The sequence below is a fragment of the Phyllopteryx taeniolatus genome, chromosome 2 (genome assembly GCF_024500385.1).
Source record: "Phyllopteryx taeniolatus isolate TA_2022b chromosome 2, UOR_Ptae_1.2, whole genome shotgun sequence".
NCBI classification, from domain to species: Eukaryota; Metazoa; Chordata; class Actinopteri; order Syngnathiformes; family Syngnathidae; genus Phyllopteryx; species Phyllopteryx taeniolatus.
The window spans coordinates 17,608,205-17,669,152 of NC_084503.1; the positions used below are offsets into that span (position 1 = coordinate 17,608,205).

Sequence of the window (60,948 nt, forward strand, 5' to 3'; positions counted from 1 at the left end):
GACAACGGAGACCCCGGACTGTTGAACAGCCGAAGCTGTACATCAAACAAGAATGGGAAAGAATTCCACCTACAAAGCTTCAACAATTAGTGTCCTCAGTTCCCAAACATTTATTGAATGTTGTTAAAAGAAAAGGTGATGTAACACAGTGGTAAACATGACCCTGTCCCAGCTTTTTTGGAACGTGTTGCAGCCATAAAATTCTAAGTTAATGATTATTTGCTAAAAACAATAAAGTTTATCAGTTTCAACATGAAATTTGTAGTGTATTCAATTAAATATTGGTCGAACATGATTTCCAAATCGTATTCTGTTTCTATTTATGATTAACACAACGTCCCAAAGGTGGCACGGTGTCCGACTGGTTAGAGCGTCAGCCTCACAGTTCTGAGGACCCGGGTTCAATCCCCGACCCCGCCTGTGTGAAGTTTGCATGTTCTCCCCGTGCCTGCGTGGGTTTTCTCCCACATCCCAAAAACATGCATTAATTGGAGACTCTAAATTGCCCGTAGGTGTGACTGTGAGTGCGAATGGTTGTTTGTTTGTATGTGCCCAGCGATTGGCTGGCGACCAGTTCAGGGTGTACCCTGCCTCCTGCCCGATGGCAGCTGGGATAGGCTCCAGCACGCCCGCGACCCTAGTGAGGAGAAGCGGCTCAGAAGATGGATGGATGGATGGATGGACAACGTCCCAACTTCATTGGAATTGGGGTTGTATTTGACATACCGTGTTATTTTAAGAAATATATATAAAAAAGAGGTGGCACGGTGGACGACTGGTTAGAGCATCAGCCTCACAGTTCTGAGGACCCGGGTTCAATCCCCGGTCCCGCCTGTGTGGAGTTTGCATGTTCTCCCCGTGCCTGCGTGGGTTTTCTCCGGGGACTCCGGTTTCCTCCCACATCCCAAAAACATGCATTAATTGGAGACTCTAAATTGCCCGTAGGTGTGACTGTGAGTGCAAATGGTTGTTTGTATGTGCCCTGCGATTGGCTGGCAACCAGTTCAGGGTGTACCACGCCTCCTGCCCGATGATAGCTGGGATAGGCTCCAGCACGCATATAAAAAATAATTTTACTTTTTCATCTCGGCTCTTAGCTAAAGCGATCCAATACAAGACCTGTATCCAGAGTAGATGGAATATAATGCTCATGTAGTATTTGAATGGCATGGTCAGCGTTATTAATTTGGCAGTTAGTTGATTAACTGTTGTAATATGCAAACTGGCAAAAGCAGAACCAGAAGAACTGTATAATATTTGTGAAGCTCTTGTATTTGTAACTCATTACATTGTGCATGTGTACCTCAAGATGTTATGAGTGAAGAGACAATGTTGCTGTTAAAAAAAAATCTAAATATCTTGTAATTGCACTTGAAAAAAAACAGAGTGGGGTGATGTCATAGGTGTGCTGTCAAAAGGGTCAAATAATGATTGTTCTTTTTAGAAAGTTCACGAAGAAGGAGGCCTATTGTTTTTAGTGATAGTGACATGAAATTCAACTCATGGTTGCTGCAAGGAGAGTTACTTCTCATTCAGTTAGCTGTCCATGTCTCTGCATCTTCCCATGTAGATCTTCATCTCTTCATCTTCAGTGAGAAAGGACGTCTGGAAGGCCTCCTTAAATTTTTCGGTAAACGAGAGGTCAGACTCCCGCCTGACCTTGTTGGCCCAGATCACGCTCGTCCCTGGCTGACAGAAGTGCTTCATGGTGGCCAGAAGCTCAACCAGGAAGTTGTGATGGTCGACCACATCTGCAGCCAGGATGTAGTCGTACTGATGCTCAGATGTGGGGTCAGTGCGCTCCAGGTTGCCACCCTTGGGCAGCTCTACCACAGTGGAACAGACAACAACTGTGAAACAGACATGACAACAACTGTGGAACAGACATGATGACCGCTATACCGCCCTATATTATTTCAAAGCCATTCCAAAGGAATCTATGGCTTCAGGAATGACAATATCCTGTCGTGTGTAATGGTAGACATCTTTTCCAAAGCTGCTGTTGAGGCTGGGAACCCAAGCTTCTGTTCTTGCAGGCTGTGTTTGTCTCACCTCATACACTTCTCCTAAAACAAATGCATTCAATCATCAACAATAAACACGTCCATTACAAGAAATTCTGTGTACACAAAGCTAATACTACTCTTTTAATTGACACTGTTAAGAAAGGCATTAATTTAACAATCTTTGTTATTGTGGTAGTAGTGGTATAGAATTATATAGCATACTGAGAGCTGTTTGTAATGTCACGTCATGACCATTATTATTTTGGCAGAATGTTGGATGATGCTCTTCTATTAGATCTAAATATCTGTTTGTCATAATATAAACCTGCATGATAGACCCCAAAATTGGAATTTAGTAGTCTAATTTCCCAGACTTTTCCAGAATTTGCCTTATGACACTTCTATGCACAAACCTCAGCGAACATTCACCTGTGAAATCTTTTGCTGAGACGATCTCATTCACTACTTCGGCTCTGGGGTTCACTGATTGTTTCGTCGTCTCCTCATTATCACACTCACGTTCTCTTACAGCCTCTCCAATGACTTCCCCATCAAATCTGGTATTCTTTTCCGAATTGATCTGGAATTCTCCATCCACCCCTGTCGCCTCTCCTCTCTGAAGATCCTCGACTTCCACGTTCCGCTCACCTTCTGTGCACGTGGCCATTAAAATGATTAATGATTTGTCTTCTTCCAGCACCTTTGTTCTAAAGACCCTTTTAACTTTGTCCAAAAACCTGAGGTCAGATTCCATTCTGAGCTTGTTGGCCAAGATCAAAGTGGTCCCTGGCTTGCAAAAGTGCTTCAGGGTTGCCAGAAGCTCGTCCAGAAAGTCATGGTGGTAGACCACATCAGCTGCCAGGATGTAGTCATAGCGATAGACCGACGTGGGGTAGGTGCGCTCCAGGTTGTAGTCCCAGGACAGAGGGGCCACCTGGGGTGTGTGCCTGCAGCGTCCCGTGGTGTTCTTGCTCAGGTTGAATCTCAGGTTGTTCAGAACATCTGGAAGGTCAGTGGCAGTCACCCAAGCCCCTGTAGAACACATACGACATCATGAAATCTGACGTACACGCACAAGTGTGTCTGGGTGTGTCTCACCTACCGAGGAGCGATGCCACAATGGACAGCAGGCCCGTCCCTGCTCCTATCTCCAGTACAGCTTTGTCCATGAGATTCAGCTGGTTCCGATGAGAGTCCAAGTACTGACTGAGAGCCAAAGCCTGGGAACAGTACGCATGATATTTATGCTACTGTCTCACATTTAGGAAGAATACATCTGGGGTCGTCAGCATGGTGGCCGATTGGTGAGCACATCTGCCTCACGGTTCAAATCTGGCCTCGCCTGTGTGAACTTTGCATGCTCTCCATGCCTGCGTGGATTTTCTCTGTGTACTCTGGTTTCCTCCAAAAACATGGTCGGTTAACTGATGCCTCTAAATTGCCCATAGGTGTGTATGTGTTTGTGAATGACTGCTTGTCTATACTGTATTTGCCCTGTGACTGGCTGGCGAGCAGTTCAGGGTGTACCCCGCCTCTCGCCCAGAGTCAGCTGCGATAGGCGCCGGCACACCCGCGACCCCAGTGAGGATAAGCAGTACGGAAAATGGATGTATGCACGGTCGTCTGGGGTCAAAAACGTGACTCACCGCCGGCCATATCGTTCCTGCGTAGGAGTCAAAAGCTTCCTGGATGACAATCTCCTGCCCGACGTAATTATACATCTCTTTATCTGTCCTAAAGAAGAAACATGGAGTCCACCCTTGTTTTTGCTGCTTGTGGGCAACTTCACTGTCCGACTCCTCTGTATGACACAAAGGAGAAAACATGATATACACCCCAGTGTTGCCAATGTCAATGCCATGGCTGTATAAAAGACACATATACTTTTTTTCCCCTGACTGTCTGACATGAAATCAGACTAAACGTTTCCTGTTTTAGGTCAATTAGGATTATTTATTATTGATTTGCTAAATGCCAGAATGATTTGTTTTTTAGACAAATATAATATGTATATACTGTATAATAGACAATATAGTCATGCTTAAAAACAATGGCACCCCTGGGGTGCCAATATTTTTAGCTATGACTGTACTTGTGGTCTAATTCCATGTTAGCCAGTGACACTTTCTCTTACCCAGCTCCTCTTTCTGCTCTTCATCATCCTCCATCGCCACCACGCTTGTCATGCTGTTTGCTTCACAACTATATGTTGACAAAGTATCCATATGAAATGCACTAGTGTTTGACAACCATAGGAGTACATGGGGAAAAATAAACAAAAATATATATTATCGATACACATCATAAAACAGTCATACAATTACAACCCACAATTCCAATGAAGTTGGGACTTTGTGTAAAACGTAAATGAGCTGAATATAACGTTTTGCAAATCATTTTCAACCTATAGTCAACTGAATACACTACAAAGTGAAGATAGTTAAGTTTTCAAAGTTTTTGAATTTTATGGTGGCACGTTGAATGTCTGGTTAGCACATCTGCCTCACAGTTCTGAGGACCGGGGTTCAATCCCCGGCCCCGCCTGTGTACAGTTTGCATGTTCTCCCCGTGCCTGCGTGGGTTTTCTCCGGACACTCCGGTTTCCTCCCAGATCCCAAAAACATGCATGGTAGGTTAATTGAAGACCCTAAATTGCCTGTAGGTGTAAATGTGAGAGCGAATGGTTTTTTGTTTCTATGTGCCCTGCGATTGTCTGGCGACCAGTTCAGGGTGTACCCCGCCTCTCGCCCGAAGATAGCTGGGATGGGCTCCAGCATACCCGTGACCCTTGTGAGGATAAGCGGTACAGAAAATGAATGAATGGATATTTAAAACGAGCACAGCATACCTTTCCACTTTACGTCAGTCCATCTCAGTTGAACTTAGGCCCACAGAAGCCCGTGGCGTTTCTGGGTGTTGTTGATATCTGGCTTTTGAGTTGCATGGTTTTAACTTGCATTTGTAATAATAATCTATCCATCTATCCATTTTCCGTACCGCTTATCGTCACTAGGGTCGCGGGCGTGCTGGAGCCTATCTTAGCTGACTATGGGCGAGAGGTGTGGTACACTCTGAACTGTCAACCAGTTCAGGGCACATATAAACAAACAACCATTTGGACAATTTTGAGTTTTCAATTAGCCTACCATGCATGTTTTGGGATGTGGGAGGAAACCAGAGTACCTGGAGAAAACCCCAAAACCTTGCTCTTAAACTGTTGAACTATTTGCTCATGCAGTTGTTCACAAAGTCATGATCTTCACCCCATCGTTGCTTGTGAGGAACTGAGCCTTTCGGGGATGCTCCTTTTCTACCCATTCATGACACTCTGCTGTTTCCAATTAACCTGTTCACATGTGAAATGTTCCAAATGGGTGTTCAACATTGGCAGTTTTTTGTTGCCTGTGTCCCACCTTTTTTGGAGCGTGTTGCAGGCATCAAATTCAAAATGAGAGAATATTCGCAAAAAACAATAGCATTCATTAGTTTGAACATTAGATAGCTTGTCTTTGTAGTATATTCAATTGAATATGGGTTGAAAATTATTTGCAAATCATTGTATTCTGTTTCTATGTATGTTTTACACAATGTCCCAACTTCACTGGAATTGGGTTTTGTATATGATCTAATTTTGACATTGACAATTCAGGTAGAGTTTAAGCCTTTTATGAAGCAAAACCTATATGTACATTTGAACTTCACAAAAAATGACTAATACAGGAGTTTTTTTAGTTCAGCAATGTTTTCAAATTTTTGTAATGAGTACACCTTTCTTTCATTTCATATTACTACTTTCTTTCACACATTCATTAGGAGAAATCCGATGGTTTTACTGCCTTAAATTTGCCGCATGTGTTTGTTATCAAATGTTTTTCTCCTCTATAAAAGCTTATTTATTTGCCATGGAAAAAGTTAGGTCAAACTTTACTGAGCATTAGCATTTAAAGAAAGGGCACACAACATCTGAGAGACATGATCAGCTATTTGTTCACAGACCTTAGCCACCTTTCCACTGGAAATCCTTGTAAGCTACAAAAACATGACAACTTTTCTCTCCTCTCCTTACTAAAGCCGACCTTACCTTCGACCTTTAACCTACCTGCTGTCGTGTTTTAGTCCCTAGAGAGTTCTGGGGTGCAATCTGTGTGCATCTGGAGATATCTGCCTGGGGGGGGGGGGGAGGTCTTTAGAGACTGAGCATCTCTGTGGACCCTCCCATCATCATCATCCTCCTCATCATCATCATCATCCTCATCATCATCATCATCACAGGGGCACGTGTGTATTTTTAGAGCTGCAGCCCTGGTAAATAAACACAAGTAGCGGCGGGAACATGCACCTACACACAAAGATGATTTGTAAGGGAGAATGACAAGTATGTCATGTTACAAGCAGTGGCCATGAATCTACAGTACTTCCTGTCTTCTCTGCTGGGGCTTTGTGGGAGGCCTCCTAAATTTCCTTGATACAATGTAACAAATCACCCTGGCTTGGGTAGTTCGTGTATGGTTCCAACTGGTTGAACGATTCAGATCAGTAACAGATGTGTTCACCTTACTAAAAATACTCCCAGATACTCGTAAATGCTTGAATTTATGTGACGTATGTATTAAAAAGATAAAATGAAATGTGGATTGACTGCAGATGAAAGGAGGTCAGATACCGCAATTTATATTGGAAGCACGTAGGCACCCAGAAATGTGGTGCTGGCTTCGGTTTCTTTACCAGATATTGACAGTAACTGGATCAGGCTTGCATGCTACCACGTCAGACTACCAGCCCCCTGAAGGTGCAAAGTAGGACGCTGCTACGCCATAAACTCTAATTGGAGCTGTAAGAGCTCTCTCACGTACTTTTTAATAGCCTTTGGCCCTTAAGTTCAGTTCACACCAGGCATCATCAGTTTGAATCCATGCACATTCCACATTCTTGCATGCTATATCCCGATAACAGGAAATCCACAGTGGTAAGGTCATTGCTCAACTTTTATTTTGAATGTGGAAATGTGGATCAACCTTATATGAGAAAAAAAGAGATAAGACTTTTTAAGCTTGGTGATAGCAGCCAATTAGCTGTGTGCCTCAGCAGGAGGTTGTTTACAATGTGTGTGCTCAGGGACTCTAATAGCGTTCAGCTGTTGAGTTTGTTTTGACAAAGACACACAGCCCTTCAGTCTAGTTGGATCACAAAGACTTTCCCCATTAATCCAACGTTCCACTCCCTTTGGCAGCCAGGTTTATGCCCATCTCCTGGCCACTAGGCAAAGAATGTTGAGGGATTAGCCCATGTTCATGTTACCAAGCCTTTTAACCTGTCTGTGTTTAAAATATGTTTTCTGGTACTGAGCAGGTAATAACACAGATGCTTGAAAGAAGAGAATATTGTGCTTACTGTTTGACTTAGCAAATTTAGCAGTCTAGTGAAAATCACTTCAATATGTTTGGGTGCTCAGTGGCGCTGCCAGGCACTTTCAACCTCCAATGTTGAGGTTCAGTTGCAGAGGCGGCAGAACAGGGGGCACTAGGGGCACAAACCCTGCCGCTTTTTAGGCTGCCTTTCATGTGCCCCTTTGCTCCTTTTATTACGTATGTTTTCACACCCCTTATTTGTGACCCTCCAAACCAATCTGAAGTCGCATGGCCGTGTTTTGAGCTACAGTATATACATTTTCTGAAAAGGCATAAAAATGCTTTCCAATGATCAATTTAAAGAGCGGAAGTGGCATTTCAGCGTTAGCCTAGCAAGAATTACACCACGAGGGACTGTATAACGACCTCTTGTTGGTTCATACATGTAATGACATATATTTGAATGAAATCCATGGCTGCAGAGAACCCCAAGCTCTCTGTTGATACCAGACGTGATGTGGTTTTCCTTTGCGTCGTTGATTTCTCGTGGTTGTCTGACTTTTCTCATAGAGATTTCATTGTTACCTCTCAAAAAAAGCTTCTTTTTTTTTTTTTTCTCCCAAGGCATTAAGGTATGAAAGTCACATCCATTCCAACTGGGAAGTGATCTTTACTTGTTTTTCTGGTCTTTGAATCACATCTGAATATCCATCTTCTTCACGTAGTCCATGCTTTATGGGCTGTAGTTGAAAACACGGCCGTGCGACTCCTGATTGGTTTCGTGCTGGAAGGTCAAATTTTGTGCAGAGGGGCGTGCCTATCTGTCAGTGTCGGCGTCACGAGGGGCATGCGCAGACGCAATGCTCTCCCATTTAAGTTACAGTGCCCCCCATGCCACCGCCCCCGTGCAGTGTAGCCATTTAAGGTCAAACTTTGTTCATGGTGGTGCAGATATACAAACATTATGGGGCACTTTTGGCTTGCAGATGAAGAAAGCTGAATTAAGCAATCACAAGGTAGTACACGCTAACATGACACAAGTAATATGTCCACAGGTAATGTGTAGCTTCACTTCGCTTATCATACAATGGTACTGACAGGGACGTGACTGTATCGCACAAAACCCACAGTCGGGGTTTCATGAAAATAAAGTATGTGCAACATAAATGTAACCCGACAGTTAAATAAGACATACATTCAACCAACTATGGGTAACATAAATACATTAACATCCTTATTTTGGCAACAGTTCAACATTGTATGGTGCAATGCATGCTAGGAACTGCGTGGCTTCACTATACACCGTTACTACAATATAATTTAAACAAAGTGTAAATCAATACCATAAAGATAAAAAGAGAATCAAAACAAAAGAAAAAACATGAAAAACTGTGTTGATCTTTGCATTTTGTAGCAACGGTAGAAGCTCTGCAACTTTCCAGCATGCTTTGCAGTGCCCTTTGTAAATAGTTTTTGTTGAACAAGCTAAACATACTGCCTTTGTTACTGCCCACATTAGCAATATGTCAGGTTAGTTTTTATTTTATTAAACCCCGACTGTGTGTTGTGTGATGAACAATGACCTTTCGGTCATGTTTGCTGTATTTCTAGAGTTACTTGGTGACCTACCAGCTGCGTAATATGGCATTATGTTCCTCCCGCTAAATGCTCAATAAAGCATTTTCTTCTGCAACCCAGTAGACCTCCCCCATTCACTTGTACGACTCACCAGAGCCGTGCCGCAATACAGTTATCGCCTCAACTACCATCCACTCTCTGTATTGCTTAATCTCACTAGGGTCTCAGGTGTACTGGAGATGACTTGTTTTATAATGCTTCATGTTGTATGTGTGTGTGGCGCGTTAATGTTCTGTGTGAACGTGTGCATGCAACTGCCGTGGGTATGCATGCATTTTTTTAGCAGTAAAATTTACCCAATTAACACTGTGACCCCACCAACACACACACACACACTTCAAAAGTTGTTCTGCAGGCCTCTGTTCAGTTGTGCAATCAATGCACTAAGAATAAAGTTCATTGATTGACATTTGCATTCATGAAAGCTCATGAGATATTAAATTCAGTCATTACACTCTAAAGGTACTAAAGCTTGATCATGCATACATATTATAATTCAGATCCAAAGAGTCAACCAATGCCTGTTTGAAAGATGTGCAACCTCATTTGCCCAGATTCTTGCCAATGCTTTGGTCTGACGGGCACCGTTAAGAATAAGAACAACCCTTGATAAGAGATTACGCTGTCAAGTTGGCCCTCAACCTCAGAGTAAGCACAGCCAAGAATGTTTGCTACTAGTATAACTCAAAAACCTCATAATTTATTTTCCACAAAACTTTGTGGAGGGATGTGTGGACAGAATTTCCAAGTGAATTACTGGTTTGGTGACCTCAGTATTACGTCCCCCTGGATGCCTCCCTGGTGAGGTGTTCCGGGCACGTCCCACACAGACTATGTCTATGACTCAGTCAGCTGGCATAACTGGGAAAGGCTCCAGTTCACCGTTAAACTGAACAGGAAAAGAACCTGCATAGATTGTGAAACCATGGCTCACAAGGGGAAACATATGGTGTGCTGCTTGCGCCAAAAAAATAGCAACATTTTGTTACATTTAGCTTCAAAACGTGTTGAAAAAACTGGTGTGAATTTTTGAGAGTCATTTTTCTGCACATTTAGAAAAATATTTGTCAACTTAATAGTTAAATCCAACTATTAAATGTTACACCTTAATGAAGAAGTGTCACATGGAAGTCGGGGAGCATGAAGGAGTAGGGAGAAAAGAGAACCAGCCAGCGAGTCTCCCATTGAAAATGTGCGGCGCATTATGAAGCGTAAAATACGACAACGGAGACCCTGGACTGTTGGACAGCTGAAACTGTACATCAATCAAGAATGTTCCCAAACGTTTATTGAATGTTGTTAAAAGAAAAGGTGATGTAACACAGTGGTAAACATGACCCTGTCCCAGCTTTTTTGGAACGTGTTGCAGCCATAAAATTCAAAGTTAATGATTATTTGCTAAAAACAATCAAGTTTATTAGTTTGAACATTATATATCTTGTCTTTGTAGTGTATTCAATTAAATATAGGTTGAACATGATTTGCAAATCATTGTATTCTGTTTTTATTTATGTTTAACACAACGTCCCAACTGCATTGGAATTGGGGTTGTACTATTTTATCACATTTCAAATTGGATCTGTTTTTTTCCAATACGAGAAATATAAAAATGTATACTGAGAATGAGAACATCAAAACAAGAAGTGACCATCCAGCATCATGAAATACTTCCATTTTGGCTACCTCATGACTTTTTAGCATTTTGAACAGAATTTCATATTCAACCTCTAGAATATTGTTTTATACAGAAACATCACAACATAATCAAAAAATGTTTTAGTAATGACCAATGCTGTTAATTTAAGACAGCTGTGGCATAAACCGTGCACTGGTATAGATTAGTGTTTATGCTAATATTGCATATCAAATATAATATTGGCTACATCTTACATTTGTGAAAAGAAATGGATGGAATGGAAAGATAAAAAATAAAAAATAAAAAAACAGCTTTTCCTGCTCCAATATTAAATTACAGTATTACAAGGACGTAAAAAAAAGAGACCTTTTCCAGTGATGGGTTCTCTTTGGGTTTGTAGCTTTATTCATCTGTGTGTGCAAAAATTGTCAAACACAGCTCAACTTTGTCTAAGTAAAGTCAAATTTTAAACTGTATACAAATGTATACTCACCGGCCGCAACATTAACAACACTTGTGCAATGTTATTATATCCGCAATAAGTCTTATGTAGCCTTTTTAACCAAATCAGAGGCTTGTATTGTTTATTGATCCTTGGTTCTCTTGTCCCTCCTCCAGGCTCGGTACAGTTTGATGCTGAGACTGGGGAGGTCATACAGTTCCTCCAAGTGGAAGTGCTTGCTGAAGCGATCCACAAAGCTGTTCTCTGGCTCAAGGCGGAAACGCATGGTCCACAGGATCTGTGTGTTCACCTGGCAGAGATGGTTGAATGTGTCCAACAGCTGGTCCAGGTAGGAGTGGGCGTACACCACGTCTGCAGCCAGGATGTAGTCGAAATAGTGTGTGCTTTGTGGGAACCTCTGTTCCACTTCTGGGCCCCAGACCAGCTCTGTAACCTGCCAGCAATGGGCAAACCAGGTATGATAAGTGTATTTAAGTGGCAGTGTTGTTGCCAACTGATCCCTCTGTAACAAAGGGTATTATGGTTATTAAAAATGAACAAAATAATGAAAACTAGAACTGCAGAAATATTTTGGGTAATTGAAATAAAAATAAAAACTGAAATGGCATTGTGTGTTTACAAATCTAATTAAAACAAACAAAAATCATAGCAAAAATGTCCTTTTTCTGGTCTTTGTCAATTAAATTCATATCTCAGATTTTTGGTTTGATTTTAAATCTCTTTATTTTGGCTCTGGTAGTTTTACAACAGCAACATGGGTTTATGTTGTGCCTTTAGTCTGTTGGCTATCCTATTTTGTGGATTATTGTGTTTGATTTGTGAATGGTTGTTCATCAGTCCTAACTGAATAATAATAATAAAAAAAGTAAATGGTATATTTTGTTGATTTTTTACTACACAATACTTATTGTGACCTTTTTAAATCTCACAACTGAAACACCCCGTATTACAAACCCCCCCAAAACTAAGAATAAAACTAAGTAAAATTAACCATTTAAAAAAGTAAATACAAACTAGCAAAACCTTACTGAATTTGAAAAATGAAAAGTAAAAACAAAATAACTACTAAAACTAATGAAAGATCTGAACTTAACTGTGTCTGTACCACATACCACAGGGGTGTATTTGCATCGTCCTTTTGTGTTGCATGTGACATTGTATTGGAGGTTCCCTAGCACATCTGGGAGGTCTGTGGAGGTCACCTTAGCACCTTAGTAGATAAGACAAAATGAATGGGACTTCATCACAGTGACTAAAATAAATGCAAACATGATGGAGTCAGTAGAAGTGTTGTGTTTCACCTAAAAGACTAGAAACGATAGAGACGAGACCAGTTCCTGCACCAAGTTCTATCACATTCTTGTCCATCAGGTTGTACTTGTCACGGTGGGTCTCCAGGAAGTGACACAACACCATAGCCTAGGTTGTGATAGTGATAAATAGTCTTAAATCAGCAGTTCATTATCTGTTCTGAGACATGTCCTTTATGTGCACATATACCGAGGGCCAGAGTACAGCTCCGTAGAGGTCTGTGGATTCTTTAATTCGGATCTCCAGGCCAGAGAAGATGTAACCTTCCCACGTCTCCGGGCCAATGACAGAAGGGTGGAACTGGCGTGCCAGGATGGCTTTGGTGAGTTCTTTATCCACAGCAGGGTCTGCTTAAGAGAGACAATTACAAGTGTACATTTTTTACAAAATCTGATACCTTCTACTTGTAGAGCCTGACCAAAAAGGTTTGTGGGTCTGTTTGATGAGCTTGGTGTACATTTTGTCGTAAGTAACTACTCTTTAACTAAAAATACACAGAATATATAACGGTATTTTGCCACCAAATGTTTTCATACTAAGGGCACATATGCTAAATTCAGTTCCCCCCCCACCCCCTCCACCCACTTTGTTTAACAAGAAGGTGCGACAAGTTTCCCTGCAACAGAGCATGACTGGAAAAAAAGTTGACACTTTGCCTCATAATGACATCATAGCTAAATGCACAAAACTTTCTTCCGAAGATGGTCACTGACAAAGCCACAAGGGTGTATACGATTGGGGATGAGCAGGGGAACAGGTTGCTGGTTCTTTCACATTTCTTGTTTGGCAAGAGTGCACCATACATTGTGACAATCTGTAGGAGTAAAAGACATCAGGAAGGAGGCCAAATGACTACAAAGTGGAAGCTCTAGATGCAACTGTTCACATCCCATTATCCAGCCTTACAGAATGCAAAAACATTTCCAACAACAAGGCACAGGAGTCTAACCCCTGATGTTACTTGTCATCCAGCAGATTTAATGTCACTGGCAAACTTAAATCCTGGACATATGGACCCAAATGCCAAGATCATACTTCTCTTAGGACATTATGATGGCTCATGGAACCAGCCCTAAGCACAGGAGTTAGATTTAGGATCTTGTTGTAGGCAACAAGCGCCTTCTACAAAAAACACAACAGCTGTCCCATGCTTAATGAAGGTTATATGTTAACAAAAGGTGCAGTGCCACCCAGGCCACAAACCAGCCTCTAGCATTCTCTGCAGAGGAATCCACCTGTGATGTTGACCATCTTGAATGCATTGTATTCAAGACGACCAACAAGGATAACCAAGTTGCTCTTTCATTTCAGGATGCTTCATTTGTGAAGATAATGAATGATGGAAAGAACAGACATTTCATTCCTTAAGAATGCACAGGAACTTTTTGACATTCCTCTGGAGATATTGGAGAATATCACATTACATCTGCAGGAATAGCACTCGTCCCACAGTGCCTATTCACTGCCTGCACTAGTCAGTTTAGGACAGCAACTTCCATATTGGCCCTGATGCATGGTACTTTATGCTGAGAGACTCATGTATAACTGATCCTCTCCAGGTCTACATTAGATCACAGCAAACAGCAAAGTCCATGGAAGCCTTCTGCCAGAGGACCATGTGAGCAAACTAAAAGACCACGACCGCAACACTGACACAGTGCCAATGCACAGTCTGTCAACCTCCATCTGTCTACAGACAGACTGCTTTCTCTTCAGTGTCTCCGATGAGATAAAACATTTGCTGATGTGTTTTGCCACCATCAAAAGCCTCTATGACCCTCTCAAGGTTTTAGCACCAGTTACTATCCAAGGCAAGGCTATTCTGAGAGGGTTCACTGCTGAGAATGGTGACTGGAATTTGCCATTACCTTGATAATGGAGAAGGCTGAGATGTTTTTTTTTTTTAGACTTTCTCCAACAGAGTTTTCATGTTTGGCAAGCTCCAGGACCGACACTGAAACTTCACCTGAGGCAGCTGTCAGCAAGGAATCATATATCAATACAAGTGATTGCTGTGCTGGCATAACTCAAGTCACTGACACTACTGGAGTTCATTATGTCCAGAGCACACAATCCCAAGAGTAGAGCTTTATGCATCACTGCTTTCTTTCAAATTAGCAGACTTTATCTCATAGAACCAGATCTTCATCTTAATGCCAAGACATATTACACGACAGCAATGTGATTCTGGGCTATGTTTGCAAATGAAACCAGACACTTTTATGTTTATCCAAGTAACCAGGTCTTACACATTTGAAGATCCCCCTGTACACAACAGTGTCTCTTTGTGGCCATAAACTAGAACCTTGCAGCTAAGGCAACACTTTCAGTTACTGTTGGCCATAGTGGACCCAGTTTTATGTTTAAACTGGATGACGATGTCTCAGAAAGCAACTTTGCCCGTGACCTTCGATCCCTCAGGTGGCACTGCATCAAAAAATAACATCAATGTGTAAAGGATATCACCAAATGGGCTCAGGAACACACCAGAAAACCAATGTCAGTAAATACAGTTCGGCGTTACATCCGTAAGTGCAACTTGAAACTCTACTATGCAAAGCAAAAGCCATTTATCAACAACACCCAGAAACGCCGCCGGCTTCCCTGGGCCCGAGCTCATCTAAGATGGACTGATGTAAACTGGAAAAGTGTTCTGTGGTCCGACGAGTCTACATTTCAAATTGTTTTTGGAAATTGTGGACGTCGTGTCCTCCGGGCCAAAAAGGAAAAGAACCATCCTGATTGTTATGGACGCAAAGTTCAAAAGCCAGCATCTGTGATGGTATGGGGCTGTGTCACACATCTGTGAAGGCACCATTAATGCTGAAAGGTACATACAGGTTTTGGTGAAACATATGCCGCCATCCAAGCAACGTCTTTTTCATGGAGGCTCCTGATTATTTCAGCAAGACAATGCCAAACCACATTCTGCACGTGTTACAAACAGCATGGCTTCGTAGTAAAAGAGTGCGGGTACTAGACTGGCCTACCTGCAGTCCAGACATGTCTCCCATTGAAAATGTGTGGCGCATTATGAAGCGTAAAATATGACAACGGAGACCCCGGACTGTCTTTCTAGTATATTAAGTTAAATATAGGTTGAACATGATTTGCAAATCATTGTATTCTGTTTTTATTTAAGTTTAACACAACGTCCCAACTTCATTGGAATTGGATAATGAATTCATAGAATACTTTGACACCAGCTTCATCAACACATTGAAGCGGTTTATAGCTGTGAGAGGGACAGCCAAAAGCATTTGCTCAGATATAGCCACGCACCTTGTGGATGTTTGCAACGACTTGAGGGTACCGTCTATCATTGAGCACAAAAATGTCATTTATGTTTCTCAAACAGACCTTAAATACTGTGTTGTGGTTTTTAAATGCGGCACGGTGGACGACTGGTTAGAGCGTCAGCCTCACAGTTCTGAGGACCTGGGTTCAATCCCCGGCCCCGCCTATGTGGAGTTTGCATGTTCTCCCCGTGCCTGCGTGGGTTTTCTCTGGGCACTCCGGTTTCCTCCCACATCCCAAAAACATGCATTAATTGGAGACTCTAAATTGCCCATAGGCATGACTGTGAGTGCGAATGGTTGTTTGTTTCTATGTGTCCTGCGATTGGCTGGCAACCAGTTCAGGATGTACCCCGCCTCCTGCCCGATGACAGCTGGGATAGGCTCCAGCACGCCCGCGACCCTAGTGAGGAGAAGCGGCTCAGAAAATGAATGGATGGATGGTTTTTAAATCATTTGATTCAACATGAAATCGGATATTGATAATGATGCCATTCGATGACTTCTAGCATTACTAGCAACATTTGGACTGCCAATAACTGAGAAATTGGCAACAAGATTTCATTTGAAAATTCGAGAAGCATGCCAAGTGCGCAGCATAGCGATCATAGTTAAGTCCAGCGACACCCTAATACTGTACATCATATGCTTTTGGTAGATTGAATCAGAATCAGAATAATCTTTATTTGCCAAGTATGTCAAAAACACACAAGGAATTTGCCTCGGGTAGTTGGAGCCGCTCTAGTACGAAAACAGATGGCCACTGTGACAAAATATACCTTTAGGACATAAGAACACACTACGGAGAGTCATTGAGCAATGCAAGGTTACCAGTAATGTGGTAATGCTGATACAATGACAATTGTGCAAATGATACTGAGTCCTCAAGCAATTTAGAGCAGTTTGAAGTGACTAATAGTGCGATAAACTGGTGCAGTGACAATTGTTCAAATGGTGCAGTCTTCAAGAAATTTCAGCAGTTTAAAGTGACTAATAATCTGGAACAGTAACAAATGGTGCAGATAGTTCTCAAGTATGAGTGGTTAGTATTGGTCAACAACAGATATGCAAATAGTACAGATTGACGAGACTACTGCAGTGAGTGCACGAATAATGTAATAGTGTTTCAATAGACGTCCAAAATTGGGAGCATGTTACAATGAAATTGTAAGTCAACTATTGTAGTGGTTAATGGTAAGAGGGAAGAAGTTGTTGGAATGTCTGCTGGTTTTGGTTTGCATTGTTCGATAGCGCCTACCTGAGGGAAGGTGCTGGAAGAGGTTGTGACGAGGATGTGGAGGATCCAGAGGATTTTGCATGCTCTTTTCATAGTTCTGGCAGCATGCAAATCCTCGAGTGGTTAGGGGGGGTACCGCCGATTTTTTTTCAGCTGTCCTGACTGTCCGTTGCAGTTGCATTGTTGTAGCACCAAACCAGACTGTTATGGATGAACACAGAACTGATTCAGTTACTGCTGTGCAGAACTGCCTCAACAGCTCCTGTGGCAGGCCATGCTTCCTCAGAAGCCGCAGGAAGTACATCCTCTGCTGGGCCTTTTTGAGGATGGAGTTGATGTTGTTCTCCCACTTCAGGTCCTTAGAGACTGTAGTTCCCAGGAACATGAAGATCTCAACGATTAACACCGGGCAGTTGGATAGCGTGAGGGGCAGCTGTGGCGAAGGATGCCTCCTGAAGTCCACGATCATCTCTACAGTCTTGAGCATGTTCAGCACCTGGTTGTGTCGGCCGCACCACAGCTGCAGCTGCTCCACCTCCTATCGATACGCAGACTTGTCACCGTCTTTGATGAGGCCGATGACTGTGCGGTCCTGCCCCTCGGGAAGCTGTAGAGTCACTGGCAGATGGCAGGAGAGATGTTGAACTGGAGAAGCTTGGAGGAGGGGAGATCGGGGATGATGGTGTTGAACGCAGAGCTGAAGTCCACCAACAGGATCCTCTTGTATGTATGAAATTGAGGTCTTATTCAAGTACATTTCTTTTTTTCTTTGAGGTTGAGGTGGATTTTTTCTCGTGTGGTTCCAAGTCGGCGGTCACCCGGGAGACCTGCGGCTTTCCGTTGGGCATGGGATGAATGAAGACTTCGAGACACTTGGCGTTTGGGCTAATTCGATTTATTGAACCAGTCTTAGTGTCATAACAGCTGCTTACATTGCCAGAACAACGAAAAAGCCCCTGAAAACCCCTGGATCTCAGTTTATCAAGGTTTAATTCTCTGGGCGTGGAATTAGCCCCTCCCTGGGCGCACCCGGCAGATGGCCATTCCTCATGACCATATTTGGAATCACACCCGCCTGCTGGCGCCTCACCTTCTAGCTACGCTCACACCCGGTTCCCTCATCTTATAAGATGCAAAACAATCCTCTTTGCAGACCGGGACGCCTGTTGTGAACCCAAGACATGTTACTATCTGGGCGGAGAATGAAAACCCTAATAAACATACTAATGGTTGAAGGAAGTCCTTTGATGTAGAACTTCAAAGAAAAGATGGTTGGCTTGAATACAGATCTCCAAACATTTGGCCCTTGCAAAGGAACTCTGATTGTGGTACTACTAAAATATACTACAAGATCAAAGAAAACTCCAGTGATTAATGAGAGTAATGGGTCACTGAATTAGCAGCAAGTTGTCAAAAATATAATTTAATATATTTGACTTATGAAACTAAAGCAATTAATATAAATATTGATTATATAAGATGATTTCATTCTAATGACTACACAGAAAAGTGAAAGTGATTATGCCTTGCACTGTATGTTTCAAAATCACCTTTGTCACCTACCTGCGGAAGTCATGTCAAATTCTTAATACTGTATATGGAATGAGTTTAAATTATTGCCCAATGGAAAAAGGTGCAGTACACTAAACACCAAACTTATTTACCTTAAAATATCAAGGCATGTATGGCATACACCTCATGGAGAGATGGAGAATAAATGAACCACCTTTTTCCACAATTTAAATTCCATTAAACGGAAGATTGTCCAACCAAAGCATAATAAATGTTAATCACCAGAATAGTATTCCATACATGTCTATATATTTTTATGCATTTTATTTTCACTGCCACTGTAAATCCTTCAGAAGTACATTGTGATTACGGTTGGAACTTGATTACAAATGATGATCTTCTATAATTTACTTCATCCAGATGTTTTTTTTTCCCCTATAACCATTATAGTGGCACTTAGCAGGCCCAAAATTGGCATGTAAATTCGACACACCACAGAAAATAGAAATGTTAACAAGCCTGCCAAATTTGAATGAATAAAACAAAATCGATAAAGCACATAAAATCAGGTTTGAAAACTTGAATAATAAGGGCCACCTCTCAGCTCTGAGACGCTGTGGGCGTGTCGAATGGATGCGCCAAAAGGAATCAAACACACTGAGGTTGTGGTAGCTTATATGGTGTAAAATTACGTTAGGAGGCCCAACTTCAAAATTGAATGGTATAATCATAAAAATAAACGCACAAGTCAACTTACCCTCGTTGTCGGTGACATAATGTTGACCATCCTGTTTCAAACGCTCCACCCAGTCCCCAAGAAAACTACAATCTCAGGTATCATTTTAGGTGGAGCAGCCGTGGCCCAATGGTTAAAATCATCGCCTGCCACCGTGGGGGACCTGGGTTCAAGACCCCGACTGGACCATCCACCAACATCCCTCGGACTCACGGTTGTGGTGAGTCACTGATACCCCGAAATGCTCCCCTGCTGGACCCCGTGCAGTTTGCCTACCGAGCAAACAGGTCTGCGGATGATGCAGTCAACATGGGACTGCACTTCATCCTAGAACACCTCGACAGTGCAGGGACCTACGCGAGGATCCTGTTCGTGGACTTCAGCTCAGCGTTCAACACCATCATCCCTGAACTCCTTTCCTCCAAGCTTCTTCAGCTCAGCGTCTCGCCTGCCACCTGCCAGTGGATTTACAGCTTCCTGACGGGCAGGACACAGCAGGTGAGGCTGGGGGAGCATCATCCACACGCAGCATCAGCACTGGGGCGCCCCAAGGTTGTGTCCTCTCTCCGCTGCTCTTCTCTCTCTACACGAATGACTGCACCTCAACGCACCCGGCTGTCAAACTCCTGAAGTTTGCAGATGACACCACTGTCATCGGCCTCATCAAGGACAGTGACGAGTCTGCATATCGACAGGAAGAGGAGTGGCTGGAGCTGTGGTGCGGCCGACACAACCTGGAGCTGAACACGCTCAAGACTGTAGAGATGATCGTGGACTTCAGGAGGTATCCTTCGCCACAGCTGCCCCTCACGCTGTCCAGCTGCCTTGTGTCAACCGTCGAGACTGTCAAGTTCCTGGGAATTACAGTCTCTCAGGACCTGAAGTGGGCAATCAACATCAACTCCGTCCTCAAAAAGGCCCAGCAGAGGATGTACTTCCTCCGGCTTCTGAGAAAGCACGGCCTACCACAGGAGCTGCTGAGGCAGTTCTACACAGCGGTCATCGAATCAGTCCTGTGTTCTTCAATCACAGTCTGGTTTGGTGCTGCTACAAAAAAGGACAAACTCCGACTGCAACGGACAATCAAAACTGCTGAAAGGATTGTCGGTACACCCCTACCCACCCTTGAGGACTTGCATGCTGCCAGAATTAAGACAAGAGCGTGCAAATCCTCTCGGACCCTCCCGGTCACCGACTCTTCTGACTCCTTCCCTCAGGTAGGCGCTACCGATCAATGCAAACTAGAACTAGCAGACATTCCAACAGCTTCTTCCCTCTTACAGTCAACTTCTTAAACAGCTAACTTACAATTCCATTGCAACATGCTGCCAATTTCTTTTGTCTATGAGTTTGTTGTCACATTTCTGTCGGGCCAATTATATACTACTCGTGCACTCACTGTAGTAGTCTCGCCACGCTGCACTATTTGCATATCTGTTGTTGACCAATACTGGCCACTCATGCCAGAGTAGCATCTGCCCCATTTGCACACTGACTGAGGAGTATCTGCAACATTTGCACAATCAAAATTGCCCCAGGTTATCGCGCTACTAGTCACTTTAAACTGCATACACTCCTTGAAGTCTCAGCGCCCTTTGCACAATGGTCATTGCACCGGAGGATTGCGAGATTAGTCAGTCGAACTGCTCTAAGTGCTAGAGGACTCTGCATCGTTTTGCACAATTGTCAAAAAAATTGTACCGGCATTACCAGATAACTAGCAACCCTTTATTTCTCAATGTCTTTATGTCTCAGAAGTGTTCTGTCACTTGACTGTCTGTTGTCGTACTAGAGTGGCTCCAACTACCGGAGACAAATTCCTTGTGTTTTTTTGGACATACTTGGCAAATAAACATGATTCTGATTCTGATGTCACAGCCGAACATGGCACCTGATGACAGCGGCACGGTAGGAGGAAGCCCAGGTAGGAAGACAGTTGGCACTGCCCCATTCACTTGTATCAAGTTACCCACAAAGCCATGTTGTCTCTGGTGAAAGTTTACAAAACTATCCGTCGTAAAATGCGCACTGCAGAGCCGGCTGGTGGTGATTATGTTCGGCTCGCCATCTGCTTGTGTCTTCAAAAAGTCAATTCATCCCTTATTTATTTGTTATTTTTTTTGGGAGCTTAAAAAATGTCACAGAGTTGTTCTGTAAATTGAGGCATCCAGCGAAGATGCATTTTTGGGGTGGAGCCATCGATAGTCTGCTAACTGCAAGCTGGAGTGTAAACGGGCCTTGTTATGGACGCTATGCAGAGCTAACTCACAACTGAGCAGCCAAATGAAATGACATCACTTTGTACTTACATCGTGGGGGAGGGGCCTGTAAGCCCCGCCCATAACGTACGGAAAATTCAAATGGTGAAAAAGATGCTTAAGCTATAGCTCAACAATTCAGCACTATATTGTCATAAGCCTGTGCATATGTTTTCAGCATTTATCTTCAAACGTATTTAAGTTATTTAGAAAAAAAACACGGATATCTGCTTCGAGCCCCTTTAACAGTATATAACACTCTGCTATGCATCAATGCAAATGCTGTATTTGACACACACATGGTTACGTAACACTGGTTTGGTCTTAAGTTCAGGGGACCTTTGAGTGTAGTTTAAGGTACATTTCCCGACAGGCAAACAATTCTTTGAAGGTCACGATTTAGTGCTTACGTAACTGTGTAATTAATTACATGAAAGCAACCAAGATTTGTTTTGTTCTTTGTGACGTAAGAAATAATACAGGGCACCCTTAGAATTCTGATGAAATTACAAAATGTGTTCAGAAAAGCTTCTCACCTTCCTCTCCAGTCTTGCAGCTTTCCTCACACTGCTCCATGTTCAAATGAGAGGACGAGATCACACACGAGAAATGTGCGGACTTCAAGAGTCGTTTTTGGTTTCTGGTCAAGCTAAAGTTCTTTGGGATGAGGTCACTATGGGACAAAATCTCTGGCTGGCCACTAGATATGGCCTCGTTTTAGGTTACACACACACACATGCATACCACCAAATCCAGCATTTCCCATCTTCTTATCCAAACACTCCACCTGACCTCCCCAGTGCATTTTCAGTTCTCAGAGACTCCAAGCGTTGACTGACAGAGACAGCTGCAAGGTCCGACAACTGAGCTGCAGTAAATAGGACAGCTTTCTGGCTTAAAATACAGACACCGTGATTCTCTACCTAGAGGTTTATAAATAAAGAACAAGTTTTGTCTATGAAAAAGCCGCACCATGCACTAAGGTGTTTTATGAGGCAGCTTGAGAGTTCAGAGGCCTAGGGTGAAAAACTACACTGAACTGCAGGCTTATTATAATTAAAAAAGAGAGAGTATGCAGTTTTGTTTTGTTTTTAAAACCAGCACACCCGAGAAAGAATAACCTATCAGAGACAGAAGGCATGACCGAAGAGGTGTCAATCATTTGCCATGCACTTGTGCACATTCATAACCAGTCACCCGACCTCCCCGTTGATTTGTTAGCTTGGGCTTGAGGACTTTTTTCTGGAACTATTATGGAATATCCACTTCTAGAAAAAAAAAAAAACAATGCCGAAAAATTTGCTAACACCTGGGCATAAGATTAGCAAACAGAAGCAGACCTAAGGGAACTGAAAGGATTCAGAAGCAACACGAAATTAGCAACTTTTGTGGTCAACAGGTATGTTTATCATCTCTTTTTGAATAATAATTGATTGTAAATTCCAACAAAAAACTACAAACCAGTAAATTTAGTGTTATGGAACACCCCATTACAAATTAGTCATGCTACCAATGTAGCAGTTGTGGTAAGCTAATGTTGGCTTGTCTACAGTGCTAATGCTAATGCTGCTATTTTGTATCTGTGACTTTTTATCACCCACTGCACACTTTCACAACTGAACGCTGTAATGAAATGCCATGTTTGAGAATCCTGCTCGTGCACGTCAGTGAGGGGAGCGGTTTTGGGTGGGCTAGTGAAGTGAGGCTAAAAACTGCAAACATCCACTTTAAGGTATTAAATGTATAAATTACTATAGTACTTGTAGTACTCAGTTTGGGCACACATTTCAACCTTCCCATTGAATTGATGTGTGTTCACACATTTGACTGGTACTTTGTTTCAAATATGTCAATCTTGGCATACAAAAAGCCTTCACAATGTTTTCAGGAATGTGCATATTTCTCAATTTAATTACTAGACAATCGATTATTACAGTCTAAATAATGCACAGTGTTTTAAATACATTGCTAAAAAATTTGCAAAAATCATTTCTCTTGAAAGACGGCACGGTGAACGACTGCACATCCAGTTCTGAGGACCCAAGTTCAAATCCGGCCTCGCCTGTGTGGAGTTTGCATGTTCTCCCTCTGCCTGCATGGGTTTTCTCCGAGTACTCCGGTTTCCTCCTACATCCCAAAAACATGCATGGAAGACTCTAAATTGTCCGTAGGTATGAATGTGAGTGCGAATGGTTGTTTGCTTATATGTGCCGATTGGCTGGCAACCAGTTCAGGGTGTACCCCGCCTCCTGCCCGCAGTTAGCTGGGATAGGCTCCAGCACGCCCGCGACCCTATTGAGGATAAGCAGTGTAGAAAATGGATGGATGGATGGAATTTCTCTTGAAAATTAAGTTTCAGTTTTTCTTTCCTCGTCCTCTTCCTCGCCTGCTTTTATTACCACGACCTCTCATGCTTCCCTTGAACACAGATTGGGCAGTAACCATAGCAACTTTATCATAATTATCTTCGCTGTCCTCACCAGAGCTGCTGCTGCTCTGTCTCATGTGCTGTGGTACAGTCTTGTTAGCCTTTGTCAAGTGTGACTCCTGCGTAGTGCAGCTTACATCATTCAGAGATGTAATCACAGTTTCTCCAATTTCCTCAGAACCCAAAAACCCTCCTCTCCCCACACACCCAGCCAGTTTGCTAATTTTTTCATTTTCGGCTTTCTTCTGGCCCTGTTCTATTGTTTTGCCTTTCTTGGATTTGGATGGTGACACAATTTCCTCGTCAGATTCCACATCTCCGTCTTCGTTCTCCTTTCTTTTTATGCAGGTGATGGCACGTCGGAGACGCTGACTTCGAATCACCTGCTTTTCCTGTTGTTCCATGCGAAAGAATGCGTCAATCCGCATCTGAGTCTAGACCAAAACAGAGTAAAAATTATGAATGGCTTGAAATACAAAGTTCTTATATTTATAAAACTTATTAGAATAAAGTCTCTCAGTACATCCATCCAGATAACTTAAAACATTTATGTGACCTGATACTCAATGAAAACAACACATTTCTGCAGCATGCAACGGAGGATGGAATATAAATAGTTTCTTAGTGAAGTACAGTGCCGTGAAAGAATCTTGGCCCCCTCCTCAAATTCTTACATTTTTGCGCAACTTCCTGACTTTGTTTAAGCTCATCAAAAAATGTTTTAATATCAGAGAAATATAACTTAAAATGCTGTTTTTAAATGGTGATTTAAAAAAAAAAACTATTCAAAGTTACCTGAGCCTGTGTGAAAAAGTAATGGCCCCCTAAACCTCATAACTGGTTGGGCCATTCTCACAAGCAACAACTGAAATCAAGCATTTTCTATAACTGGTAATGAGTGTTTCACATCTCTGTGGAGATATTTTGGCCCACTCTTCCTTGTAGAATTGTTTGAATTCAGAAGAAATAGAGGGTTTTCAAGCATGAACAGCCTTTTTAAGGTCATGCCACTGCATCTCAATCGGATTCAAGTCTGAACTTCGACTAGGCCACTTTTAAGCCATTCAGAAGTTGACTTGCTGGTGTGTTTTGGATCATTTTCTTGCTGCAGAACCCAAGTGCGCTTCAGCTTGAGGTCACAAACTGATGGCTGAACATACTTCATGATTTTCCGTTAAAGAGCAGAATTCATGGTTCCATCATTCACAGCAAGTTGTCCAGGTCCTGAAGGAGAAAGCAGCCCAAAACCATTACACCACCATGTTTGACTGTTGGTATGATGTTGTTTTTCTGAAATGCTGAGCTACATTTACGCCAGATGTAACACACACCTTCCAAAAAGCTAAATTTTCATTTTATAAATCCATTTAATATTCTCCCAAAATTCTTGGGAATCATTCAGATTATTATTATTATTATTCTTTTTGCAAAAGTAAGACGAGCCTCTATTTTCTTTTTTTGACAGCAGTTGTTTTCGCCTTGTCACTCTGCCATGGATGCCAATTTTACCCAGTCTCGTCCTTATTGCTGTTTCATGAACACTGACCTTAACTGAGGCAAGGGAGGCCTGCAGTTCTTTAGAAGTTGTCCTGAGTTCCTTTGCGGCCTCCTGGATAAGTAATTGCTGTTCTCTTGGGGTAATCTTTTGTAGGCCGGCCACTCCTGGGTAGGGTTGGGCATCGAGAATCAAGAACCGATTGGAACCGGGACTAACGTTCCGATTCTCCCAGAATTTCGGTTCCCACTTTCGATTCCTGGGGTCCGCTGACCCCGAAGAAGAAAGTGGCGAAAGTGGGGAAGTCCAACGAAGAAGAACGCACATGAAGATGTGCTTGTGTCCAACGGCGTCGTTGAACAAAATTGTTTCTTAACTTTGTTCAAATAAATTACCAGTTGCCTCAGTGCAATACTTGGAATAAATGAGATTATATTGTGCAAAGGAGGCTTTCACAATGTGTTGAAGTCTGACGTGCGCCCACCTGCTCCGAGCCTCAGCCTACACCGCACGGAACTTCAGTGAATTTAATATGGTGATTGTGAAACAATAAAATGTCTATGTCCACATTGAGGCAGGTAACAAGTTAAACGGTGGGCTGCACTCTTGCACTAATGGGGTTTAGCGTTTAGTTTCCTCTTCAAACCAACATAAGAGCTGATGACAGACGCAAAAATAAAATATAAATTATTTTACCACACTGGAGAGAAACTAGAAACAAGCTTAACATTGAGCTAAAATTTCAAAGGTCAAACTAGCAACTTTGCATCACAATGAATTAGAACAATATTCATATAAATGTCTCACAGTATCACAAACCATCGATGGGTTGGTAAAGGAATCAACATTTTACAGAGCAACTGGTTCCACTCATTACTCTATTTTTATGCCGTCTCGTTTTACTGTGACTGGTGTGTGTGAAGCTACCTTTTGTGCGAAAATACTGAGTTCCGGTCCGTAGCCTTCAAAATAAAAGGCTGCATGCTTAAAAGAGGAAGTCACGTTAAAATTTGCACATAAAAACCATTTGACGTGATAAAACAATTGCAAATAACTATTTTAACAATGAAATAAAATTACATTTTTAGCTGAAACATTAATTAATATAAATATTAAGTCAATTGGGTTAGTTCCACACAACATTGCCTTTTAGTTCATAGGTTTGATATTGATACTGGTTACAAATAACCCTGAGTCCAAATGTTCATTTTAGTCTATGTTGCAGGTGGCTAAGAAAAAGGATGTTCATAATTTGGACACCCCTAATTTACACCATGCAAAGTTTTTTTTTGACCCAGTCCCCTAAAAGAACTGGAATCGAGAATTGTTTGGAACCTGAATCGAAATGAGGAACCGGAATCGGGACCGGAATCGCTCAAATTCAAACGATGACCAACCCTACTCCTGGGAAGGTTCAACACTGCTCCATGTTTTCTCCATGTGAGGATAATGGCTCTCCCTATGGTTTGCTGGAATCCTAAAGCTATATAAATGTCTTTTGTAACCGTTTTCAGGCTTTTGTAACCCTTTCCAGACTGATAGATGTCAATTACTTCGACTGTCCTGGAATTTGTCTGGATCGTGTCATTTTGTTGCTGCTTTTTTAAGATCTTTTGTCTGACTTGATTTTGTCGAGACGGATTCTCTTTAAGTGATTTCTTGATTGAACAGCTCTGGAAGTAATCAGGCTTGGGTGCGATCAGTGAAAATTAACTCAAAATTGTGATTAGCCACAATTAATTCATGATTTAACAAGGGGGGTAATTACTTTTTTACACGGAGCCAGGTAAATTTGAATAGTTTTTTTTTTTTAAATAAATGAAATCACCATTTAAAAACAGCATTTTAAGTTCACGAGTTATATTTGTCTGATGATCTTAAAGTGGGGAAACTATGCAAAAATATAAGAATTTGAGAAGGGAGACAATACTTTTTCACTGCACTGCACAAATATTTTAGTAAAGTATTCGGTCATGTCTGGTTCATTTTAAGTAAGTAGGGGTGAGGGTCCATGGGAAGGTTTTAGACATGAGGCTGTCTACAGTGGGAATGGGGGTTCGAGTTTGATGGGAGCCAATTTGTCACAAAGCAAAATTGAGCTCCCAGTTAATTCATTGATCTGGGTACACGATCATACCCCAGAAACAATCATTATTTGTGTGAAAGTTACCTGTTGTGCGTTAAGTTGCTTGATCACAGGCTGAAGGGTCTCTGCGGTTTTTCCACTGGCCCAACCAAAACGACTTTGACAGAATGTAAAGGGCTGGTCAAGGAAAACGTCTACCTGTGAGACACTCTTCTGCATTAATTTGATCAAGAGTGGAAGGATATTCTTTGATCATGTCCAGTTGAGGGCGGCCCCAGCTGAAGGAGCTGTCCGATTCATCCACAGCAGGCTGCATGTAAGCCTGAGCCACCGCAGGGTTTGGGAATCCAGGCTGGAGTTTGAGCTCCCTCAGCTTTTTTTTCACTTTTGTGTCGCGAGGATCAGCAGTCAAACGCTTTTTCTCTTGAGCCTCTGACCACCACATACTACAAAAACAAAATAATTTCTGTATTCATGTAATATTTAATGAAAGGAAAAACATCATTAGCATTTCTTTAGTATTTTCTGTCCACAGATTCAATTATATTAGGTTAGATAAAGTTACATTTTAACTGTGCAGGAACAGTTAGGGGTTTCTGGTCTGACATGAATGTGCCACAGTGAAAAAAATCAGGGACACTGAGTGAGCAAGGCTCTACATTAACTTTGCACTAGTAGCACTGGTGCAACCAACAAAAAAAGTTGGTCGCACCAGCGCACCCTTTATTTGAGGAGGTATAGCATGACCATGGCATACCATAGTTTCGTATGAAGTAAACATTAACAGTGACTTGAGCTATGATACTGTATTTACAAAATATTTTACTGTGACCAAGTAGTTTGTCTGCAACAAGCAGTGGCAGACAAAACAGGTCAATTAATAATAAAAAAAGGCTTTACTTTTATTTGATCATTTGCTTGACTCAGAGGGGCCAATTCTTATATTGATGGCTCCTAACCCTCTTCCCCTGGGAAAACCACGTAATTTTGAGCAGTACCACAACCATATGATTGACATACATTTAAAAATGATTGCATAAGTGTACCACCACCATATAAAAGTACCATTTATGATTAGACACAATTTTGCAAAGGATTTCCTTGCAAAACAAACCAAATTACCCATTTAAAATCATAGTGCTAAACAGAACATGAATAAATCATTACTACTGCAATTATTGCACTTTATTTTAATGATTGTTTCTTTTCCTATGCAATCCTCTGGGCTTTTATCTTCGCACATATCTTCATGAATTACCGTAATTTCTCGTGTATAATGCAGATTTTTTTTACCTCAAAAAATTGTCAAAGGTCAATAGTGCGCATTATACATAGGTATAGGAGAAAAGACTCACATTTTATCAATGTATGCCGCCATCTAGAGGTTATGAAAAAGCTTTACACTTTCATTCCACTATGCCACCGCCCCCTACAGGTTATGAAAAAGTTGTACACTTTCATTCTAGTATGCCACCTTGACGTTATGAAAAAGGTATAGAATACACTTTCATTCCAATATGACACGGGTACATATGACTGCATATATGTAGAATTGTGCTCCTAAATTTACATACCCAGGGAGAATTTGTGAAATATTAAAAAACATTTTTTTAATATGACTGGTATACCAACACTTTTGTTCATTACTGTATATATAACTGCTATCACACAACCAATTTTGTGATTGGTTGGGGAAGATAACACACCTGAATTGTGTTAGTGGCTCCAGCCCATGTCCAGGGAATTCATTCAGGATTTCCATGCCAGTCACATATCCAACCCCGGGCACGCCCTCTGTGTAGTCACTTCCAAGCAGGTAAGCCAGGTTTATCAGTTTGGTCCTGTCCAACCCTGTGTTGGAGGACAGAGTAGTAATGCTCTGTGTGTATACATTACATCAACTAGCAAGTCAACAACATTAACACCTGTTACTGATATGATATACCCTAAGTTGTAAACCATTAGCATTAACAGTTGGATGCATCGTCATTGCACTTTGTCAACGCAATTTTGATTTGTTCCAATGTATGCATGCCTATATGCATCAGAATTACACAGTTTACTGTGGCAAAAACAGACATGAAGACGTGGCATATACGGCTGAAAATGATAAATCAGGCTTGTTTCCGCTGTACATCTACGTACAGTCAATCTGAAAATTGGACAAAAACATTGTCATTATCTGTGTTCTTAGGGTGGTGTTTTCGTAATAGCTATCTCACTTAACGACCCAGTCATGAACTCTTGTGTGTTTAGGATTAAATATTTAGATAGTATTAGTAAGTAGCTCAAGACAACAATTATACACTACAGACTAAAGTCATGGGAAGTGGAATTTCCAGCCTTTTCACTTCCTCTAGGTGTAATTACCAGGTGTCCCTGTGCATACAATGTCTCTGGTCCATGTTCAAATAAAAAAAAAAAAAAAAACGAACATGTTTTTGGGATATGAAGGTTTTCAAATGTGAAAACATAAACAACACATAGATTAGATGGAGATCACTGACCCATTTGGTTCTGCAGGTCACTGTACTGGTAGTGCTCCACATATTTATTCTGGCTGAAAAAGTTCTTGTAAACATGTCGCCCTCCAAATAGCCAAACGTCCGAGTCGTCAGTTATAGTCCCGTTGGTGTGGTCGGCTCGGTCGAGTGCGGCACACTGCGCCTCGGCCTCCATTGGTGCCACGAGGAATGGAATGCCGAACAACCGCAGGAGCTCCTGAAATCACGAAAACAATGACAACTAATTTTCAGTAAGTCTATGCAAAAGTAATCTTACGCATGTGCAGTCACACAAGTAGTTACAATCTCAACAGTTTTGCCAAGGCTCAACTTTTCTAAGGCTTATTTTGAATGTGTGTGTTTGTATTTGTTTTAATTATTTTTTAACAGTGTTCTTTGACTCACCTGGCTCTCCAGGTACATCTGCCCTGTGACGGTGTTGGCCATCCTCTCCTGCTGCTGTTTCTGCTCTTTCAGGTTGCTCTGCTCCACCTGCAGAGAGCTCTCCAGAGACTGCAGCTCATCCTGCACCGCAACGGGCACACCCACTAAATTAGCTGTTAGACAGTGTTGAAACACAGCTCTGCACATAAACACTTTGGGAAGATTTCGATATATTACAAACGCATGTTCGTAGACCACCATCCATCTAAATGTATTCCAGTAGGCATCGACGATTTGATTTAGATACTGTATGTATGATTCCCAAAAATCTAGGTGGCAGTGGTGGCGGATGGAGCAACTATGAATCCAATATAAACTAAGGCAAGGATACCTACAACATTACTCTTTTTGTATTTTCACAAAGGTTGCAGTTAATCAATAATTTGCATGTGGTTTTAAGTGACTCTTTTATAAATAAGAATGACAAACCCAGTGCATGCTTACCACATCAAAATCTTGCCATTCATTGATTGCAGGAGCTGAGTAGGATGCTTTCTCTTTTTCCTCGTCCAACTCTTCTTCCTCATCAGTCTGTGTTTTGTTGTCTTGTTCTCCATTTAATTTCAAAGACTCGTCTGGAATAGTGGCAGCATTGGACTGACTTTCCGCTTGCATTGTCTCATCTTCATGGACCTCCTCTGCATCCTCTTCATGTTCTTCTCCTGATACTTCAACAAAGCTCTCTGGGGGAAAATGTTTTTTATTTAACAATTCCTTAATAATTCTGAATTTATCTGTTCTGACTGTTACCTTCTGATTCACTGTCATCTGTGCTTTCTGGCTTAACATCAAGGCTCCTCTGTAGAATAGTGGATTCATTATTTCTCTGCTTCGGCAGCTCCAGGTGACTTTGAGCCTCACAAAGAGGTTCTCCTTGTAGTTGCTCAGACACACAAGCAGCTGCCTCAGAATGAGCATGACGCTCCTTGTCAAACATCATTCTCTGCTCTGAGTCACCTCTCTCGTCAGGCTTTGTCTGACTACAACTTACTGGCCTTGCGTCAAGTAGGTTCGCATTGAGCATTTCCTTGTCCTTGTTCACCTCACTCTTCTCATCCCCCACATTTTGCCTGTCAGATCCTTCCTTCAATTCATGAATAGCTGCTGCAAAGTGAAAAGCTTTATTTCTCTTTCCAATGACTTCATCCATATAATCTGAACCAATAACTAACAAGTCATCAGGGTTTTTTTTCCCTACTGTGTTTCCCTCAAAATTAGATTTTTCTTGGACAACATTACTCATAGCATCAGGTTCCGTCTCCTCCTCTGAACTACTGATGGAGGTTTGCAACTTAGTAGCAGAGCTGCTGCTTAGAGTCGTATGCTTCACTCCATAAACTTCATCCTCCTCAGCCAGAGCTCGTTGGATGGCGAGCACAGTACGTGGAGAAACACACACATCCCTCTCTTCCTGCTTCACCGTCTCCACATCCGAGCTGTCACTCATGGCCGCCTGGATAGCTTTCAGTGTGTGAGGCGAAGGGGGCGAATCGAGTTGAGATACAGAAGCTTTACAGTCCTCTGAACAGGAAACTTGCTTTTTATCTTCTTCCTCTGAGACCAGACACCACAAGGGCTTGGGTTTGTCCACGGCTCGCTTTATAAAGCCTGACAGGGCGTTCCCAGTCCAGGGTGCAGAGGCAGGTTGGCCTTCTGAGGGTGCTTTACTTTTTGTAGAACCTGTATAGCAAAACAAAAAACTAAATAAAAAAAATAACAGTTTGAACTTGTTATATTTATATAAGAATGATATTAAATCTCTCAGCAAATCAAATACATCTGCCTGAAGCATATCTTTTAGGATTATTTTAGAATTTAGGTAGCCATCACTTGAGCAAATCAATTGTTAAGTTTGACTGAATTGCAATGCAACATTGGCCTCCACCTGTTACCTTTAAATATTCAATGTCTAATGAAGTGATTTATACATCACAATTAATATTTTATTCATTTATTTTGCCTTTTTGTATTAATTATATTTTTCATAAAGGCGGCATGGTGAACGACTGGTTAGCACATTTGGCTCACAGTTCTGAGGCCCTGGATTCAAATCCAGCCTCCCCTGTGTGGGGTTTGCATGTTCTCCCTGTGCCTGTGTGGGTTTTCTCCGGGTAGTCCAGTTTCCTCCCACATTCCAAAAACATCCAGGGTAGGTTAATTGAGGACTCTAAATTGTCCGTAGGTGTGAATGTGAGTGCGAATGGTTGTTTGTCCGTATGTGCCCTGCAATTGGCTGACCAGTTCAGGCTGTACCTTGCCTCTCGCGCGAAGCCAGCTGGGATAGGCGCCAGCACACCCGCAACCCTAATAAGGACAAGCGGTAATGAAAATGAATGAATAAATGGATGGATGGATGGATGGCTACATTGGTTTAGCAGTAAATACTAGAAACACCTCCGTATATTATGAACTACATGCATAATAAAAAAAAAAGTTTAGAAACCAAGAATTATTGCTGTTGTGAAGAAGAATTCACACAGTTATCGTGTTGGATCTCTGGATGATGGTGTACCTCATGTTTTCAAAATGAGCATCTATAATCTTTGAATGATGCCAACTGTAAAAACCCATCTATTTTGTAATGCATACACTTTTCCAAATCCTTGTTGCTCGAGAATGATTAATGGACTTGCCTTTAATGAGGATGTAGTGAGAGTTGTCTTCTGAAACAAGTCGACGTGACTCAACGTCACGTTTCTGCTGGTCCTGTTCGTAGAGCTGCGGTGCGCTGCCGGCACTGCACTGGTTCATCTCTTTCTCCACTCCCTCCAGACGTTGATTCAGTTTGTTCCTGTGCAGTAAGCCGGACAACTGGTACTGGGAGAAGTCTATGGAGAGCTAGGAATGAATTAAGAAGTTAAGAGGTGTGAGTGTGTTGATGAAGCTATGGAGACACGAAGAGTGTGACTGCGGTACCTCAGGGGGTTTGTGGTATAGGGTCCGACGCCTTTTTGAAAACTCTTTCATGTCTTTGAGGATCTCATGCTTCATTTCAAGTGGGAGGCAGGCAAACTCCTCTGAGTTGATGTCCACAGAGTTGGGGTCCGCATAAAATTCCTCCCCCTGGGGGATAAAGTAGATCAGGGATGGGCAACATAAATAAATGATGGAGGGGGCCACAATTTTTTGTCAGCGCTACCAGGGGGCCACATAGAGCCGTGCACTTCCTAAACAGATGTATGACAAAAATGCCATTTTAAATATGGTGAAAATATGTGCATATGTCTGCTTTTTTATTGAACCAATGTACATCACAGTATCTTAATATATTTCATGCTCAAATATACTGTATGTATAAAACATCCACTCTTCATCAACAAAGTGCTTTGAAGCAATGAAAAATAACCATACTGTGTTACTGAGGGCTCTCATGAATAAAAACTGCCATACAAAGATGGCACAAAACTGCTGAACAGCAAACCAACATTAAGTGCAAGAATTCATTTTGTGCCTTTTTTTCCCCATAAAAATAAACTCAATCAAAATTTTAATATTATACAATGTACTACATCGCATTCCAAATCCCAAAATTATTGGGCCTACTCGGTTTGCAGTGCAGGGCAATTCACTCTGCTTTGTTGAAGGAGCGCTGTTGCGTGTCCCCTGTCCTGCCACTTGTCCAAGCAACATCACGTATTTGCAGCAATATTAACGGCATTAAATATGCCCATGTTTTTGGAGCACACAAAGTTTAGTAACTCGTCATGCACTTTAAACGAACTGTCAACGGTTCTTGTGAAGAAAAAAAAAAAATCAGTTGTTTGTGTACTTTTAATTTAAGAGCTTGGCAAAAGTATAATTCTCGCATTAATTTCTGTTCCCAGGATGCATTGCGCCATTCATTGCTGAATTTGTGCCGTAGCAAGGACAGTAATCATTATCGTTGAAGTGTTTTTAAGTTACTCGTAGTTGTTTGAATGTGTCTTAATTAACTATCGGCTTACATTTATGTTGGATTTTGTTTGCATGAAACCCTGACTGTGAGTTGTGTGCAAAACCCAGTCAGTTCTGTTATTTGCTGAGCTAAGTGGTGTTTGACCAAATATGCCAGTGTGCCATTTCCTGGTAATTATGCAACAAAGCCTCCGTTCCTGAGGTAAAGGTGCCGCTGCTTGTCTTGTATGACTCATCAGCACCACTTTACAATCACATACATAAGTACAGGTGTAAGAAACGTAAATGTGCTTTTTTGTTTTTACCTGATACATATCATCAACCACATCTTCAGACTCTTTCTCTTCCTCCTCCTCTGAACTGTGACAAATAATGATAAAACAGGTTGTAGAAATTACATCAATTCTGGAATTAATGTCAATATCATTAGGAAAAGAGACAATATATTTTATTTTATCAACACGGTTTGTTGTTAATGTTATTGTTAATGGCTTTTCAGGAGTGTTAAACATGTTCATTAGAGTACTACCGGAGCCTAATATTATTCAAAGAAGATAGAATTAAGTATTGCCGTAATACCTGTGGATTTTATTGGCAGTGAGAAATTGTTCAAATTAAATAATTGACCAGACAAAGCACGGCTCAAAGACCCCTTATGATGACGACAAACGATGGGCTCAGTTCTCCCTTGCCCAAACGCGGGTCACCGGGGCCCCCCTCTGGAGGTGGGGCTCGAAGGCGAGCGCCTGGTGGCCGGGCACAGCCCAAAAGGGTAACGTAGGTCCCCCTTCCCATGGGCTCACCACCTTTAGGAGGGCCCAGATTCGCCCGGAGTTCCTAAAGGCTCTGATGTTGTCGGGCTGTCCTGGTTGACACGCCTCTGAAACATCGCATTGACATCGGGGACAGTGCCTTTGGATTGGCAGACTGGGGTGGTGGTCCCCCTTTTTAAGAAGGGGGACCGGAGGGTGTGTTCCAACTACAGGGGGATCACACTCCTCACCCTCCCTGGTAAGGTCTATTCAGGGGTGCTGCAGAGGAGGGTCCGTCGGGAAGTCGAATCTCAGATCCAGGAGGAGCAGTGTGGTTTTCGTCCTGGCCGTGGAACAGTGGAGCAGCTCTACACCCTCGGCTGTTGGCTTCATCAAGCCGTGATCTCCAACTCTCACTGGAGCAGTTCGCAGCTGAGTGTGAAGCGGCTGGGATGAGAATCAGCACCTACAAATCTGAGACCATGGTCCTCAGTCGGAAAAGGGTGGCGTGCCCTTTCTAGGTCGGGGATGAGATCCTGCCCCAAGTGGAGGAGTTAAAGTATCTTGGGGTCTTGTTCACGAGTGAGGGAAGAATGGAACGGGATATCGACAGGCGGATCGGTGCAGCGTCTGCAGTGATGCGGACTTTGTATCGGTCCGTTGTGGTAAAGAAAGAGCTAAGCTGAAAGGCGAAGCTCTCAATTTACCGGTCGATCTATGTTCCTACCCTCACGTATGGTCACGAGCTGTGGGTCGTGACTGAAAGAACAAGATCCCCCAAACAAGCGGCCGAAATGAGTTTCCTCCGCAGGGTGTCCGGGCTCTCCCTTAGAGATAGGGCGAGAAGCTCGGTCATACGGGAGGATCTGAGAGTAGAACCGCTGCTCCTCGAGTACGAGAGGAGCCAGATGAGGTGGCTGGGGCATCTGATTCGGATGCCTCCCTGACGCCTCCCTGGTGAGGTGTTCCGGGCACGTCCCACCGGGAGGAGACCCCGGGGACGACCCAGGGCACGCTGGAGAGACTACGTCTTTTGGCTGGCCTGGGAACGCCTCGGGTTCCCCCCGGAAGAGCTGGATGAAGTGGCTGGGGAGAGGGAAGTCTGGGCGTCCCTGCTAAAGCTACTGCCCCTGCGACCCGACCTCGGATAAGCAGTAGAAAGTGGATGGATGGATGGATGGACCTGCTTTTCTGCTCCTCATCTGCCTGTGGCAGGGCTGGTAGAACATACATGTCATCCACCTCATTTCTCTTCACACTGGATAGGCTTGGTAGAGGATCCTTACTGAGGAAAAGGCAAAAAAAACAAAAAACAAGTTTCAACCACAAGCGTATATTCATTGATTCAGGTGTTTGGGCTTGATACAATTTGTGAAAAAGACCTGTCTCTGATGCTCACCTGTTATCTCCGAGCACAGCTTTGATAGCTTGTCTCTTCAGGAATGTCTTTAGGAGTTTCTCATTCGTCTTTTTGGATTCTTGACTCAACTCTTCCTTCCTTTGCCTCCTCAAGGCCTAAGAACAAATCCACATAAGAAAATACAAAAGGTGTACGGTCAATTAAAAAAACCGAATCAAATTGTGGACTTTACCAGAGTTTGTTTCTTCAGCAGTGGAGCATCGCCATCAAACACAAACACTGGCCTGATGCGGAAAAAGAGCAGCTTGCAAATGCGGTGGAAGAGAGTGAGAAGGTGGGCGTTCCGGACACTGTTGCCTTCACGGTCCCGCACGCCCTTCACGGCCTGATTCAGCCATATACTGATATCTGTTGGTGCCAGGTTAAGGTTCATGTTGGAGAGACCAGAGTCAATAACAACAACACATCTGAGAGAGAGGCTGGTGAATTGATTGCGTTGATGGAAACAGTTGATCAGATCCCTCAAGTTTGGATACCAACAGCAAGAATTTTACCCTCCAGAGTCTCTGGATTAATGGGTTTCCCTGTGCTCTCCAGCAGCCTCCAAAGTCCGTGCACACCCATGGCCCAACTTAAAATTGCATAATATGATTACAAATGTACAATGGTCACAAAGAGGACTAAATTTGGTCTCATTTGAATAACAACCGCTCCGTCCGTCGAGCAACCAAAAGTAAACACAAGGTTCCGTTTCGTGTCATAAATATGTCGTTTTCCGGTTGCGGGAGGAAAGCCATGTTTATTTTCCCGGGGTCTTACCTGTCAGGCCATACCTAACACAAATATTCTGCATCAAATTATAAATTCTAAGGAAAAGGGTTATATATCGTCTTATTTGTGAATATCTTGGCACTTTCAGATCCAAAACGGAGTGTGGCGTTTAATGGAAAACATCTAGCCTGAGAGACCGAGTTCAGGATTTATACATTCCAACTGTTTCCGGTAACAGCTGCCATCTGGAGGACCATTGTCAAGCGCTATGTATGTTACGAAATATTGTCTGAACGTATTCGTTATGATTGATATAACTGTTGGGTAGATTGTTGGGAGTTTTTGACGTAATGGGTTGTTTTGCCGCACGTTCCCCTAACCTCAGCGGTCACCTCGCTAGCCCCGAAGTTAGCCTTGTCGTGAAGCAGATTTTCATTTATTTGATGACCTTATCACCTCCTCTGCGGTGGTTAAACGTGACTGTCTACTGTTTTATTGGTGCTGCAGTCACATCACAACAAGTGTGTGTGTGTTGAAACACCGTTTCCTTTTTCTTTTCTATTTAGAGTCCGTCCAAATAGTAATTCCTGGAATTCACTGCACGTGGATACTTTGTGTCACTTCAAGAACAGACCACCATCATGATTGCTGCTGTCAGTGTCAGGGGTATGTATCGCCCGCACAATCTGATCGTATTTACCATAAACTATTGTTGTTGTTAAATGAATATGTTTTTAACTTTATTGCCAAAACTAATCACCACTTGCCAGCCAGGCAGCAGTTTTCCCACCATTAAAAATATGACCACTCACTCCATGTGACTAGATCTCAGCGTGTTTAATGTATGATGTATTAGAATATTCATGTCTGCGTGTACAGTAATAATTGGTGCAGAAACAATTGCATTTATTAATTTGCTTGAGCACATTTGACGAGGAACGTGACAAAATGTCACAAAAGTTAAGAGTCTGTCAAATGACGGAGTCTGGTTGAAATGGCCACTTCTACCTGAGTACAAGAATTTTGAAAATTGGATGATTAGAAATTGAATTTGTTGTGTCTGGGGGAAAAAAGCCTTTTGGGGAACATTTTTGTGTGGAAAAAAATAGAAAATCTGGTCGTAAAATGAGGTGATATCCAAATTAGAGTAACAGTATAATTTGATTATTTCTCAACATACCTCCTCGACCCTTTGGTTGGTTGGCTACTCTGGGAATCCTTTCTCCGATTGGCTGGCATGTTTCATTTTAAAAACATCTACTCTTCTACGGGCCAAAATTCTGAGTGGTTCTGCAAGTCGATGTGTCAAAATTACCGTGATGTTTCAAACGGCGTCACCTACTCTGAAAACTCAACTTAAATAGTGCAAATACACAAGCAGTAGAATTGTAATTTTAGTAATTTAATGTTGTCCTCTATTACATTCCCCCCCCCCCCCTCTTTAAAAAAATTAAAATAAATTTCCACAAAAATGGCAGTCACTTGTCACGTTGGTACTTTGACACCTTGTGGTAGACCGATATCCTGTATTCCAGATTCTGGCCGTGTCCCAGTACGAGTGGCTGGGGATGGCATGGAAACTGATAAAACGCCCTCCACCCTGGAGGTCAGCACAGATACGTTGACATCAGGTCTGTCAGACGCTCCCCTCATCAAAGCAGCAAGCCCCAAACACAGCCCCAAGTCTTCCAATCCTCCCCCCCCTGTTGCCCCCCAACCTCTTGGGGTGCTCCACCTGGGCAAGGTGAGTAGGGAGGCCTGCACAGAGGTGGAGGCTGTAAGGATAGTCGTACCTCGAGCTGCCATAACTAGAAACAGCCGAGTAACTGAGGCGAAGGGAGACGCTGGACAACAGGTGGAAGAGCGAAGTTCTTCCCCACAACCATCGTTGGATGACTGGAGAGGACACCTAGAGAAGCTTCAGAACTCTGAACGCAGGCTGCTACAGGACAAGGAGGGCCTTTCCAATCAACTGCGTGTGCAGACAGAGGCAAGAGCCACACACACAAGCTTAGACATTTAAACTTTACACATGGTTTTACACCGGTAGACTTATTCCTATTCTTTCATGATGTATGACTAGGTGAACCGTGAGCTCAAGAAACTGCTGGTGGCATCCATGGGTGATGACCTGCAGTACCAGTTTGAGCGTCTGGCACGTGAGAAGAATCAGCTGATTCTGGAGAACGAGGCTTTGGGTCGGAGTTTGTCACACACAGTGGAGCAGCTGGAGCGCATGAGTATCCAGTGTGATGTCTGGAGGAGCAAGTTCCTCGCCAGCAGGTATGAAACAGAGATAAGCGGTACTCCCCCACCCACCCACCCCCTTTCAGATTACCACCGGCTGTAATTTTGTCTTCATTAATAAGTACCCACTAGCTACCCATGTCGCTACACAATCCAAGATCTTTCAAGCACAAGTGCAAAAAATAAAATTAAAAAATCCACCTTTATTAAGTTAATAATTCTGTTGTTTAACTGTCAGAAAGACATTAATTGTGGTTTGGAGTTTTGTAATATACTGGTTATCCTATTTAGCTTCTTGAAATGTATTATCTCCCAGTGCCATTCAAAACTGAGCGTCGTTGTTTTAAAGACAGAAATTTTGATACAGCCCTTATTTTAGAGCCCCATATATTTTGAAAGCGTCTCAAAAAGTGCATGTTACATACAATAAGACACATTTGACAAAATTGTCTTTCATTACTTCATCCCGTTTAGAGGGAAAAAAAACAAGTTTGAGGACAAGTTTGAAGATAATACTATCTACAGTACGTTGTCAAGTTGTTGTTGATGTGATTAGTTAATAGAACCAAATGCTGTTGGTCCATCAAGGATAACAATGAAGTGGATACAGAGTGGGGCAGTACAGAATGAGATAACTACCTTCATAGGCTGAATGAACCCTTTGAACTTGCTTCATTGTGTTTACAGAGTGATGACAGAGGAGCTGACAAATGCCAGAACAGCTTTGCAGCGTCAGACCAGAGAGGCACAAGGAGCCATTCAGGACCTGTTGTTGGAGAGAGACGAGTTCTCAAGGGAAATGGTGCTCACTCACAGGTAACATCTACACTGAGGGACCCCATGGCTCATCATGATGTAAAATAATATGTATGGTTTATTATGGCGGCACGGATGCTGCCATAGCCCTGCCTAATAGCCGCAAGATGCCACAAGATGGTGCGAAAACCCTGTCTTGGTGCGAAAGAGGAACTATGTTGAAGTACCAAATCAGAATCAGAATCATCTTTATTTGCCAAGTATGTCCAAAACACACAAGGAATTTGTCTCCGGTAGTTGGAGCCGCTCTGACATAGAGACAGATAGAAACATATTTTATGATAGTATAGTAAACCCCCTATAGTGATTTTAAACAGGATGAGACTGAGTCGACAATTGACCTTACCCCTCTTAATTCAGTTGGTTAATTTGGCAATTAATCTATTTTTAAAACGGGAAATTAAACATTCATAAACGTTCATACAAATGTTAAGTTAGTTGAATGGCTAGTGTTCCTCAGCAGCATTTGCCTCATGTTAAGGAATTTAGAAAAACAATGATGGCAAGAACATTACAAACGAGAATAATAACATTTTCAATACAGTCAAATGTACAAGTGCAGTGATAAAATATCACTTCGTCATTGTATCAAAATGGTAATAATGTTGATATGATTGGCTGTCAACAAGCCATCTCTTAGTATAATATTCCTTAAGAAGCAAAGGATTCATAAAAACATACTGAAAGCTAAACACCATTCTAACTAACAGTTTACAAAATGCCAAAATATTTTCCATCATTATTTTTTTTTACCTTCAGAAACATTAAAGCCATCTATTTGTTGTACTGTGAGCAGAGTGTAGAGCCTGACTGAAACCGTATTTTTGAAAACAAATCACCATGTAGAAAAATATGAATACTTGCATGTCGTTTAAGTGTTTTCCAGGGATTTAATGATTTGATTCTGACCATCTATCTGTCCTTTTGTTGTTGTCAGATCTATGGAGCAGCTCCTGGTGTCTCTACAGTGGGGTAGGCAGCAGACATACTACCCCAGCGCACAGTCGCTCAGCACAGCAGAGGTGGCGGTGGCCAATCACAAACTAGCAGAGGCTATCAACTCCCACCTGTTAGGAAATACCTGCAGCAGTGTGGTCAAACGCATCAGTGCAACAACGGATCAACTGTGTAGCACACCAGCAGAGAAGATGGCTGAGAAGGTACACATTTGTCATATTTTTAGAACAAATGTTATCAGTTTCAAATGCCGGGGTTATTCATGAAACCCATTGGTTTGCTTATGTGTGTTATAGGTGCTGAAGATTTTAGATCCAATTTCCTGCGCAGAAAACAAGGCTGTCTCTCCACTCAATGACTCATCCCCCTCAAACTTTCTGAGCAATAAGAAGAGCATTGGCAGGTTTCACCCGTACACTCGCTATGAGAACATCACTTTTAACTGCTGTGAACGCTGCAGCGGAGACATCCTCGTGCTTTAGATGAGCATCATCATCTCAATGCCTCATCTCAATGCTGAACATCTTGTCACCATGCAATAGAACCACATACTATTTGACATTGGCCGGCTACATCCTTTTCCGAGTGATCTTAAGCTTAACAAAAGTTTTACCAAAACATTTGTGAAACAGTAGCCACATTTATTTAAATGATTTTCAAAACATGCTGTCCCAAGAAATTACTTTTCCCCTTCTCAATTTTCAATCTTCAGCAAATGATCAGTGCTTTTAAATAATATCCAAGTCATTATCAATATTTGTACCTTAGGTCTAAAGTCACATTGGTACACATTTTTCTTCATTTTCTACAACAAATGTTGCAGGAGTAGGAGAAATTGTGCCCTATCGATCTCTCTTACCAGTGTCTTTTTTGATAATTCTGTGCTTTTATACATTTTTTTTAATTTTTTTTTTATATGAAATATTTTTTTTAAAGATGAAATATTTGTCTTTAGATTTTTGGATGAACAAGTATTTAACACCCCAATTCTTAAGCTTTGAAAAACATTATTTATACTAGTCATGCATTTCAGATTCACCACACACTGGTTCAGACTATTTAAATGGTGTACTGGTCCTGATTAAAGGTCCCATTTTTGCGCTATTTAGACCTCCATAGAGTGACTCTCTAACGTGGACTTAGTATAAAAGTGTCAATTTCATTTCAAAAACCGCCTTTGTTTTGTCATACGAGTGTCCAGAAAAGGCCCCTCTGACAGCTACTTCTGTTTGACAGTTTTATATCCGCTTCATCCATATTTGGCCAAGATCGCCCCCTTTCCTCTGATTGGTTGCCTCCGTGTAGAGAGCCATTTGTGAGAGCACGTGTTTTTGTTATGATGACAGCGCTGGCTTGGGAGCTGAGAGGTAGGCGGAAGTCTTCGCTACTGGCGTAGATCAGCTCGAGAAATTGGAATGACCTGATTTCAGGCCTCTCGGCAGAAAAAAACATCTGGAACTTGGAATATGTGGATGATTTTAATTCATATTTCACATTGACTGAAACACCATAGAGCCAATATTACATCCCAAATACTATAAACAGTTGGTTTGGTAAAACATGACACCTTAAAGGATCTGTAAACATTTATGGTCATGCGATTATTCTGTTTGTATGCTGAAGAATGATGACATGGAGCAGTAAAATGCAGAAATACATTTGCTGCCATTACAGAAAGTATTTAAGGAGTTGAAAATGCTTGGGAAACTTGAACTTGTATGCAGTTAGTTTTCTGTTAATATTTTTTTTGTTTTGGGGGGAGGTGGCATAGCTTTTTACTATAATTAACAGGAAGGTGGTGGCACGGTGCACGACTGGTTAGCACATCTGCCTCACAGTTCTTCGGACCAGTGTTCAAATCCCAGCCCCGCCTGTAAGGAGTTTGCATGTTCTCCCCGTGCCTGTGTGCGTTTTCTCCAGGCACTCTGGTTTCCTCCCACATACCAAAAACATACATGGTTGGTTGATTGAAGACTTTAAATTGCTCTTAAGTGTGAATGTGTGCGCAAATTGTTGTTTGTTTATATGTGCCCTGCGATTGGCTGGCGACCAGGTCAGGGTGTATCCCGCCTCTCGCCCGTAGATTGCTGTGATAGGCTCCAGCACACCCGCAACCCTAGTGAGGATAAGCGGAACGGAAGATGAATGAAATAATAACAGGAAGGTTGTTTTTCTTTAAAAATACCGGACAAAGTTGTGTAATATTGTCTGCTAATTTAATAAAGACCAAAGCAGGTTCTACTGTTCAAAATGTCTGTTGAGTAACTACATATTGAAGGAACTTCAATAGAAAAGAAATGGAGATACCCCCAGAACAACAGTATATTGATATTTTATTCACTTTAGTATGACATTCTTGCGTAAGTGTAAACGGAAACAATGTGTCCATTTTACTATGTCCTTAATTGTCCCACCACACCCTGCTTTTGCTCTCACGTCTTCCTTCCATGCTACTCTTAAGAGATGCTCGCACTCTGGTTGCAGCTGTTTTGCTCTCTCTGTTTCGAGGTGGTCCAGATACTTGGTTCAGCCCAGTGAACCCAGGCCCTCCTTGAAGCTTGTATGCATTTTGGTCCCCACTTCTGACAGTCTTCTTACTTTTTAGACCTGTGGGTTTTGAAGACTTGTCCCCATTCTCTCCTGATCCGTGATTGGTGATTTGTTGCTCCATCTGGTAAAAGTCAACATACTTCCTTTTGGGCACAAATTTCAGTGCCTCCTCCCATTTCCCTGTTTCCTTCATGCTTATCATTATGCGTATCATCTGGTCCAGGGTCAGATTTTTGGCTCCCATCTCCCAGTGGAGGAACTCATCCAGTGGTAGACGGGCCGTGGCCAACTTCAGGCGCTTGGCATTGGCCAATGACAAACCGGAGAGAATCGACCGGTCCACGAGAGCACCGATGATGTAGACTTTTGAGTGGTCAAAGGTGCGGAGAACATTGGGTGAGTCCGCAGTGAGGTAAACGAGGCGATCACGAGGAAACAGATCAACAGCCTGACATTCTGTGCTGGTGATGAGCAGACGATCCCAGGTTTCTGCACCATAGCGCTTGAGCAACTCCTTCATGTAGGCTCCATCTGGTTGTAGGTTACAAAAATGTAGATGGTAAGGCTCCTTGGCACGTCTGTTCGCTCCTTCCACCTCTATCAGCTGGGACACTGTGTTTTCAATCTCCCGCCTGGACATGTTGGACTCGTAGCTCATGTCAAAGACCAGAGGCTGGTCAAACAACATGGCCTGGATGCACCTCCAGGCCAGCACTCGGTCAAGGTTGCGATTCCAGAACTGGGGTATGAAAGTGTTTTTTAATTCTTTCTGGTCTCCATCTGCACCTTGAGCTCTTTTCTGCTCTAGCGACGCTTCCCTTGCTGCTTTCTTTTGCTGCTGCTTCTCCTTGCGCACTCTTTTATGGCCTTCTTTCAAAGCCAGGTACTTCAAGTACTTTTTTCTTGCAGACTTCGTGGTGAGGTCTGCCAGGATCTTTAATTTGTCATCAGACATCTCTTGAGGTACCAGTTTACCAGCTAGCCGCCACATTGCAACCAGCTCCCGAGCTGCCTCCAGACTGTTCTTCAAACTGCCTTCAAGGATTTCATCCTCGTCACTTGCGTCCTCATCCTCAGCATCTTCTTGCTCAGCTGAAGAAGACTGTGCTCTCATTACGGATTTCCATTTGTCCAAGTCAACATTCTCCTTTTTCTGTGGACAACCAGTACTGAAGGGACGACTTGGGTGCCAGGCGGAGAGGGCTGGCGAAACCCCGACGGCTTGCGTTTTGTTGACACGAGAGAACACAACACTGCTGCTTTTCCATAGTTCATTTAAATGTCGCGGAGTAAGGAATCGTCGTAACATGTCAAAACAAGTGGGACTACGCGGATGTAGCGCTGACAGACACAACCGGAACAACGACAAATGCAACAAATCTTATTGACGGGAATTTGTCTTTTTCACAGTTTATAGTTTAAAAAAAAAATCCCACTATTCCATTGCCATTACAGTCACTGGGTTGATTATTTTGGGGTCCATGCTTGGTAATCGTGTGGAGGTCACGTTATTTTGCAGTGTAACGTTACAATATGTCGTATTGAAACGGCGCAGCGCGTTTAAAAAATATATATACACCACCATTGTATGCAATAAATAAATATTGTCTGGTGTATTTAGTTTTTGTTTTCGTGCCTTTTAATTATCTAACATTTTCGAAAAAGATAGCTAACACTTGAACAATTTATTTTCGACACTAAAAGTTAAGGCGATATATTTTCCCCACGGTACGTTCAGGGTGTTACACTATAGTGACGACTTCCTCCGGCGGAAAAAAAAAACAGTTGCTGATCCTGAAAATGAGTTTATTTTTACACAAATTGAGCTGCAAAAAAGACATAGATGACGTTGTCAAGACAGTAGCGGAAAAGGTGGTTGTTTTGAGGTTTGGGAGGGATGAAGACTCGGTTTGTCTACAGCTTGATGAAATTGTAAGTAATCCTGTATTTTTGCTCGCCGTGAAATGCGCTGCTTGATGTATAATCGCTGATTGTGTTCTTTTATAGCTGTCAAAAACGGCACATGACCTAAGTAACATGGCGTCCATCTACATCGTCGATGTGGATAAAGCGCCTATTTACACCAGATACTTTGATATCAGTTACATCCCATCAACTGTGTTCTTTTTCAACGGGCAGCACATGAAAGTGGACTATGGGTGAGACCTTTATTGGTTAAATGTTAAACAATATGTCAACAAAGCATGACTCTAGAGTGTTACAGTGAGAGTCTGGATAAAGGTGTGGATATAGGCATTTGTTTTCACAATTTCATTCATGGGAATGTTCCTCCAAATCATAACCATGCTCCATGGACCAGGATGTACTCTCCTAATAAGCATAATATGGAAATCTATGTTATGTTTCTCATTACATCATGGTTAAAGCAACAGCCTAATGACTCCTTTTTTCCAGTACTGTGTTGTAGTTAGTACCAGGGTAGAAGAAAACAAGTCACGTGCTACAAACAAAATGTTTTTGCTTCCCTTCAGCTCACCAGATCACACCAAGTTTGTTGGCAGCTTCAAAACCAAACAGGATTTCATGGATCTTATTGAGGTTATATACAGAGGAGCCATGCGGGGGAAAATGATTGTCCAGAGTCCCATCGATCCCAAAAATATCCCCAAATATGACCTCCTGTACCATGGGATTTAAGCTCAACAGCTACACTGTGTGAGACATGTCAACAACCGTTATGTTTCACTCTTAGCCACTAGATGCTGTTTGTTCCAACTCGTACAAGACTCGTGCAGTCAACCTTGTCTGGAAGAGAAACTTATGTTTCATAAGTATCTTCAATCAGATCGATGTGGAGGAATATCAGAACTCTTCTGCACTGTATATACATTTTTTGATCATGTTGAGTGTTGTGATGATTCCTTGCAGTTGGGTTTAATGGTAGATGTGCTGTTATCTAATACAAAGGTAATTTTGCAATAAAATGTGCTATTCTGTCTATAATTCTATCTTGTGTTAATTTGACAATGGTGGAGCAAACAAAGAACTCCCAAATAATGTAGTAGCACCTCCACACATGCAGAATAAAGCAAATTGTCATTGTTTTGAAATTGTACTTTGCATAGGCCCCACCCCTTTCAGTATTTATCGTCCCTTGTTGAAAATGATTGTATCTTTTCTATTCTTTTTTATAAGTGGAGGAGACTAGCGAAATAAGAGTTGCATTGTTCAGTGCTACTGCTGTGTTTGGATTGTGTCTGTGACTCCGCTGTCCTTCCACACGCCTGCTCGACAGGCGGCGCTAGTGAAGCGCAAAGCAACACGGCGAGAAGGACGGAAGTGAAGTGACGACCTTCTGCAGTGCAGAGCAGAGTTGACTAATAATACGCTAGGAAAAATGTTATCCCGGCGACGGCGAGACGTGATGTTTTAATCCTTGCAGTGCCTCTCTCGAGACAAATACAAATGATGATCGCTCTGGTCAAGGCTGCTGTGGGGAGCGTGGCCGCCGTCTGCGCTCACGGTCACCAACACGGTAAGTTATTAACTTGCAGCGGTAGTCTTTTCGCGTCCAATTTCATGGTGGGAGAAGTTATTATTGTTGCTGGACCGTATTTAAACATTAATGGTAATTAAATGGCTTCACATGAGCAACCAAGAACAATGTCTTCATCGATCTTCTCTGACCTGGGAATTATTATTTTTTTTTTAATTTCTTATCAAGCACATTTGTATTTTTAATTGATATTGTGACAGTAAGTTGAAAATGAAACAATTATACTATTAGGCAAACTGTAAGCAATCAATGATGATTGGGTTTTGTCCTGCATGTGGTCAAACTCATGCCACTCTTTTTATACAGGTCTACGGCACACTCACTTAAAAGTTCTAACTGCTGGACTGAAGACATTAGAAATCCCCCCTGACTACAGTGGTAACTATTCCAAATCGAAACCTCCCTTTCTCATACACACAACACGTTCCATGTCTGTCTGGAAGGATTTGACTGCATTGTGACAGTTCTGTCGCCTTTTGTTTTACCTTTTTAAAGATGTGGTGCTGCCAGAGAAACCCAAACTGAAGTTTATGAACAAGGTGCCCAATTTAAAAAAAGTGAAGAAGGAGATGAAGAGACTCCGGGACATTCAAGGCCCGGCTCGGGCAGCAAATACTTTCACGTCTGGACAGTATGCAATAGTGGTAAAGTACATCTACAGTTGAAACGAAAAGTTTACATCTATATTTAAAAAAACATTTAAAAATGCATGCACTTTTTTACAAATGTCATTGTCTAACATGAAATACGACTAAATGTTCCTGTTTTAGGTCAATTAGGATGACCAAAATTCTTTCTATTTGCTTAATGCCAGAATGAAAAGAATTTATTTTTATTCATTTATTTTTTAAGACAAATTTTCATTAATTATTACCACGACATTTAAATCTCTTCTCCTTCTGATGCTTAGGCAATGGGAGGGGGCTACATTCATTGGGGTCACCTAGAGATGATGCGTCTAACAATTAACCGCAAGATGGATTCCCGTACTACGTTTGCTCGCTGGCGCATCAATGCCCCTTACAAGCCAATCACACGCAAAGGGCTGGGTCAGCGCATGGGTGGAGGCAAGGGAGCCATCGACCACTATGTGACGCCAATCCGCTTCGGTCGCCTCATTGTGGAAGTGGGAGGAAAGGTGGAGCTGGGGGAAGTGGAGCATATCTTGATAGAAGTAGCAAAGAAGCTGCCCTTCCCTGCTAAGGTGAGAATACAAATAAAGTACACTCACCGGCCAAAATATGATGACATTCAAAAGAAGCAAATAAAAATATCTCCCATTTATAAAAAAAAAAAAAAAAAGTTTGGTTACCACATCGTATTCATTTAAAAAAAAATATTATTGTAATGTGCATCTTGTTGTTTTTAATATTTTGTTTAGCATCTGTGTGATGGAGTTGAAGCTACACCACTGCAAACTACAACCACAATATTATACTGACTGAAAAAATAATATATTTTTGATGGTTTTAATTTAAACGAGGCAACGTTTCGGGCGCTTATATTTGCTATTATTGGATTGGTATGTGGTGATGTTTTATTACACAGGTTCTGTAGCTTGTCGTTTTGTTGATTCACATATAAAATTGAATGTGACCAAGAGGGGATGATTTTAACACATTCACTGCCATTGATGGCTTTAGAAGTCAAATACCCATGGTAACTGGGAAGGCTGGCTGTGAATGAGTTAACAAATTTAAATCAAAAGCAGTGACATTACTACTCCAATTTTAAAAGTACCGGTAACTAGCTTTTGCATAGGTGTCGTGCCACTGTGTTCTTGTAGTAATACAGAAGTTTGCACACAGGGCAGTCGAGACGGTGGTAGTGGTTGTAAATTCGTAAGGAACCTCATATTTTCAGTAATAGGATGTGATTGCAGTTGTGAACCACTCCTCCCAAAAGGTTAGGAAATTACAAGAACTGTAACTGTTCATTATATTAATTTTTACAACATGGTGTCTCCTGCAGGTGATGAGTAGAGCGAGCCTAGAAGCCTTCCATCAGAGGCAGGCGGATATGGAGGAGAACAACCAGAACCCATGGACCTACAAGAGGATTGCACAAGGAAACATGCTTGGTATCAGGAAGGTCCTCAGCCCGTTTGACCTGATTCATCATGGACGCTTCACAGGCAAATTTCACATCCCAGGGAGGGTGTGACAGACCTTAAAGAAAGACTGAGAACAACGATGATGTTAATATGTGACGACCACTGCATTTTGGAGAACCTTGAATGGCTTTGGCTTTTTAGAATACTTTTTTTTTTTTGTATTTGGTGTGTACATCCTCTTGGTCTGAGCCTGACAAATTCACTCATTGAGCTTAAATGTTTTGTATCCTCAATAAAACCAGTAAGTCAAAGTGAAATATTTTAATACAATTACACACATTTGCAATTGAAACACAAACATGTTCATGTGAAAACCGTGTATGCAAAACTGTTTTTTCAGTTAAAGATTCAATTTTGCTCAACAATGCAACTGCTTTTTCATTGTACAGTTGGCTACCTGCAATAATAGTAACATAATTCCCAGCCGTTATCCAACAACGGAGATTTGTATCCCTACAATCAAATATTTTTCATAAAAGTAAATAAAGGAATCAGTTGCTTTTCGATTCAGTGATCGAATAAATTCAATTTTCCATCGCTTAGCCGAGTAGCGCCTCAGCAAAATGGGCCTTTGCAAATGTACAGTTGTCCCTGCGGGGAGACTCTCAGGATGCGATTCAGCGAAGTCTTTCCAGTCTCTGAAGAATGAGAGTACAGGGGACAATCTCCAGTGACTTGGTTGTATACTTAAGTTAAAAGTGAAAGGGAATGGCATGATTTGTGTCTATAGTTCTGATAAAGGCGTGCTGGCAAAAACAAATTTTACCTGAGAAGGGAAAAAAATGGGGTAATGATTTAAATGCACGCATGCGCGTTTGTACATGCATGTCAAACTGGCGCGGAAACGGTCCAAAGTGCTGTAAATCAACGGCCATGGACGTTTGGCAACTTGTAAATAACATTTTTTGTTGCTGTTAGATATAATTGAAAAATTGATTCTTGCTCAAGCCAAATATTACGGACGTAATCACTATCAATAATGAAGCCTGTACGTGGTTCCAATCCGGAAGCAGCGAAAGTACCCAGGCTAAAACGCAAGTCTCAAAAGAAAACTCAGCCAGCAACCGATCACTCGGTAAAAGAAAATTGTGATTTTGATGTCGACACCGCTTGCTGCTTCTCACAGACTTGTTATATGTTACTGAAGGATCCGCCGCCCGCTGACGACAACAATGGCAAGACCAAACGCCAGAAATGGACAAAGCAAAGAAACGGTCTGTGTCCCCCCCACCCCCAGAGTTTACTAACAGAACGCTTATTTTTGATCGACCTCATAGATGTACACACTGTACTGTGTACTGTACATACATACACACACGCACGAGTTTACAATGGCATTTATATAATTTAGGTCCGACTTAACTTGCCAGTGTCTCATATTTTACAATGACTCCATTAAGTGTATCTACAATGTGTTACAAAGTCATGACACTGTGTCTTCTATGTGCTTGTCTTGTCTGCTTCTTGACACTTCTGCATAATGGCTGCAATTACCCACAAAGTCCAAGGCCCAAGAAACCTGAAGAAGATCCAGAGATCCTCCATCGTTGCACTGGAGGATATGATGAACCTAGCAATACTGTGGGTTTGGCTCTTTTAAAAAAAAAAAAAGTTATTTTAAAGTTACACAAGGTGCCCCCTTTTCCGTACATATCGTCTTTAACATTTATTTTTTCAAATATATTTTAGATACCCAATAAATTGTGTTCAAATAAAGTGCCGCACCACAAATTTAAATCATACTGAAACTTGGCTCAGGAAGCAGATGCATGTTTGCAATCGAATTTAACAGAAAACTTGGGAAAGAGTTTAATCGTCAAAACATATGTTATTGGAATATTGTTATTTCTCAATGGATAAATCAGACGAAGATGAAAAAGGTGCCGCTAAATTGCTGGTGTGGGCCTGGATATGTGGTGATAGAATTGCTGGATAATTTTATGTTTATGTAAATTTTAATGCTGAAAAGGATCTTAACACGTTGCAAGAATAGATTTTTCATCCCTGCTAAACGAGGATTGCAACTTCCCAGTTGACTTCAAGCAAGATGGAGCTCCATGTTGTTATACAGTAGTATACATGTGCGTCAAATCCGTCAACGGTTGGACCAGCAGTTTCCAGATAATTGGATTGGTTGTTGTGGTTCTGTGTGGAGTGGCCTCCCAGATGTCAACCCACTTGATTTTTATCTTTGTTGGTATTTGAAGATATAACCAACAAGCATAACTCCAACTGTGCTAATATGTGTTCATCAGCAGTGGAGGAAAGACACTGATTTTATTTATTTATTTATTTATTTATTTAACAATGGTAGTCATGTAGAGCACACTATATAAAGAGCACACTATAGAAATGTAAATGTATGTATGGAAAATTTTGGACACCCTCAATAAGAAATTAAAGCTCAGTGACACTCTTGTGTGTCTATGTTTTCAGGACAACTCTTGGTTTGGGACAGACAGAGAAGAAGAAGAGCCAGGAACATCTAAATATTGTGAAAAACAGGTGAGGAATAACTTAGAAATAGTGGAACAAATCCCCTTAAATCCCCCGCCTTACATTCAATACCTTTTTAGGTTCCTAACTCGGTGTGCAGAGCTTCAAGTTCCAGTGCAGAAACATAAAGAGTTCGGGCCCTCATCGCAGGAGAGAAAGAAGTCTGTGCCTGATAAGCAAACTCTGAGTTCCCTGGAGGTGAGGTTGGATTGGATGCATTCACTGTCAAAGCAGTTGGCTGCTAATGTCATGATTCTCATCACAGAAAAGAAGAAACAATTTCACATATACAATTTTATATAATGTGTTGAAGAGACGCACTGATTTGCGTGCAAAATCCGCATCCTAAAGAAAACGTAGCAATTTCCTCTTGTGTAAGGGTTAAACCTGTGTTTTCAGGAAGACCTGAGGGCTGTGGTCAGTGTGCTGGAGAGCACAGAAAAGCAGACATCCTCTTTGCAGCATGAATGCAATTCTCTGAGAGAACAGCTAGAAGAGGAGGAGGCCAAAGCTAAGGAGGTGCAAGACATACAGATACATTTTCTGAATTAAGAAGTGAAAACATGCAATTGTAATTGTAAATTAGACTTTGCCTGATCACTTTTATACTTGTGCATTTTTAGCAACATAAATCTTGAGTGTTTGAGATACTGCTACCTGACAATTGATCAACAGATGCACTGCCGGACAGTATTCACAGTGCAAAACCTTTTCTACATACCTTTATGTTACAGTCTCATTACAAAATTGATTTAATTCATTTTTTCTTTAAAATTCTACACACCATAGTGATGATGTAAAAAAAAGTTTTTTTTCCAGATGTATTAAAAAGAGATAAGAAAGAAAAGATATCACCTGTATGTTGGTATACACAGCCTTTGCCATGAGGCTCAGTATTGAGCTCGTGCATCTTGTTTACAGTGATAATTCTTGAGATGTTTCTAGATCTTAATTTGATTAGACATTATTTGGAAAGGCACACACCTGTCTATATTAGGTCCCAAAGTTGACATTGAATGTCAGAACCCAAACCGAGCATTAAGGAAAAGGAATTGTCTGTAGACCTCCGCGACATGATTGTCTTGAGGTGCAGATCGGGGGAAGGGTACAAAACATTTTGTTGTCCCAATGAGTGCGGTGGCCTCCATCATCCATAAATGGAACATGTTCAGAACCACCTTCCTACAGCTGGCCACCTGTCTAAAGCGAGCGATCGTGGAGAAGGGCTTTTGGTCAGAGAGGTGACCAAGAACCTGATGTTCATTCTGCCAGAACTCCAGAATTCCTTTGTGGAAAGAGAGATTTTTTTGGAAGAACGACCTTCTCTACAGCAAGCCACCAATCAGACATGTGTGGTAGAATGGCCTGACAGAAGCCACTTAAGGCACCTGACCATAAGAGACACAATTCTCTGGTCTGATGAGACAAAGACTGTGAAGTCTTTGGCGGGAACGCCAGGAGTCATATTTGGAAAAACCAGGCACGGCTCATCACCTGGCCAACACCATCCATACAGTGAAGCATGGTGGGGCAGCATGATTTTGAAGTGATGTTTTTTAGCAGCAGGAACTGGGAGACTAGTCAGTATGGAAGGGAACCTGCTCGAGAGCGCTCTTGACCATCAGGAGAACATGCCGATGAAAGCAGTGACTTTAGGACAACTCATCCAAACTGATGGAGTTTGTGAGGTGCTGAGGAATAAGCAAAATAGCCCAAAGAGAAGTGTGCCAAGCTTGTCAAAAATACATGTCACGACAGGATGATGTTTGTCTCTGTTTTGAAATAAGCATTGTGAATACTTACTTTACGGATGCACTGTAGGAGTGAGCCAGTGATTTGACTTAGTGATGTTAAAACTAGAGATAGGTGAATACCTATACCAGGTGTCAGTATCGGGCTGATATTGGCCTTATTTTAAGGTATCGGGTACTTGTGAAGGCTGCCGATACCAGCCACTGATACTTAGGCAAAAAAAATCTTACTTTGAGTAAGCCATCCTCACCAGTAGTTGGCGCGTCACTGCGGCAGTTTGACACATTGGTGAGTCATCATGTGCATCGGAAAGAAAGAAAGGTCTTTGTTCACAATTGTCTGACATTGTGTTAATTGAAATTTGATGTATCAAAGGTACTCGTATCGGTATTCTGTGTCAGTGAGCGCTCAAGAGTGAATACTCGTACTGGTATCGGTCTGAAAAAATGTAGTTTCGGACACCCCTATTTAAAACCTAGGAAATGTAAATGAAGTATCTGTGAAGAGAGTGGCAGTGTTGTGCAGCTATTAGACGTGTGGTCTCTTCCTGTCAGATATTACTGAGAAGCAAGCAAACAGTCCTTGGCCTCCCTTCATACCCTCCACGGAAGGATGAAACAACCTTGGAGGTGAGCATGAATGGTGCATACTTTCGCAATAATGTAAATGTGTTTCACAAGTTCCTACAGTATTGCATTATAGCTGTTTTCATTGTTAAAGGGATTCACTCTCAGAAAATGTGGTTAAAATGGCTGAGTTGCATTTCCTCCCCAGAGGAACTGCAAGTTCTAAATAGCATTGATGGAGTAATGTGCTAAGAGTATTGGGTAAAACCCACCACCACCACTTCAAAAAAACAAAAAACAAAGCAACGATCAAATGTATATCCTCAGTGCTTTAATATTTTTATTTTTCCTCAGGCTCGTTTGAGAAAACAGGTCCCGGAGAACGACTGTGAGGCCATATCGCTCAAACTGGGAGCAATCTTGCAAAAGTCAGAAGCGGTAAAAAATGCCAAGGACCTACTTACACAAGCACATAAACATGTTGATCAGCTGTTCGACTTATAATTGTTCCCTGTCAGTGTTTCCTCTTGTTCCAAAGGCAACTAACCACCTGCTACATATTTTTACAAGAAACTCAAAAGATGTGTATAGAAGTGTTATGTGGTACTGCAAATGTATTTTGGAATAGCTGCAGTAATTGAGTACTCGGAGCCACTTTGTTTAAAAATATTTTTAGAATTGTAAAAGTCTACATTCGTAAGAATAATAAAAATAATCTCTCATCAAATATTCAGTTCCTCACAATTCTTGACCCTTTTGCGCATTTTATGATGTTTCAAACACCTCCATAATTATACACCAAGTCTATCTCGACAGGGAAAATGTTATGTGAAGATTCTTTAGTCTGGGAGGTTTTGTCAAAATGATCCAGAAGATCATCACAATCTGGTTGAATTCAACTAATTCAAGATGTTTGATGGTTTTGAGGTAAGGACTCTTAAATGATTTTGCACCACACCCATTCAACCACGGTTTATAGCCTTTGATTTGTGCAATGGGGCGCAGTCATGCTGCAACACAAAAAAACCTATCACAAAATTGGAAGTAAAAGGAGATGAATCAGTGGCTTTGAATCAACCCCTAACTGAAAAATGTATTAAAAGATGTCTCCCAACATTTGTAGCTACAGTATCCTGTCCAGTTTACATAATCAAGAAGATCCCTAATGAAAAGAAATATGTTCTATTTGAATGTTCAGTAAAGTGGAACCGTAACCATGCTTATCCTTTTGTTCAACAACTAACAATAAATGTTATTTTTAAGCAATTGTGCATTTATTTACTTGATGTGGCTCAGTCCCCACTGGAAGCTTCAACATTAATTGAACCCAGCCAGATGCTGACGCAAGCTACTGCAGAAACAGTCAGTATCACATTGTGACTCGATTGCGTCCAATCAATGTGACAAGTTGTTTGAGATCTATTTGCTTTGAATGGCTGATTTTTTGAGTGATCTTTTCCGGATGGAATCAGTGGAGTCATCATTGAAGAGTCGTTCAATGGTCGAGGCGACTGAAGCTCGGACGGCACGGCCAAGGCCGCGGGCAGCGAATACATAGAGCACAGGGTTAAGGGCACTTTTGGTGTACACTAGGTACAGAGAGATGTACGTTCCATAAGATGCACTTTTATATAATGCAGCCCTCTCAAGTCGGCCTTCGCCCAGGGCCCGCAGGAATCGGCACACAAAGTAGGGCACCCAGCAAATGAGAAAGAGCAGCATGGTAAAAAAGAGCACGTGATACATCCTAGTCATCCTGCGTGAAGATGACGGGGAGGAAGAGGTTGGACTAATTGGCACAGATTGCTGGATCATATGCAAAATTGCCAAATTACTTCCCAAAAACACCAGCAGTGGCAAGATAAAACCCGCTACGGTCTCAGTGACAAACAGCCCTGTGTCAAACTTTCCACTTTCCAGGCACTGGTACGTGCTGTTGTTCTCCTTCAGAACAGCACTGTGCAGGTAGGGGGCGGACAGGATGGTGGCTAGGAGCCATGACAAGCCACAGGCCAAAGGAACGGCCCAGGCGGGGCGGCGCAGTCGAGCCCACACAGGCCTCAGTAGACACAGGCATCGTTCCAGGGCCACGGCACAGATGAGGAAGGCCGAGACGTACAACCCTAAGCCTCGCAGGAACATAACCATGCGGCAAAGGGCAAAACCAAACGGCCAACTGTTGTGGTGGGCGAGGTATCCTAACATGAGGGGTGTCCGAAGGATTAGCACCAGGTCAGCGAGCGCCAGGTTGAGGACATAGATTCTAAAACTGCTTGCAGCACGTGTCTCTTCCCTGCTGCCTCTGCGAATGAGATGGCGTCGACTCTGCCCGAGCGCCCAAACCACCAGCACATTTAGAGGGACACCCACCTGAAGCAAGAAAGAGAAAGACATTGATTTTTTTTTTTTTTATGCAAAGACAACTCATCAAATACCCAACGCGAACATTGAGACACAACTCTTAATTAATTGGGTTGTGCTCGATCCCATAGTTCCCCCCCAACTTTCAATTCTTCATCTTACCAAGACATTTTGGATAATTGTGGTAAACAGTTCAGGGAAGGTCCTTTTCTTTAACCAGAAAACAAGCAGTTATGTCAACTGTTAAACTCATTTTTTTTACGGACCACTAGTTACGGTTTCTCTTGGAGGACCTTTATAGCTGGGAAAGCCATGTACATGTCTATTTACTTCATTATATTATTACATCTACAAAATTGCCCCTACTTTTGATTCATTATTGTTTTCAACAACAATTTTAATTTGGAATCAGAAGTCATGGAAAATAGTGGAAATCAAAGTGTTCAATTGATGCTAAGAAGGGATTTGGTGATGGGATTTGTAATATCTGTCAAAAGAAATAAAATAAAATAAAAAGAACAAATCCATGAGTTTAACACTTTGTGCGTTAGTGGGCCACATTAAAGGATGTGGAAGGCTGGTTCTGGCCTTGAGTTTGACACCTAAGGCAGGGGTCACCAACACGGTGCCCGCAGGCACCAGACAGCCCACAAGGACCACGTGAGGAGCTTGCAGGCCCACAGATATGAAGAGACGACTAAGATACACCAGTGCGCTGTAGCAGCCCAGCTAATCGATCTGGTTACGTGGCGGCCATGTTGGCATGAGCCATGTTCCCATCAAAGGCAAAGCATGGACATTGAAATTAGGTCGTAACTTCATTTCTGAACTGATTTTCAGGACGTTTACTTTTATGCCAAACCTTGTGCTATGCATACAGATCAGATTGAAATTAAAGCCGAAAAATATTTTGCGCAACCGTATGCAGCATAATGTACCGGCATCCTTGTTCTTTCGGTCTTCTTGCCATTCACAAACATAAGAATCAGATGACGACTTTGTCGCTACTAGCTTAGCGTCGCTGTAGGCACGCAGCTCAAAAGGGGCATGTTGTATCTACCTATGTTTATATCTATGTGCGAGCCTGTTCTAAAATAGCTCACCTTTGACCAGACATTGTGATTTCCTGGGAATGCTGTAAAAGTGATTACAGTATTTGGAAATGCAAGCACTTGCAGAGATTTGTAGAAATAATCTGTTGCATATTAATATGTATTTGTTTCGTACCTTGTTAAATCATTGTTGTATTTGATTTATTTATTTAACCCTTATTCATCCAGGTAAGACAATCGAGAAGAGATTCTCTTGCAATACCGACCTGGCTGCAGACAGCAGAGTAAAACAAGGCGAAATGAAAGCAAATACAATGTACGCAAACATACACACAAAACACAAAAGTGAAGTTATTCTGGCCACATGACCACTCCAAAGGAATCTATGGTTGATGAATGACCATGTCCTATCCTAAATATTTTTACACCTCTTTTCAAAAACTCCTGTAGATGCTGAGAACCCAAGCGTGATTCGAACCTCAGAACAATGAGGCAGACATCTTTACCACTAGGCTGCCGTTGTTGCGCAAAAGCAACAACTTCAATACCATATTTCTTGCAAAATCACGTCCATCCTGCAAGCAGGAGATATTTGCATTATGAACGGGATCTCTCACCAGGAAAATGAGCAAGGTAGCGGTAATCTGGACTCCTCGGAGCACCTCTGCCTGCCAAGAGCTGCTCGGGCTGGTCAGAAGTTGTCCCACCTTCAGCGTCTCATTCATGGCAGCTATTGAGGTAAGCTGACAGTGACAAAGCACATCATTTGATAAAAGTTTAAACTCGATGACAACTTTGATGTGGTTTATTAATCTTTTTAAAAAGCCTAAAACCAACTCCTATTTCACTGACAACTGACTGACATGTAACATGAACAAAAAGCAAGATTGCATACAAGTATGGGTTTCTTGTGCAACTTGCCAAAGATTTCCACATCAAAAACAGATAATATACAGTATAATCTAAACCTCTGACTGTTTGGAAACTGAATTCAATGTGTCTAAAATCGTTTAAGCAGTTTAATGCTGGAATCTTTACTTTGTTGCATGCATGTGGGATTAATTTAAGCATAAAAACGTCCTGCATACCTAACCTCTGAATCATATTGTACGATAAGGGTGTTTATACAATATAAGGGTACCCTCTAAGTGTTTATATAGTGGCTGAAATAAAATGATTTGGTCTTACTTTCAGACTCAATCAACTGTCGCTAGATCAGAAATAAACACATTGTATGTTGTACACTTGTAAGATGTATGTGCCAGTTGTCCTTGTACAAATTCATGACTAAAGAGACAAGAATGTTATTTCTTGGCGCCAAATCTGCCTTGGGGCCCTCTTCAAACATGCACCTACACCTCACCTGTTTTTGTGTCAGTGGGCACGGGAACAGAATATACGCAGTCACACCTACTTTGCTGTACAAAATATAACACATAAACATTGGATTTTTACCTATGCTGGACATTTGTTAAGGTTTAACTTTAGAGACCCCACAGTAACCCATAAAGATTGTGCGACTTCTAAAAGCTAGTGACGATGTGCAAATGAAAGATTTGTGCCTTACCTTCTTTTTGGCGTGTGGGTTCAAGAGTTAAAGAAAGAAAGAGAGTCTATTGACGATTAAAATTCTCCCACTCGCTGCCTCTCCCTCTCTTTCTCTCTGTTGCACTCCTTTCTTTCCCGTGTGTTATTGCTTCACAGGCATCCATCTATGAACACCGCTAAAACAATTATTCAAATCAAGTTAGTCTGCGATCAGAATTTTTTTTCCTCTCCAGCAGAAGTAGATTTGATCATTTTATTAAGTTTAAGGTAAACGAGGTTGTGGGCTGATGGAATGCACTTAAAAAGACTGCAAACATTTAAAAGTTCCACACATTTTAGTGTTATGTGCAAAAGTCCCAAGACTACTTAAAGATTTTAAAAGGATTTATGTTTTTTTTTTTAACTATAATTACACTTGTATTTGGATGTATCTACTTTTTTTCCCCATTAAAATGTCATCAGCTGCCGCCATCTCTTTAAAAGCCTATCTTTAGACGACAATAAAAACATTATTACATTTCAACGGCTGTCTTTGTCACAACAGCAATTTAGTCTAATCTCAAATGAATTGTAATCTCTAATCTCAGCCAAGTAAAACCCCCATTCAGACCTGCAATCTCGGGTCTGAATGACTACAGGCCTGTCGCTTTGACATCTGTGGTCATGAAGTCCTTTGAACGTCTTGTGCTGGACCACCTCAAGAGTGTCACAGGTCCCCTGCTGGACCCCCTGCAGTTTGCCTACCAAGCGAACAGATCTGCGGATGATGCAGTCAACATGGGACTGCACTTCATCCTAGAACACCTCGACAGTGCAGGGACCTACGCGAGGATCCTGTTCGTGGACTTCAGCACAGCGTTCAACACCATCATCCCTGAACTCCTTTCATCCAAGCTTCTCCAGCTCAGCGTCTCACCTGCCATCTGCCAGTGGATTTACAGCTTTCTGACGGGCAGGACACAGCAGGTCAGGCTGGGGGAGGCCACCTCATCCACACGCAGCATCAGCACCGGGGCGCCCCAAGGTTGTGTCCTCTCTCCGCTGCTCTTCTCTCTACACGAACGACTGCACCTCAGCGAACCCGACTGTCAAACTCCTGAAGTTTGCAGATGACACCACTGTCATCGGCCTCATCAAGGACGGTGACGAGTCTGCATATCGACAGGAAGCGGAGCGGCTGGAGCTGTGGTGCGGCCGACACAACCTGGAGCTGAACACGCTCAAGACTGTAGAGATGATCGTGGACTTCAGGAGGCATCCTTCGCCACAGCTGCCCCTCACGTTGTCCAGCTGCCTTGTGTCAACCGTCGAGACCTTCAAGTTCCTGGGAATTACAATCTCCCAGGACCTGAAGTGGGCGACCAACATCAACTCCGTCCTCAAAAAGGCCCAGCAGAGGATGTACTTCCTGCGGCTTCTGAGAAAGCACGGCCTGCCACCGGAGCTGCTGAGACAGTTCTACACAGCGGTCATCGAATCAGTCCTGTGTTCTTCCATCACAGTCTGGTTTGGTGCCGCTACAAAAAAGGGCAAACTCCGACTGCAACGGACAATCAAAACTGCTGAAAGGATTCTCGTTACCCCCCTACCCACCCTTGAGGACTTGCACGCTGCCAGAACTAAGACAAGGGCGTGCAAAATCCTCTCGGACCCTCCCCACCCCGGTCACCAGCTCTTCCAGCTCCTTCCATCAGGTAGGCGCTACCGATCAATGCAAACTAGAACTAGTAGACATTCCAACAGCTTCTTCCCTCTTGCAATCAACTTCTTAAACAGCTAACTTACAATTCCATTACAA

General features: G+C 42.2%; 9 protein-coding genes across 12 annotated transcripts; 4 read left to right on the forward strand and 5 right to left on the reverse strand.

Moving 5' to 3' along the window:
* Positions 1-1,718: 1,718 nt before the first annotated feature.
* Positions 1,719-6,176, reverse strand: LOC133472457 (protein-lysine methyltransferase METTL21C-like). Its single transcript, XM_061763260.1, has 6 exons — positions 6,106-6,176; positions 4,141-4,241; positions 3,653-3,807; positions 3,109-3,226; positions 2,436-3,038; positions 1,719-2,066 (listed from the first exon to the last, which is right to left on the reverse strand). Exons 2-6 carry the CDS (start codon positions 4,229-4,231, stop codon positions 1,912-1,914), a joined length of 1,122 nt encoding a protein of 373 aa, XP_061619244.1. The 5' UTR covers positions 4,232-4,241; positions 6,106-6,176; the 3' UTR covers positions 1,719-1,911.
* Positions 6,177-11,006: 4,830 nt separating this feature from the next.
* LOC133472475 (protein-lysine methyltransferase METTL21E-like) lies at positions 11,007-19,242 on the reverse strand. Of its 3 annotated transcripts, none has more exons than XM_061763334.1 (5): positions 16,957-19,242; positions 12,592-12,749; positions 12,393-12,510; positions 12,186-12,301; positions 11,007-11,524 (listed from the first exon to the last, which is right to left on the reverse strand). In XM_061763334.1, the coding sequence occupies exons 1-5, from the start codon at positions 17,420-17,422 to the stop codon at positions 11,213-11,215; spliced, it is 1,170 nt and encodes a 389-aa protein (XP_061619318.1). In that variant the 5' UTR covers positions 17,423-19,242; the 3' UTR covers positions 11,007-11,212. The 3 variants fall into 3 exon arrangements, with proteins under 3 accessions (XP_061619318.1, XP_061619327.1, XP_061619309.1); XM_061763343.1 differs by having other exon boundaries at positions 12,204-12,301; positions 12,592-12,752; XM_061763325.1 differs by having other exon boundaries at positions 12,592-12,752.
* Positions 19,243-22,015: 2,773 nt separating this feature from the next.
* ercc5 (excision repair cross-complementation group 5) lies at positions 22,016-37,158 on the reverse strand. 2 transcript variants are annotated; one of them, XM_061763285.1, is made up of 16 exons: positions 36,941-37,158; positions 36,637-36,812; positions 36,444-36,559; positions 36,228-36,329; positions 34,598-34,652; positions 33,315-33,461; positions 33,032-33,236; positions 31,149-32,078; positions 30,843-31,081; positions 30,360-30,479; positions 29,958-30,171; positions 29,157-29,301; positions 27,694-27,896; positions 27,535-27,617; positions 25,416-25,531; positions 24,115-24,303 (listed from the first exon to the last, which is right to left on the reverse strand). In XM_061763285.1, exons 1-16 carry the CDS (start codon positions 37,026-37,028, stop codon positions 24,249-24,251), a joined length of 2,994 nt encoding a protein of 997 aa, XP_061619269.1. In that variant the 5' UTR covers positions 37,029-37,158; the 3' UTR covers positions 24,115-24,248. The 2 variants fall into 2 exon arrangements, with proteins under 2 accessions (XP_061619261.1, XP_061619269.1); XM_061763277.1 differs by lacking the exon at positions 25,416-25,531 and having other exon boundaries at positions 22,016-24,303.
* Positions 37,159-37,276: 118 nt separating this feature from the next.
* On the forward strand, positions 37,277-41,857 carry blzf1 (basic leucine zipper nuclear factor 1). Its single transcript, XM_061763313.1, has 7 exons — positions 37,277-37,445; positions 37,742-37,841; positions 38,711-39,165; positions 39,259-39,458; positions 40,110-40,238; positions 41,176-41,398; positions 41,492-41,857. Exons 2-7 carry the CDS (start codon positions 37,817-37,819, stop codon positions 41,675-41,677), a joined length of 1,218 nt encoding a protein of 405 aa, XP_061619297.1. The 5' UTR covers positions 37,277-37,445; positions 37,742-37,816; the 3' UTR covers positions 41,678-41,857.
* Positions 41,858-43,447: 1,590 nt separating this feature from the next.
* trmt10c (tRNA methyltransferase 10C, mitochondrial RNase P subunit) lies at positions 43,448-45,326 on the reverse strand. The gene has a single exon (XM_061763299.1). The coding sequence runs from the start codon at positions 45,052-45,054 to the stop codon at positions 43,597-43,599; it is 1,458 nt and encodes a 485-aa protein (XP_061619283.1). The 5' UTR covers positions 45,055-45,326; the 3' UTR covers positions 43,448-43,596.
* A 70-nt stretch (positions 45,327-45,396) lies between these two features.
* txnl4b (thioredoxin-like 4B) lies at positions 45,397-46,709 on the forward strand. The gene is made up of 3 exons (XM_061763396.1): positions 45,397-45,677; positions 45,753-45,904; positions 46,238-46,709. Exons 1-3 carry the CDS (start codon positions 45,546-45,548, stop codon positions 46,401-46,403), a joined length of 450 nt encoding a protein of 149 aa, XP_061619380.1. The 5' UTR covers positions 45,397-45,545; the 3' UTR covers positions 46,404-46,709.
* Positions 46,710-46,961: 252 nt separating this feature from the next.
* Positions 46,962-49,907, forward strand: mrpl16 (mitochondrial ribosomal protein L16). Its single transcript, XM_061763368.1, has 5 exons — positions 46,962-47,241; positions 47,569-47,640; positions 47,758-47,906; positions 48,173-48,466; positions 49,234-49,907. The coding sequence occupies exons 1-5, from the start codon at positions 47,172-47,174 to the stop codon at positions 49,423-49,425; spliced, it is 777 nt and encodes a 258-aa protein (XP_061619352.1). The 5' UTR covers positions 46,962-47,171; the 3' UTR covers positions 49,426-49,907.
* A 279-nt stretch (positions 49,908-50,186) lies between these two features.
* Positions 50,187-54,916, forward strand: cenpq (centromere protein Q). Its single transcript, XM_061763383.1, has 8 exons — positions 50,187-50,450; positions 50,523-50,589; positions 50,878-50,956; positions 51,812-51,880; positions 51,952-52,069; positions 52,271-52,390; positions 54,178-54,252; positions 54,544-54,916. Exons 1-8 carry the CDS (start codon positions 50,355-50,357, stop codon positions 54,691-54,693), a joined length of 774 nt encoding a protein of 257 aa, XP_061619367.1. The 5' UTR covers positions 50,187-50,354; the 3' UTR covers positions 54,694-54,916.
* Positions 54,917-55,029: 113 nt separating this feature from the next.
* On the reverse strand, positions 55,030-59,327 carry LOC133472489 (C3a anaphylatoxin chemotactic receptor). Its single transcript, XM_061763356.1, has 3 exons — positions 59,170-59,327; positions 58,220-58,345; positions 55,030-56,559 (listed from the first exon to the last, which is right to left on the reverse strand). Exons 2-3 carry the CDS (start codon positions 58,325-58,327, stop codon positions 55,609-55,611), a joined length of 1,059 nt encoding a protein of 352 aa, XP_061619340.1. The 5' UTR covers positions 58,328-58,345; positions 59,170-59,327; the 3' UTR covers positions 55,030-55,608.
* Positions 59,328-60,948: the final 1,621 nt, after the last annotated feature.

Bases quoted from the DNA above. Each gene is read 5' to 3' on its own strand.
- LOC133472457 (XM_061763260.1), bottom strand. From the start codon at position 4,231: ATGGATACTTTGTCAACATATAGTTGTGAAGCAAACAGCATGACAAGC. The intron at 3,227-3,652 runs GTGAGTCACGTT...TACTGTTCCCAG, and splicing joins CAGGAACGATATGGCCGGCG to GCTTTGGCTCTCAGTCAGTA. The intron at 3,039-3,108 runs GTAGGTGAGACA...TGTGTTCTACAG, and splicing joins CATTGTGGCATCGCTCCTCG to GGGCTTGGGTGACTGCCACT.
- txnl4b (XM_061763396.1), top strand. From the start codon at position 45,546: ATGAGTTTATTTTTACACAAATTGAGCTGCAAAAAAGACATAGATGAC. The intron at 45,678-45,752 runs GTAAGTAATCCT...GTTCTTTTATAG, and splicing joins GTCTACAGCTTGATGAAATT to CTGTCAAAAACGGCACATGA. The intron at 45,905-46,237 runs GTGAGACCTTTA...GCTTCCCTTCAG, and splicing joins CACATGAAAGTGGACTATGG to CTCACCAGATCACACCAAGT.
- LOC133472475 (XM_061763325.1), bottom strand. From the start codon at position 17,422: ATGCTCAAGACTGTAGAGATGATCGTGGACTTCAGGAGGCATCCTTCG. The intron at 12,753-16,956 runs GTAGGCGCTATC...GTCTCTCTTAAG, and splicing joins CTTCCAGCACCTTCCCTCAG to CAGACCCTGCTGTGGATAAA. The intron at 12,511-12,591 runs GTATATGTGCAC...ATCACAACCTAG, and splicing joins GAGCTGTACTCTGGCCCTCG to GCTATGGTGTTGTGTCACTT.
- mrpl16 (XM_061763368.1), top strand. From the start codon at position 47,172: ATGATGATCGCTCTGGTCAAGGCTGCTGTGGGGAGCGTGGCCGCCGTC. The intron at 47,907-48,172 runs GTAAAGTACATC...TCTGATGCTTAG, and splicing joins CTGGACAGTATGCAATAGTG to GCAATGGGAGGGGGCTACAT. The intron at 48,467-49,233 runs GTGAGAATACAA...TGTCTCCTGCAG, and splicing joins AGCTGCCCTTCCCTGCTAAG to GTGATGAGTAGAGCGAGCCT.
- ercc5 (XM_061763277.1), bottom strand. From the start codon at position 37,028: ATGGGTGTGCACGGACTTTGGAGGCTGCTGGAGAGCACAGGGAAACCC. The intron at 33,237-33,314 runs GTACCGCAGTCA...ATTCATTCCTAG, and splicing joins TATACCACAAACCCCCTGAG to CTCTCCATAGACTTCTCCCA. The intron at 27,618-27,693 runs ATCCTTCCACTC...AGCCCTTTACAT, and splicing joins ACTGGACATGATCAAAGAAT to TCTGTCAAAGTCGTTTTGGT.
- LOC133472489 (XM_061763356.1), bottom strand. From the start codon at position 58,327: ATGAATGAGACGCTGAAGGTGGGACAACTTCTGACCAGCCCGAGCAGC. The intron at 56,560-58,219 runs GTGAGAGATCCC...TTCTTGCTTCAG, and splicing joins CTACCTTGCTCATTTTCCTG to GTGGGTGTCCCTCTAAATGT.
- cenpq (XM_061763383.1), top strand. From the start codon at position 50,355: ATGAAGCCTGTACGTGGTTCCAATCCGGAAGCAGCGAAAGTACCCAGG. The intron at 50,590-50,877 runs GTCTGTGTCCCC...TTACCCACAAAG, and splicing joins ATGGACAAAGCAAAGAAACG to TCCAAGGCCCAAGAAACCTG. The intron at 54,253-54,543 runs GTGAGCATGAAT...ATTTTTCCTCAG, and splicing joins AGGATGAAACAACCTTGGAG to GCTCGTTTGAGAAAACAGGT.
- blzf1 (XM_061763313.1), top strand. From the start codon at position 37,817: ATGATTGCTGCTGTCAGTGTCAGGG. The intron at 39,166-39,258 runs GCAAGAGCCACA...ATGTATGACTAG, and splicing joins AACTGCGTGTGCAGACAGAG to GTGAACCGTGAGCTCAAGAA. The intron at 40,239-41,175 runs GTAACATCTACA...TGTTGTTGTCAG, and splicing joins GAAATGGTGCTCACTCACAG to ATCTATGGAGCAGCTCCTGG.
- trmt10c (XM_061763299.1), bottom strand. From the start codon at position 45,054: ATGTTACGACGATTCCTTACTCCGCGACATTTAAATGAACTATGGAAA.